The sequence below is a fragment of the Halyomorpha halys genome, unplaced genomic scaffold (assembly GCF_000696795.3).
Source record: "Halyomorpha halys isolate HHAL.00 unplaced genomic scaffold, Hhal_1.1 Scaffold58.1, whole genome shotgun sequence".
In the NCBI taxonomy this organism is placed as follows: Eukaryota; Metazoa; Arthropoda; class Insecta; order Hemiptera; family Pentatomidae; genus Halyomorpha; species Halyomorpha halys.
Window position 1 is genome coordinate 2,717,574 of NW_027110919.1, and position 52,916 is coordinate 2,770,489.

Consider the following 52,916-nt stretch of genomic DNA (forward strand, 5'->3'; position numbering starts at 1 on the left):
AGAGAGAGAGAGAGAGAGAGAGAGAAACGCTTTATTCATTCATGTTGCCTAAATACATCGGGTTGCTACTATACTAATCAATCCATGATCGGACATATATAAATTACATATTTTAACATGATATATTAAAGTCGAAAGAAAAAAATTTTTCCTCATAGTTTTCCTTTACAATCAATTCTACACACTAAATACAAATATTTCAGTTTATTCCTTTTTTTCTTTCTCTGTCTTGTCCCTTCTATTTCACAATTTTTGTTTCATTTTATCAACAAATTCACTCTCCTAAATTCTCTCTCTCAGATCCTCCCCAGTGAGCCGCTAAACAAATTCACCACTAGACAGTGATGTGAAAACAAACCAGAGAAATACTAGTCATAGCAGTAGATCAGTTTACAGTAAAACAAACAAATAAATACATTTTACCAAAACAAAACTAATACATAGATTTAAAGGAAAATATAATAAAAAAATTGGTTAAAAGAAATACTACATTGGATACATAAGTCAAACAAAAACGATAAATAAATTAATAATAATAAAATAATGTAATGAATAAATAAGTTAAAACACACAAATCAACAGGTCCACCTACTAAAATAAATAAATAGAAAAAATAATGAATAATCTAGAGCTAATTTCCATGCAGGTGATGATGTATGATCCCCCAGGGAGTCCAAAATAATATTTTCCGCCAAGATCGCAATATCCCCGATGCTAACACCTAGGCCTTCTAAGAAGCTCCTTGTTCTATCTGGTATTGTTCTGCGAGATCCAAACCAAAGGCCTCTCACGGTAAACTCTCTCTCTCTCCCAAGGTCTCGCAGAATTTTTCCATAAGGAAAGGGATTTTTCATATACTTCCTTTATTTCCCTTTCCACTCCACCTTCCTGTTCGAGGTCATTACTTTCAAATCTTACCGTCAGATCCAAGACTAGAGCCGTGCCTCCGACTTTTGTAAATGCGACAATATCGGTGTATCTTACGGATCCGTCGGTGTCAACGCAATAAACCTCCTTGAAGCAGGTGAAGTCTTTTTTTTCAAGGAACTTCATCAATTTTTCTTTGATCATGTGGTGTCGGCGTGTTATAAGGAGGGAGTTGTTGGAACATTTTCTCAGTACATGGGCTGGTGTTTCAGACTCTACCGCATTTGCGACAGAGGGACCCAACTTCATCTTGCTGTCTACTGGCTCCTGGGACTCCACGCAGGGGTGCGTAGTTGATATTTAGTTTCAGGGCATTCACTCATTCTGACCCCGAGAGTATCTGCTTCTCACATACATATCTATTCGCTTTTGGGGTCTCTTTAAAATGGCGAACACCAATACCCTGCCACCTGCAATTGGCCCATTCTTCAAAAGCATTCTCACGCAACGACTGCTGTAGAGCTCTCACACTTTGGTGGTCCTTATCCACCCCCAGTCTATCGGCACATGCCGCGATTTCGGCTTCGTAATTGAATGTAGACTGGAATAGGACATCCGGAACATTTGACAGTCACTGGGCAATGGACTATTCCTGCAATGGAGTTTCCCATTGACAGCGGATCTGACCCAGTCCTCGATACCTCCTGGATGCGTACAGCATTGCCGACAAGGAGTTAGTGGGGAGCCCAATAATGACTCTGATGCTCCTGCGGATATTGGCATCAATGCTTCATTCATGAATAAAAACAAAATATTGTTAAAATTGTATACTAACAAAAGAAACACAATAGACAAAAGGATTTTACAAAACTTTTTAATTTGCTACAAGAAATTTCATTATTCTTTCAAATAAAGTTAACTCTAGCAAACAGTCCACTAAAATTACTTTAAGACAGATAAATAATATCATCAGTTTTCTTATGATAAGTTAATTTAAAAAAAAAAAATCAATAAAACATACCAAATGATGATGCCATTTGGTTCATTGTTGGTTGTGCAGGACGAGTTTTGTTTTTTCCACCTAAATTCAGTCCATCGAGATCAATATCTATATTTAATTCACTCCATGTACTACCGACCTATGGAAAAATAAAAATGTAATAATTTAGTACAAAAGATCATAATAAGACATTAAAAAATAAAATAAAAAGAAAACCTGTTTTGTGCTGTTTGTGGAAGATGGAGAAGGCTGTAGCTGTAGCAGTACATTTTTGTCCTGAGTAGGCTGTAACAATCCTCCTCCAATTCCTGCAAAAAGAAAGAATTGATTGATAAAAATAAAATAATACTCTTAATTTTTGTCAAAATAATTTACTTGCTAACAAATTATGTTTTCGACAGTTAAGAGAGAGTAATATAAATTTGGCAAGAAGAGAACGAATCATTCATTGTGATATATATATATATATATATATATATACATACTTGTATAAATACTAGGTAAACAAAGGAAGTAACTAATGTCGACGACATGCATATGCTTGTGTTTTCTTATGACTTTTGTTGGCTATTATATTTGATTTAACTATTTTAATAATAAAAAGGAACAAAATAATGATAGTAAAAATAAAAGGTAGTAGATGATAAGATTCATAAAAATAGTACTCCATAACCTGTAAATTCACTATTTTTCTAGAATTTTTATCAGATATTTGTTAATTTAACTATTCAAACATACAATATCTTTATAAACTTATGTTTTTACTGTGTTAAATAAAAAATAAACCTAAAGTTGACAGAAATGATTTACACTGAATCAATAGAATTTTAAAAGATACAATCTTAAACTTCAGTTAATTATTGAATCCAAAGGTTGGAGAAAATTTTTAATTAATTAAAATACAAAGAGAACAAATATCAATCTGTTAGTAGTTCTCAAACAATGCTAAGTGACTAGAAACTGTGAATGTAGCACAAGCACTCTTTGATTTGTATCCAAACAACACTCAATGGTTCAGTAAAAATTCCAAGCCAACTGGTATCAGCCAGTCCAAACAACTCATCCACAAGCTTGGGCAAGCATGAATTTGTCAGTTTTCCAAATGTGTTCAGGCTTATTTATATAACTACAAACAGACTGGTTTGATTCATTATCAACAATCAGGTTCACAATACTCTTCAGCCTGTCAATAAGGTGCAGCTTCAGCACTCCCTGAAACTGATCCAGTCCTTTCTCAGTAATGTCTCTAGAGTTTCATTAATTATTTTTAGGATAATGGGATTTAGAACCTTGCAGTATGATCAGCATAAGAAGTAGTCCAATCCCACAATGCCAGTAGTGGACTCAGAGATGTCCTCTTTCTTCCCAATTCAGACTCAATTTTTACTCAGCAAGTACTTTTTTTTCTCCACCTGCGATATCTTCCTGAAGAGGGATTCAATCATTCAAGCAAATGACATTATTAAGGCATATATGTCATAGTTGCCAGGAATATACCCAATCTTCGTTTTACTGAGGGTTGCAGTAATCTCACAGAAAAGAGGCGGGGGTTCACAATTCCTGTAGAGCACTTTCCCAATGCTTCAGTCAGCTGGTCAGCTTGAACTGTAAGGAGTGCAGTTCTTGCTCTAAATAGGTCAAGTCTTTTTGAAACCATTCTTTGACATTTTTATAGCCATTTGGGGTCTCTGGTCTTTGTGCACATTTATTGATCACTCTGAGCTTTTCTTTTTACCACCCAGTTCCATAGAAGTGTGCAAAATTTAAAAAATCAAGAAAAAGATTTTGACTGGTTGAAATTCATCCCAACTTGTAAAGTATTGTTCTGCTAAGAGTTTTAATATATTATTCTTGGCTTATTTCAAAATTATTGGGCTATTTTGAGCATTGATTTAAAAACAAAACAAAAATAAATAAATAAAATTTAAATCCTATTTTTATTGGAAGAAGATAGTAAACCATTTCTGCAATTGTTGTTTTAATTTGAAAGCCCTGCAAAGTGGGGCAAAACGTTGGTTAACAACAAATAATTTTCTTTTACCATTTTGATAACCTTTATTGACTGGCATTTGGACTGTCAATTCTAAATCCTATTTTATATTACTATTTTTTGCATTCTTGACATATTAAAAGTTATATAAGTACTTCCTTTTTCGATAACCATGACCGGACATTCTGCTTCATGAGTACATGCATAAAGTGACTGGTATGAAGAGTAGGGAGAGACACTAATGGAGTGAGATTTTTGATATTAGGTCTTTGGTCTAAGTATATGATAATATTTTAGAAAATAGATAGTGTAATGGTATTACATCATCTATCCATGGGGAAAACAATTATGAGTAATTAATTAAGTACTTTCTATGGTTTATAAGTGTGGGGAAGAAGAGAAAAGAAAAATATTGCTATTAACACATATACACCCTATATAACTAATAGAGAACCTTGTAGGAAAATAAACAGTAATAATTAAGTGAATTAACAGAAAATATTCTAGTAGCTATGTTCTTCCCAGGTATTTTGAAAGATAAAACTTTCCATTTTTCTGTTAGTGGAGGAAGGTTTAAAAGTTATATGGGGAGAGAGAAAAATCATTGCAAATATACCATTTAATTGACTAATTTACAATTAAATGTCCTTAACGTTAAATGTGGAAAAGAAGAGAAGATTCTCTTGTACCAAAATACAATTTGATAACTTTGAAAAAGTGAAATTACACATAAAATTAACTGAAATGAGTAACTTATAGCTTGTGACACTCTTAGAGAGAGAAAAATAGGGTAATTAATTATAATTTGTATGCTAATAATTACTGAATACTCTAATTAATATAGATATTAACTGTATCAGGCTTGAGAAAACAGGACATTAGCAAAACTAAGAATTTCCTCTCCAAACCTCTCTTACACAAACCTAACATACACAAGTTATGTTTCTGTGACTCATATACAAAAAATTCAATTAATTTACAATATCATATCATAATGTATGTATTCAGTTTAAACAATGCTTTTACGAAGAAGAAATTTGTAAAACATGTAGTCTTTAAAAAAGTATTTGAATATCCCCCAAATACTAATCTAGTTGGTACTGGTAATTCATTGTACTGGTACTGAAAACAGGAGTATATATAAAATGTATATATATCCTGGTGTTATTTTTACTTCATCAGGGTCTCTAGCAAAATAACCTGAAGAAATTCCCTGACCTGACTTTTCTTTCTTTTCTTTTTTTTTCCTCCCTAAATTTTCCCTGATCAGGTAGTTTTTCGAGCAAAATTTGCTTGAACCAATAATATTTTTATTTTATCAAACATACAACAAATTCTAGTGATTATATATTATTCACTATCATTATTTAACACAGTACCAAATTTTGAAACAGGTAAACTTAGAATTGAGAGTTGGGGGTTTACAAAGTTATTAATTGGACACTGATATCTAAAAAAACAACGCTTTATTTACATATTTTACAAATATTCACGATGAGTGGTTATAACTGATAAATCATGATCGGTTGTCAGTATTGGTAAGGCTCTCAAAATTACAAGTCCACGAACCCTGAGATCGTTATTAATATATACTAAGGGTGACTGTAAGTCTGTTACCAATACAGTTGTTTCCTACATTTGATAAAAAGATAGCTCCACCAGAACAATTTTTTTAATTTTCAGTAGTAAAATATAATATAGTTGATTTGGCCATCTGGTAACAACATGAAGTATTAGTAATACCGTATCAGCATCACATTTTTTTGTTTGAAAATGTCAAGTTTTGAGCCGAATAAAAGTCATTTGTGTAAACAAGTAACAGTAGGCTGCTTTAAGCAAGATAAGTCGTCTTGAGTGGTTTCAATAATTTAAAAACGTAAGTTTGATGTGGAAGACCAACCACTTCGCTGAGGGCCCTCACCTCCAGATATTATAGTAAGAGTTCAAACAGAACGAGCATCTCAATGCTATAAGCTAAGAAACATCAATACCAAAGGTAGTAAAAGATAAGACACAACACGAATTACTTTTCTTTTTCACAGTAATGCACTTATTAATTCACTTTTTATTTCTGTTTTAGAGGGATCGAGAAAAAACAAAACAAAAAAAAAAGCATCTCAATACATAGATAAGTATTTCATTCAGACCTTCAAGTACCCACGGTAGAAAAAGATAGTACTCAAATTGAATTATGTTTCTCCTTCACATAATGCATTTACTAATTCATGTTAATTTTCTGTTTTTAGAGGGATCAGAAAAAAAGAGGACAAAGAACGCAATGAAAAATCGAAAGTGTAGGAATACATAAAATTAGAAGTATTATTGGAGAAATTTTCGTCGAAACAACAAAATAACTCGCATTTAAGAAGTAACTCAACAAGAATTTCACATCGTAAAAATGATTCATATACAAGGAAATTGGATCCCACATAAGCTGAACCCAAAAGACGTTGAATGATGCTTAGCATCCATAACAAAGTTTTTTTTGCATTGTATTATAATTAGTGATGAACAATAGATCTACAGCAGCAATCCAAATAAAAAATCATGGGGACCCCACGTGATCGTGCTTCAACATTTACAGTCAATAATTCATAGAAAATACTCATGCTGTGTATTTAGTACGGTCATAGTTTAGCATGAGCTATGAGTTGCTCAAACCGAACGAAACCATTACTGGAGATCTCTACCCAACACAATCATATAATGCTCGTCGACAAGTTGGTAAGCACTACTCCATCTGCCGTATTACCCAGACACTGCTTTAGCAGCGTTTTACATTCTATGGATAAAAAAAAATTGGGTAAGATGAGTTTTTAAAACTTTTTTGTGACGATGTATCCGAAGTCTGCCCGAAAGATGGTGGCGAGTGATGAATTTTTGTCATACCCTGACACTAGCCCAATTTATAAATATGTATGTATGTTGTTTATAAGTAATAATAGAATGTGTTATCATCAATAATTCATAAAATAATATTATAGACAAAACTAAGACAAATGAATAATTGAATGGGAGGGGCCCGCCGCACCAATTTGAAAAAAATAATGTTTGCCCTCAAAACCTAAGATTTTCACGAAACAGGATAAAAACAATCCGTGACGTACTTATGTGGTCTTGTAAAATATTTTTCATTTCGAAGAAAATTTCAAGAGTACTAATCTGCGGATCTGACTTCATTTTTTCATAATATATATTTAATACTTTACTTGAAGCGGAGGGGGAAATAAACTTAATTTTCCTTTTTTCGTGCCTCAAAAAACCCTGAATAAAAATTTTACTCATAACTTTTTTTGAAGATTACACAAAATTTGCAATAACTTCTACTCCACTCCACCAATCTTCAAGAAATGCAAGTGGTTTCGGTCTCTATAATTAAACTACAAGGAATGGTAATAACGGGAACTATGATAAGAAATTAGAACTGGAGATATAACGTTTGAGGAGTTTTACTTTATTTAAAACTGCTTTTTCTCCCTTACATAGATATGAAATAGAAAAGGTATTGATATGGTTTAGACAGGTAGAAATTCAGCTTAGCTTACCAATATAGCAGTAAGTTGTATTTGGATAAAATCCTGCATATTATGAATGTTTACGTGAACACAAGACAAAAAATAGGGGGAAAAAAAAACTTCCATAAAATCAGCCCAAAGATTTTTTAATTAGATTTCAATGATAATTCCTATTCAGGGCTTTTTTTATAGCTATAGGGGTTGAAAGAGAAAATTACTCCCTTTTTCCTAGGAAAAAAATTGTTTAGCCTACTTTATTCAAAGGGTCATTTGATTTTTAATAAAGTTAAACTCTAGATTTCATACTGAACTAAAATTTTTGAACTTTTTTATTTACAACTCTAAATTCGGTGATTCCTAGAGAAATCTTTCATATTCTGGAATTAAAGAACATTAAATTTTACTTCTAATTTATATACCTATTTTTTTTTATTTATATAATTGCGGTCGAAATAATGGTCATAACACAACAACATTCTACAAGCTTAGAAAAAATTTGACCTCTGAAAGCATCTGCCTGGGAAACCATTATTCTATATTAAAATTATTAGAATGAAGGTTTTGAAAGTTTTCATCATCAAATTTTTTCTTCATTAAGAACCTTCTGTTTTGGTTAAATACACATATAAAAATTCAAAATGTCCTGCCTCTAGTGATATGTTTAACAATAGGTGAAAAAGCTTGTCTTTCAGTAGCGATTGTACATCTCAAGTAATTAACTTTGAAGCTAATATACTGTATTAAAAATTCATAAATTAATTTAAAGTTAACTAGTTTAAGAGTTCATTTCATCTCGAAAGAATCTTTGAAATCAGAAAAAAATATACAGGTATTCCTTAAAACGATGGTTGAAACAAGGTGTCTCTAAAATGAGGCATTGATGTTTTTAAAATATAAAAATCATATTGTTGACTTATAGACTTAGGAGGTATCACAGTTTAAACTAATATATATATTCATACAGACATAATCCTGTAAGTATTTACCAATAACTAAGCAGGTTAAAGAAAACATCAAAAAGACAAAATTAAGACAATGGCCCATTTTCTACAGAAAAAGAGAAAATTGATATTTTGTGTTTTTAAAAGGGTCACATTTTTGTTGATTAGGAAGAAATAATTAAAAAACTATTTAAGTTAGATACTTTTAGGTTACAGCATAGTAAACCAATCGTCTTCAAAAAATAATAAATTGGTACTTTTTAAACCATTTGAAGTGGAGTTTTCAAGGGACTAATAGGAAGAGATATTTTCAAGAATGATTTATCCAGAAAAACTAATTATAAAAAGATTTTATATAAGTATTTCTTTAGATCCGATACACATATTGACCATATGTAAAAGACAAAATCGTTAAGAGTTCTGTAAAAATTAGTTTTCATAATTGAGAATCAGTACTCATAAGAGTTCATCATCATTATCAGAATATTTAAAGTATGATAACATATGTACTTGGCAGATTTTTCTTAGGGTTATAATAATGATTCTGAAATATTTTGTTATTTATTAATGTAAAAAATAAATAATTTATATAGTAAACTTTTACATAATAAATTCACAACATTTTTTTAGTTTTATTTGCATATTTTTCCAGATTTTACTCAGATTTCCTGACTTTTTCCAGAAAAAAAATATTCCTTGACTTTTTCAGGTTTATATTCTTCACTGTACACAAATTTTATAATCAATAGGTATTTCTTTTTCTTTAAACATTAATGTAACAACCGACAAATTCTTTTTTTCATTATATAGAAAAATAACAACAAAAATTACTTAATTATGTTAATCTAGCAATTTCAACATCAATGAAATAAAAAAATCATATTTTAGGGACTCTTTCCTATTTAAAAATTACTTAGAAAAAATTCAAAATATATAGAGAACAATTGGTTTTGCAAGGAACAAAAATGTCTTATATAAATAAATGAATTTAGATAAGCAAAATTTAAGGACCAATGAAATGTCTTTCATGCACTATGCAAGTACCACAAAGATACATATTTCAGAATTCCAAAGCAATTCCCCGTCTACTGGGCTGACTTCATTCTTCATTTAACTCACTTCAAACTCAAAATTAATCACTTGCAAAATAACTCTAATTCAGATTGAAATAATTTTAAATATGGCTTTCACAAATTAATAGTGGGCACTTTGCCACCATACATAACAAGTCAATACTGTCCATTAACTGGGGAGAGACCTGTTTCGCCAACTTAAGCAGTCAGTATCAATCCTATTTTCATATATACACAAAATATCATTAAAATATGTATATATAAACTTCAATATCAGTAATATATTTTGGTTTCATATTTTGTGAAGGATTGGTCAAATTAAAACTAAATACAGTTTCTTACACACATAAAAAAAAAAAATTAATAAAATGTAAAATATCTTAAGGACTTTTGTTTGAATTAATTATGTGTCACATTTTTGTAAATGTATTTTTTACGACATTCAAAAATTTATATTAAGTTCAATACCTTTTTTTATGTTCAGGATTTATTTGAATAATGGGTGTGTCAATAAATATTTTATTCAATCAATAGTTTAACTCAAAAAATTCGGTCACAGTAACGCTTTCTCTAATTTTTTAAACATTTTCAGAGTGTTTCTAATAAATTTTATAAGCAATCCATTTACTGATATATTCCTTACCTGTTTTCTTTTTATGTTTAGCATTCACATTTACACCATATTATACATGTATATTTACATATGTGTATATACAGTTCCTGCATATGGTTTGGATTCCAGTGATTTATAAAAACCATTATCTATAAATATCTTATACACAAATATCATCTAATAATTCCCGTTCTCACTAAACATCAATTAATTGATACGTAAAAATATTTAGGAAATTTTCAACTATTATAAACACTAAATCAAATGAGACGATATTTTGAGCTGTAGTAATATAACTTACAAATCTCAAGATATAAATGCTGTTTTATTAGAAATAAAATTAATTTATAATATAAAAATTAAAATCATAAAAAGTATAGAAGTTGTATAATACTAACTATGTATATGTATATTTCAAATTCACGTATGCATTTCCTTTAATTAAGTCATATATGGGTTCCTAATTACCTTATTGATATTATTTTTATTTTATATTCTATTTTCTACATATTTACTCTAAACTTTTTTTTTTTTAATTTTATGTTTTGGTACTACATGTATTGTTATAGCCATGATGAAGGCCAACAAAATAACTTCATTTCAAATAACAAATAAATTTTTTTTTTTAAAATATACCTCAAATCATCATCTCTGAAAATAAACTTGAACAAACCTGTGAAGTAAAATTAAAAAAAAATCAACAATACAAAAAAATTCAATTTAATTAAACATTACAAAAAAATGACAATTATTTATAAATAGCGAATGAAAATGGTGGATTCTTAACCAGATATGTTTACAATTGATACGCACAAGCTTAAAAAGACAAAAAAAAAAGCTTTAAACAAAAATTAGAAAAAAATTAATAAGAATAAAGAACATGCTTCTTTCTTCTAATAAAAATTCTTAATAAACGAGATTATTTTAAGACTAATAGACCACATTTGACTTATTTATAGGGAAGAATATTAAAACAAAAATTTGCAACTCAATTTAAAGCACTTAGTAATACAAGTTAAAAATAAAAAAAGAAATGGAATTACAGTATTTAATGATTACACAATTACTATAGGGAAGAACTAGAAATAAAAAATTACTTGATTACAGTAATTTTTTATTTCTAGTTTCGCAAATATTAAAGTTAATCAATACTAGAAATAAAAAATTACTAGAATACATTTTTGGTACAATTACAGCATTTTTAAAACAAAATCCTACTTCGAATAATTTGACTCTGTTGAATAAGAAGGATAATATTAGTTGCAAAAACTTTGAGAGCAGGGTCCTGCTCCGATTTCACTGAATCTATCAACCATCCTTCAGCTTCCACAAGTTCCTCCGACAGTTGCTCCAAGCAATCAGATGCGGCTAATAAAACACTTGCAACACAGTCCATGGCTCCACCCCTCACAGATAGTTCACTATGATATCTCATGAACCAAGAAAGTTCCAGAACTTCCTTACAGATTTTAACAGTTAGCTGTCCGAGATTTTGAGAGGATAGAGTTATAACAGCAATGGTGCGTAATGCAGCAGCAAGCAGTACTGGAGATTCATCATTTTCTTTGAAGAATTTGCCTCTGATTAATGGAAAAATGAATGAGCCGACACACAGAAATTTATTAATGCCTCCAACTTTCAACTGAGGTTTAGTACTAACCCTTTTAACCTGCCCTAAAATTTTATTAAGTATAACTGCACTTTTTTTTTGTTCTTCTGAAGGCTTTGATAATTGCTGAGATGCTACAGCTAAAATGTCCAACATCAAATGCCTAGTAGATAATGAGTACTTTCCAATAGTATTGAATTCGAGGCCCAAATATTCAGATGTTTCAACAGGTTTTATTCTAACTATAGCGACACAAGTATTGAACCTGTAAGTTTCAAAGTCTTCTAAGTTAAATCTTCTATTTAACGTCAAAAAAACATTAAGTAAAGCAATGGCTAGTGAAACATCATCAGATGGCAATTGTTTTAAAACCAACTCTTCTGATGCTTTGATACTTTCTTCCCAAAGTTCAAAATCATTTTCACTATTCAAGTTTTCTAAGAGATCTCTTAAGTATTTAGGACGTTTTAACACACTATTTTTTACATCGTTAGAAAGATCATAGGGTTCAAATTCATCATCACTGTCTAAATCTAATGCTTCAATATCTTCATTAATTTTTGGTATAATGGAAATGGGTTGATTTTTTAAAGATTTGGGAGTTTCTTCTTTCTTTAATTCAGGAAGTGAGCATAACATTTTATCTAGTAAATCATCACCTGATTCACTGCACAAATAGCTGTCATTTTTAAAATCATAATCTGCAATTCTTTTTAGTTTATCTGCCAGTTCAATACTACCTGACTTCAACTCACTATAATCAAAATTTAATTTGTTATTAGTATCTTTTTCAATTAAAGACATGAAAAATTCTCCAGTTACCATTCCCATGACACGTATATTCTCAACCGTTGACTCCAAATGTACAGGAACTCCATGCAAAATGTGTATTTTAAGTTCAGATTTCAGTTTAGTATGGTTTTTAATATGGTCATTTAAATGTCGGAGGGACAACAATATTATCTTAGTTATGTACAAGTGCTGATCATGAGAAGTATGTTTTAAAGCGCTTCTATCAGACCATATTCTTAACAAATCTGTTAATGTATTACTTAAAAAAGATTTGTCGTCTAAACTACCTAAATATTTCACGAGGTTAATAATAATATTGTCACAAGAATGGAAAATGAGGAACGGAATCTTCCGGCATAAAACATATTTCCATGATGGTTGTAAGATACAATTTCCTAGTAAATCAGAAACCATTAAATCATTAGTTTGAAGAATCAAAGTAGCTGTTCTTTCAACACATTTTTGATCTAATTTTGCCAAAACATCTGATATAAAAAATTTAAACAAGGGTCTTTCATTACACCAAGAAGACATTATTTTGAAAAAAAGTTTGGCTGAATCTTCAAAATAAAAATTACTAACAATTTTGCTAAATAACAAGGCGACAGGGGTATTATCAACAATAATATTTAAATTTCTTTTTAAGTTATAAATAATACCTATAACCTTAGCTAAGTTCACAAAAATATATTTTGAAAAATTTTTTGACTGAAATACATCAGTCCCATGGCCTTCGAGTCTATTTGCAACTTTTACGGGAAGAGAAACGACCAACTGTACCATTTCTTCCCATCTGGATATCGCTATAGCACGCTGAGCACAAGAGTTGTTTGTAATGAATAAGCATATATCAATAGCTGCCGAGACCAGAGCCTCACTTGTGATCAACTTTTGGAGGAGATGTAATGTTCTATCAAGTCTTGAACTTGGTGCAGGTTCTTCTTTCAGGCTGTTAGACAATATTGTCAAAGATTCTATGAACATACCATAACTTCCACCTTCAACAACAAACAGTTGATCTAATAATCTTAATTCACCAGGCAAACTTATAACCGCTTCCAATACTCTGGCATAGTATACATAGTTTAAGCCATTTTCTTGATTGTAGAAAATTATCCGCTGCTCAACAAGAGGTCCAGGAAGAAGAGCAATGAACTTGAGTAGCCAATCCTTTGCATCCTCTAGCTTCTTCCAACTGCTGACAGCTGAAAGGGAGACATAACCCCCCTCAGCAGATAAGTAATATAATAATAGATACAATAGTCAACAAATTATTTATGATTTTAACTTTCATTATTCAAAAGTAATATCATAAAAAATCATTAATAAGAAATAAATGCAATATTACATAAATTTTTATTTAAAAAAACAACAAAACAATTAAACCAATAATGAATTAAGAAATAAGTGCAAAATAAAATTTTAAAAAAGTCATTGAGAGTAACATATAGGAAGAGCATCCATTTCTGCTTCCACTAGAGAGCAAAACAAGCTAAGTTATCAATATAAGGAATATAGAAGTATGAGAACTAATTCAGAAAATACGATACGAAGAGAAGACTTTAGAGGTTTAAATAAAAATTTCTATTTTAACAGTTTCGAAGAACTTTATAAACTTCTAGGTTTGTTATAGTTAAACTTTAATGTATTAAAAAAAATAAAACATTAAATATTCAGTAAAAAAAAAAAAAAATTGCATATATATTGCATTTAGTTAAAAATAACTCATATCTATTTATAGTAATTTGCCATTTAATAATGGTAAACTCTAATATTATAGATTTCAGAAAAATATGTAATGTTTTGATAAAATATTTTACTACTATTTAAAACACTGTCTTTGCTATTGCAGATATTTTGTTCTTTCAGTTGTTATTAAATTATAATAATAAAGGTATAGCATCGTTTAGATATTCTTTTTAAAAGTAGATAACAAACGTGAGTTTTGATAATTGGTCTTTTATCAAGTGGAAATCAGAGCAGCATAGAGGCAACCCACACATGGCACACACCTTGAAGATGGTGTGAGGGCTTTCTTGTACTGAGATGTGCCTTTAGAGGTTATAATTATGCAATGATGACTCATGCTTCACGCTTGTCGGGGTTGACATATTTTCAAATTATTAACTCACTACCTCAAGAATACAATACCTTAAAGTATCATTCAAAAATATTTTACTCAGATTTGAATTTAATTAAACATTTTAGAGTCCAAATAATCCTAGAAACTGATTCTACATTATTCTGCACCCTACAAAGTTGGAGGGTTTAGTTTTCTTTCTGTGGGACCACCATAAAATGAAAGTCAACACACCGAGGCCGAAATCGAACTGGCACTGCTGAAGTTTCATGGTTGCTAAGGTGATTCCCTCAGCTACAACACCCATATTTAGTAAATTACTCAACTGCTTACTAATAACATATTAATACCAATTCTAACTTCTGGACTGGTAAGTTCTGAGCTCTGAAAAAATAGTTTGTTCCCACCTGAACCACATTCTCTTAGGAGATAGTATTCTTTTTAAAAAATTAAATAACATACATAGACACATGTAGCCAATAATAAACTGAATAAAAAACTTAATACAATATAGTTACATACCTGACATAGGCGAATCCAGTGGATTAATAGATGGAGACTGTGGAGTTTGGGTCAAATCCAAAGACTGTGCTTGAGAATGAACAGGGCTGTTAAATCCACTCAATCCCATCAAAAGTTCTGTATTAGACTGAGACTTGGTAACTGAACATATAAAAAACCTTTTGTGATTTACACAGTAAACAATTATTACATTAGTAATTAACATTATTAGAAAATAGTTTATTGTATCTTCACTAATACTGTTCTGATTAAGAACTGTTTTCATTATGTTGAGAATGCAATTACCAAATATGTGTATAAAAACACATTTTATGGTTTTTGAGCAAAAGATACCTGATTTGGTATTCAGGTATCTAAAGCCGAAAACATACAGAACAAAAAATAAATAAAATAGAAAATAATCAGTTCACCCCTTCAAGAGATAATTCTGGTATAAATGTATAGATCAATGGTCAAAAAAGTGTTATTTAGGTTCAAGTGGCTCTGAGGAATAAAGAATAGTTGTTGATAACTGTACATAAAAATTTTTACCGGATTACCAGCCAATAAAGAAGCACTAATGATGATGAAAAAAGAATAATGCCATTTTACTACAGTAAAAATTAATTTAAAGGCAATAAAAATTGTATAATAAAATACAAAAGCCTACTTCTCTTATTAATAGATCAATCTACAATATCTCTATAAACTTTTTTTTAAATTCTTAATGATGTAATTCATAATGAGATGTAATTCAACCAAGATTTTATTAAAATAATAAATATAAAACCTAATTTCTTCTATTACTTTTCATTATTTTGAATATTAATAAAATAAACCAAAAAAATTATTGAACTGTATATTTAAAAAAATTAAATAATAATGGAATAAGGAAATAGTTCAGTTACTTACCTGTTGAATTTCCATTAAGAAGCGGTGGTTGCAGAGGAGGAAGTGAATGTGCCTGCAGAGGTGGAAGTGAATGTGTCTGAAGAGGTAAGCTTGAAGGAGAAGGAGAAGTAAAGGCAGAAGAAAAATCAGCAAAATCATCTTTTACATCAGCTCCACTAGTGTTTGAATTAGCAGGAGGGAAGGCATTTGTGAAGTCTCCGAATTCTGTAACATTCGAGGTGGGTGGATCCACGCTCTTTCTAGGGTCGAAAAGATCATCTGCTACATCACCAATGAGTGACGGAAGAACATTAGTAGGTTCTGCATTTTCTGTATTTCCACCATTAGTAGAAGCAGTCTAGAACAAAGAAATTTGAAGAACTAAATAAAAATATCAACTAAAAGTACATAAAAGCTAACAATCTATTATCACAAATTTAACTTCTTTAATACACAATTACTTAAAATTCAGAAAGGATAAGCAAATACCTGCCAATAAATGCCTTATATTAACCGGAAATCATGAAAAAAAAAAGCGAGTTTTTTTTCAAATAACAAAAAGTTTCGTGATTCAGAAAACAAAATTTTTGCAAAGGGCCCAAGAGGGTTTTATATTAGTCCTAAGCTCAACTATACACCACTTACAACTAAGTTTTAGTTCACCCAAAGGTGTGCAACTTGATTTCAGTGAGCAAATGGCTACTTTAGATTTTTTTTAATTTTTAATTTCTTTTGTACAAGGCTTTTCTTCTAGCAGTACATTCCGCAACAATGGAATCACTTCAATACAAAAACCCATTGTTTTATGTGACACTAAGGAAGGGGTACATTCAAGATTTGTGATGTATAGGTGGGTGTCCATGGATCTTAAGGTGTAAGGATGTAATTCAGCAATAAAAAATTCGGGAGATATAGTAGCAAATTTGCTCACCACTCCTAACTAAACAGAGGCCATAATTTATTTGCAGAAAACTGATACTACTCTCCTGACCTATTTTTGTAGCTTAATGAAAAATGTACAAATGCAGTAATCGATTTCAATCAATTGATGGGCACAATAGTCAAAGTGGATATGCTACTTAGTTCTGTGGAATGCTTGAGATAAACCAATAAATAGTACAAACAACTTTATTTCCATTTTGTCGATCTTGCTTTCCGAAACGGAAATATTTTGTATGAAGTTACATATAAGAAAACACTATCCTTACGTAAATTTTATTTAAATGCCGGGAAGGAGCTGATCATAAACTTTCATAAGATTCAATTCGTTAGAAAGAACCGATCTGGTAGGCAATCAGTGGATGAGGAGTTGCGATTGTCTGCATATTCGGAAATATATTTAACAGTTAAATTAAAAGATGCAAAAGGAAACAGCAGGTGGCTCACATGTGTAGTTTGTAGTAAACATAAGAAAAGGAGAGAGGAGTGTTTACAAACAAAATTTGTTAATTTTGCTTGTGTGGGACATCCTACTTTGATATAGATCACAAAAAAATGAACTATTAAAATATTTACAAAGGTACATCACAATAATAATTAATAAAAAAATAGCTTCTGGGGCACAGCTAGATTTAATTAATGTGGCACCCTGGTGCTTCAATAGTTTGATGTTCCATTGAAATGGAATTAAATATTTATCACATTGATAGCACATAAAACTGCTAGTCAAGAATCATATAAATAGTACACCAAATAACTTTCATAAATTGTCAGATTCAAATATTTTTTTCTATTTAACAACTATTTTAAAGGAACAAAGGGTTCCATTGCTAATAAAATTCAAAGAACTGAGATGCATCAAATGTGTCATTCCTGCCTTCTTAGTCATTTGAAGAGAAAATAATTTGTACTCCTAATATTAAAAGGATGTAAAAATAATTCTTACTCCTAATGATCTTGATGTTTGTAAGCCATTAAGACAATATTATTTTTGATATATGATTTTTTATAATGCGTACATTGTTAATAAATAATTTATTTTTCTCTAAGATCTTTGGATTTTAATATATATAATATTTAAACAGAAATTACCATTTTTGGCCACCCATATATGCACTATAAATTATTAATTAAAACTATGGAATTGATTTTAGTAACGTTCTAATAAGTAAAGTACAATAGCTTCTAAGAAGTTTTTAATACAAAAATGACAAATGTAATGTATGTAAATTTAACAATTTTATAGTTATTTAATAAGGCTGTTTGTCAAAGCATTTTTCATGATAATAGACTATAGAGACGAAATATTTCAGGTGTAAGAAAAAAAATGAATAAGTGAATCTTACTAAGTTTTATTTACTATTTTATTTGCAAAGTGTAAAAAAAAAATTACTTTTCCATAAGTGGCAGCAGCCCCTAGGTCTATCCTCCGTCCAGGACTCAATTGCTTCTTAATTGGGGAGTCTTTCTGAATAGAGTTTTCAGTATCCCTGTACACTCGAGCAGGGCTCCTTGGGGCTGGTGTCTCTCCCTCAGAGTTATCACCTTCATCACCACTGCAAAAATATATTCCAATCATATTTTCTTTCACAAACAATTTTTTTTTCTTTTTTTCGGCCAGACTCCCATTGGAGTCCTATAATGCCTAACCATGGTTGGAGGTCAAAATTATTCATTTTGTAGGACCGCCACTCAATGAAAAAAGTCCAAAAGACATCAAATTAGTAAGACTTTGTCTAAACCACTGAGCTATGGGCGACCGTACACTAACAAATCTTATTTCTTTATCTAATTCTCAATCTACAAATAGAATATGAAATTATGCTGATATATTATCTATATATATTATTCACACTGATATACAAAAACTTAAGTAATATATAAAGTTGAAAATAAAAAATTGTAGTTATCGAGTTGATTTTACTTAAACTATGAAAAAATTCTAATTACTTGTGAGATACATTTATTAAGTTTCTCAAAGGTGAGCTACAATCGTTCAGAATCTATTTTATAATAGTCTGTATTAAGTATGGGTTTGGACCACTGTAGCAGCTGCAATTTACTGTTAACTTTTAATGCTTATGTTTTTTTTGAGACTGCTCACGATATCAACTGTGAATAAACTCCTTTTGTACTTAACCTACACTAGTTTAAATACATTATTAAACAGAATGTAAGGCTCATACTTAACGGTTTTCAGTTTTATTGTAAGAGCATAAATGTAAACAGTATAGGAGTTGCTATCTTATTTAATTAATCCAATCTCATTTAGCCTAATATTACAAAATTCAACAAGGTTAAGGAATAACCTAAAAAAAAAAATCATGTATTCCAAGATAAAATACCTAGGATCATAATCATCTCTCCTTCCAGCAGAATCACTCCAATCATATTCTTCTTTGCCCCATTTGCCAGTGGTACCTTCCCACCGCTCTCCTACATTGACAAAGAAAAGATAGTAGATATTACATTATATATTAATTTTTTTTTCGAATTAATTATTAATAAAGGTGAAAAAATATCACAAAAAATGTTTGACTTTAAGACAGGCAAGCGCGCACACGCACAGTATTGACATTTCAAAATATTGTAATAAACATGACATATTATAATCATGGATTAAGTAAAAATAAACACTTACCAATCCCTCGAAGCCCCATAGCATCACTTGAAAGCCCAACATATTTATCTTTGTTTTTTTTGGCCTTTTTCCTTTCTTCTCTGAGTTTGTCATCATCTTGTATGAAATCTATCAATTCTTTCACTTTATGTCTATGAGAAAAAAAAAATCAAGTAAATGCTAGTCATTTTTTCTTCTTGTAAGAATATTGTCTAAGGATAAGATTTTTCTCTTGTAATCTTTTTTTTACTTCTTTATGATTTAAATAAAAATTGTTTTTTAACTACCTTTTTAAAATACACTTGATTTAACCCTTCGAATAGCAGGTGCAAAATCTAGCACAAACTGCCTGGTGTGGTTCAAAAAACCTAACAAGCCATGTTTTTGAAAAATAAACCATTACAATGGTTTACTATATATCCTCATAAAAACAGTGTAAATGGTCACCCAAAGATAAATATCTTCTAGTCTGGTGATGAGATATTATGTTTTAACAATTTTAAATAAAAGAAAAAAAGTTATTGTTCATTACACTCAGTAATTAGAAAGGTGATTAAATATGATACTTGAAAGAATATAAAAATATTAAATTAACTCCTTGTGCTCATTAGCTTATCAAATATAGAATTGATGTAATCATTAGAACTTTATAAAATTGTGGAAGTGAGAAAAAAATATAATTACCTTATATTTATTCCCTGATCCTTGCCCATTTCATCTACATAAACATAATTTTCTAAGCCTCGTAAGTCATATATATGTTCCCGAGATGATGTCACCACTCTTTCAGATCCATTCCGAACAAGATAATTCAAAAGGAGAAGACTCTGAAATTAGTAAATACTCTATTTTAGTTAATCACATTTTAATAAGTAGACAAAATATAATAAAAAGGTTTGCATTAATTCACCAGAAAAATCAAGATTATCAATGATTATTACTATACTACCATATTACAAGTGATTACTTGTAATATGGTCTACAATTAGCTAACGTTTTAAACTGAAAGGTTTGACTAAAATATAGCGGAATAAGAATCAATATGGTGATCAGTAAATAGTAATGAATGAAGTTACACAATTATCCAATATTCTGTTAAAACAGGTATTATTTTTGTCACTCAAAATCTTTAATTTCTGTTGACTATTACAAATTAATCAGCGACATGTTTTTAATTCCACACTTAATAAGTTTTTCACATAATAAAAAGTAATTGTTATCAGACCGCCAATATATTTCAGATTAGTAATCCTAAAATATCAAAAAAGTTTTAATCTTCTTCCTCTTAAAAGTGTAGTGGGTTATGAATATTAATACAGCATGACAAGACAGTTGATTTTATGAGCTGAACAAGCTATTTATTTGTGTCGCCCAGCCTAAAGGTATCTATTGAATAAAAAGACAATGATAACATGTTTTTAGCTATTGTTAGAAATAATCAAGTATTTTTTTTTTTTTTTTTCAAAAAGTACCTAGAGTTTTTACCTAAATTATTATTACACAGTTGTAGGAATTCCATCCAAGTCAATAAAAATGTTTTTAAAAGTATATTCGAAAATGATCCAATTTTTTCTTGTGTTGATAATTTTAAATAGTTTTAGTAAAAACCAGATTATAAGCAGGTGCTACAAGAAAAAAATATTTTCTCCAAGTTGAAGTATTATACACTAATAGCTACATTTTTTTATTATTAATGTGATACTTTTTGTTGTTTTAATGGCAGTGATTCAGCTAATCAGTCATTGAATCATATAGTACAAAGAAAAAAGAAAACTTGGTAAGCCATTTCTGAATAAATCATACTTAGTAAGTCTATTCCTTGATGCTTTAGAAGTTTAAAAACAATTTTTAAGCATTTGAATTTTATAATTTTACACAGGTGGCAGCAATTTTTTTTTTTAAGTTTGCAGAGATGTGCAATTTTCTAAATTATTAACATCTGATTAGCCTTGTTCTTTCAAATCAACTGTATTGTGCTGAGTACATTCTGGCCAACAATTTGGAAACCAGGCAGAGAACGTTAGAAATTATTTTTTATTTGTGTCTAAGTCAAGAATTATTAATGATTTAGTAAAACCATTATCTTTAACTCAATTTGAACAAGATTTCTCTGCAGAAGAGCTAATTGGTTCGACAAACATGTGAATAGGGACCTATTATAGTAATAAGGAAGGAAATAAGGTGGCAAAGGAAGACCAATTTTTAATTTGACAAATTAAATTTCTAACTAATTTATATCATATTATTTAAATCCAGAAAGGCGATAATACCTTGTAAGTTCTCCTCCAATTTTTTTTATTGTCTTGTAGCATCCTTTTCCATAACATTGTCATAACCTCAGGAAAATGCTCAAAAGTAAAAGTAGCTTGAGCAACTTCTTGCATGAGAGGACCTACAGTAGAATGAGGAAGTTAAAAACATTTATAATATACAAATAATAATTGAACCTTACATATTATTGAGGAAACTTAATAATGACACGCAATTAAGTGTTATATTTTTTCCTTACAATGTAACCCTAAATGATGAATAAAAATAAATGAACATTTTTCATACTGAGGATTCTTAATGTATACATTTAATTATAAAAAAAATTGAAAGCATAAGAAACGTTAGTAAAATGAATGTTACAGATTTTTTTTATGCAAGGAGTAGATTTTATTATTATTAGAATATATATTAAGATTTATAATCAGTTAGATTAATTTTTTTTTTTTGTTTGATGTTTCTGATTTTCTTTTAAAACTTATAAATATGAATATAAACATTAATTGTTCCTTCTTATTAATTATTTTTAGTTCATTTGTGTTTGATTCTTTTTCATTTTATTTTAGGCCTAGTCACCTTATGATACAATGAAAAATATGGAATAGATTACATTCATTTTGGCAGTTTTTTCACCTCAACAATTTTAAAAAAATAATATAACTTCCTCAAAAGAAAATCCAGAATATTATTATTTAACTATAATAGAATAATTAGAAGGGAATCCTTCTCGGCCAATCTACCTGTCCTATACCACCTTTGTACAACCACATTTAAAAAGTGGTTAAATTTGAAAATGGCGTGCAAAGTACTCCCTACACCTTAGAGTAGTCTTCCTTATCTTACTTTTAAAACAGACTCTTGGAGCGAGTATATTGATCAATGCACAATCTCACAAGAATGGGTCAAAACACAAAAAATAATATTGATTGCAAAGTAAGAGAATGAAGATTACGGAGAAGTTTTTAAAAATTGAAAAGAAGAAACAAAAAATTCAAGAATGTTCCAGCAAAATTTTACAAAAAATTTATTAATAAATCCAATTTCATTTAAGAACACTACTTTTAAGATAAAAAATAGATAACAAAATAATATTAAATCTAACATAGCTGATATGATGTACTGAAATTTAATAAATAATATAAATCTGATAAAAAAAATTGTAGATGCTTTTACAGCACTGTATATAAATTCATTTATATTAATAAAAATTTTACCAAAATCATCACTAGGTGTAATTTAAAATTACGTAAATAAGAACACTAGATAAAACAAAATAATAAATTGAGAATGATAACAGAGAACAAAAGAGTATATTTCAACAATAAAAAAATCTAATTAAAAGGTCCCGTTGCAGAACTAACTACTTTTTTATTCATCACACAACCTCTTCAGCTTATCTGCAACATGCAATACAAAAAAAAAACAGCCATTATCAATGAAATTGGTGGCTAAATAAATTGTTTTTTCTCCCAACCTTTTTCCAAATATCATACTATTTATGTATATTATAAATACATGTAGACTTTAATTTTTTATGAGTTATTATAATTAAAACATTATACAAATAATGTTATATCAAAATGTATAAAGAACATGATATGTACATTTTGTCAAGAAGAAATTACTTGGTCATACAATCATTTCTATAGTCATATAGTAAAAAATGATTTGTAAAAGAATTATATTTTACTTTATCTTATTTAATAAATTCTTTACTAGCAAATATAGGGAATTATAACAACAGGGCCTGAAATTTTTTTATAATAGAAATTTTAATTGTAACAAACTTAAATTATTAAAAAAATAAGCAAATCAACTTAAATAGAAGTAACTACTTATCATTGAGGTCAACTTTAAGTTACAGATAACAACCTCATTGAATAACTAAGATAAGCTAAAAATAACATAATCACCATATTACATGCCAAAAAATAAATATGTATCTGTTATCATCTTGTGAGAAGGTTGTTTAAAATTGTTTCGTGTATCATAAAGTAACATATTTGCATGAATGTCTTATACATTAAATCAATTTAAAAATCAATATAAATTTTCATGCATGTACACATATACATGAAAAATTTATGTTAATACTATGAATTAATGAGATAATAATTCCATTCAAGAGGCAATCAAATAAAATTTTTATCACATTTAAAACCTATATATATATATATAACAAAGTTAAATATAAGAGACTATTACAACTAGTTTTGAACATAAAAAATAAAATGGAATGATGTTATCAATGTAAAATTCAATGTTAGGAGATAAGAGACATTAACTGCTACCAAATCTTATCACAAACATATTACTTATACAAATTTTGTTTAAAAAAATACAATATACCACATTTCCTACATGGTACAATACTTTGTCCAACAGAATTTAAACTGCAGTGGTCTGGAATTTAGGAGGGTTTTTTAACCTTACAAAGTTAATGCCTCCTAAGGCATTAAGTCATAATCCTTTAATTTATGCAGAAAAAGACTAATAATGCCGATTATAGTAATCCAGAACAATAAATTTAATTTGGGTAACAGGTAACAAGTCACTCTAACATATACTCGTTTACATTTCATTTTTTGTTGTAGATTACAATTTACATTATTACTATTACAGCCTAAACTGGATCATAACTGTCAATTTCCACTCACTTTAAATAAACATCAAGCTAACTACAGAGGTGATCAATCCCTCAACAGATCTTTATCAATTTAGGTAAGGGCCTAAATTCTGATGAATATAAGTCACTTAATAGTATTAGGTTATAACAGATTACAGGGGTTAAATGTTCTCTCAATATGTATGAGTGACACTATTGAACAAGTACCCTAACATCAAATTTTCTTCATATTGTGTGTCATACAATGGTTCCAATAACACTTTAAGACAATTTTAATGGTATATAGAGAGAAATAAAAATAGGTAAAATGGTTCTTTAGTAGCACATCTCATCACCCAGAGATTTCCTCAATGCCTATAGAGGAGGGCACGCCCCCCCTTCTTCCTATGAGAACTCATCATGAGAAGGAATAATGTTAAATCTCAGATTACAACAGTTAGACAAAGTTAACAACCAATATTTAAAAAAAAGTTTAATATATCTAATTAAGCTTAAAATAAAGCAAACCTGTAGGACCCCAGGCATCATCATTAGTTGCTTCCCGCACTTTTGCCTCAACTTCTGTGTAGTTCATAACAACATTGGTGCTGAAACAACAATGTTTGAAATATAATACTGAATATTAATATAAAATGAGACCAATAAGTCAAATCAGATATCAAGGAAGTTAGAGATGAATATAGTAAATGACTATTATCTGTTGCAATAATCATCATAAACCTATTCAATTTCAAAAAAACAGGTAGGATTCAAGATATTATGAGATATTAAACATAGATATTCTGGACGAAAATTATTCCTAATAAATTATAACATATGTCAAACACAAATAAACAAGTGGCCATGAAGGCTTCTCTAGCCGAGGGGAAGGCTACTTTAAACCTTAGGACTTACACTTTGTCAGCAAGCTCTCGCATTCTCCACATTTTGGTGATTTCGTTTTTGTCACGATCCTTTCATTAATATTCGCGATATAATCTTAGATATAGGGTTTTAGAGGAATGAAATGGTTTATCACAGACTTATTACTCTAGACAGCTGACACGAAACCATCATGAGACTGACATCTTGAGTGACGTAATCAACTCAGATTCGCCACTGAACTTTTATAACCTCCACACTTTAAAAAGGTTTAAAAAAGCCTTTAAAGAAGAAAATTGTCTTCAGTGTAAAAAAATTTTTATTTTTATTGAATTATTAGACTTTTCGAGATTTTATTGAGTGCAACGAAATTTTCCATTCAGAGCAAATGCCCTCAAAACATTTTCTATCTAATAATTAATGAATATTTAGTAAAAATTAAATAAGGAATACCAATATTAATATATAACTCATTGAAAAAATCTATAGTTAGTAATCTATAAATGTTCTTTTATTATCTGTCAATGATAGAGCCTTCTGTATAGCATTGTGAAACGCCCATTGATTAGAAGGGAAGAACTAGTAAACAGAAGTACAGCTGATATCTCCAATTTGAAAGGAGTCTTTTTAGAATTTGTTCCCTTAAATAAAAAAAGACAAAATGAAAAGAGTGATTGTGTTTAGAAATGGGTCTGAAGTCGATGGTAAAGTAAGTATCTTTGATAAATCAATTATTTGGCTAATTAATTAATGATTAATCCCTATCCATTAATTTGAATACTTCAAATTATTATTTAGGTTTTACTCATTACCCATTCCTTGGAGGAATTACTCAATGCTGCTGGAAATAAATTTAATATATCAGCTAAACGAATTTTTACCGCCAAAGGTGGAGAAATTGATGACATTAAATTAATAAGGTATTTAGATTATATATAATACTTATTAAAAAAATTAATGTAGAAAGCTGTAAACTAAACATTTCAATCATTAATTAATTCAACTTTAAAACACGGAGCAAAGATGTATGAACTGATGGCTATTTCTTATCACCCTGGAAGTTTGAAAAGAAGTCTTACAATAATACAGAATTATTAATACTGCTTTGTTTAATAGTCTGATAAATTTTATTTCGATGATTTATGATTTTTTAAATTATGTAATTACTGCTATAATATTACCACCTCATTTTTTTTATTTTATTAATTTAATCTCTGTCATTAGTTCACAAATATTTTAATAAAATCATTGATATTAAAAAAAAAATAATATGTGTTCATACAACTCTTTGCTTTTGATAGATTGAACATTGATTAAATTGAGTTGCTTTACTGTGAATATTTTTAACTGATAGTTCTCAGTTTAATTTCCTTATTCATTTGAGTGTATGAGACACTTGTGGATATAGAACATTAAAGAAGAGAAGATTTAAAAATTTAGAAAGTAATTAATTGAGCTATAATTTTATTGTTTCAATATTAACTCTTGAACTTCAATTTTATAATTTACTTTAGGGATGATGATATCCTATATATTTCTGCTGGTGAAGGGTTTATACCTCTTGGACCAGCAGCTGGAGAAGCTACTGCTATCGCTCAGCCAGAGTCGATCAAAGGAAAAATTAAGAATTCGCATTGGGTTACACTTAATGTCGGTGGTAAATACTTTACTACTTCTAGAAGCACTCTCGTGACAAAAGAGCCTAATAGTATGTTGGCAAGGTGAGTATTATATTAGCTGCTTCTAGATTTGTTTAATTCTTCTACAAACATGTTGTAATATATATATGTTTATATTTATTTTATGGTACTAACCATAAAGTATTAAAATTACACTGTACACTATTTTTAATTGTAAAGTTGAAGTTTTCCTTAGGAGTATTAAGTTGTATTGAAGTGTTCCTATCGAATATTTGGTTGTTGCAAAGATTTGTTGCCATTAAAATGTATAACATTTTAAGAAATATATTTGTATTATAAGGAAAGTCTTTATATTATCATCTTTTAGTGATATTTAAAATCAAATAAATTAATATAGTTTATAATGATATTTCTAGAGTTGAATATGGGTAGAAGCAACAATATTTACACACCCTCACAATTTTGGAGTTATCTATCCTAGATAACCTCTTTTTATGACCTTATAATCTTTGTATATTTTTACTTCATTTTCTCAATATTATCTTTGATTCCCTTGCATTCTTATTTTTAATTTCACTCATTTATTTGTCTTTTATTGTTGTCTGATTGTATCATATTACAAAATTTCTTATTATACATTTTAGAATCTCATATTATTTTTTTCTACACATTTACAATTTTCATATTGTAATATTGCAATGCGCAATATTGATTCACTCTATGACTAGTTTTCTCATAGCTTGCCGTGTAAACAGTTTATAATTAACACCTATAATATTTTTATCTTTTAACAGCTGTGCTCAAAACTAAGCTAAAAGCATCTTTCTTGATACAATAGATGTACTGTATTTGTCCATAGTAAATGCATCCTTGATTTATCCCTTGTCAAATTGAAATTAACTACTCTTGTAGTTTTTTTGGTAAGTGCTAGTATATTTGGATTGGTTGTGTTAAAAATAAGTGACCGATGTTTGTTATTTTATTTGTAGACGTTCGAGACTTGAGGCGAGTGAAAAGTATTTAGATCCGGTTTTATGATATTATCTGGAAACTTCTTTTGTAGTTAAGAGATGGTGTATTCCAACCCCCTTAAGAAAAATATGTTACAATTCTTCCTCCTAAACCTCCTATAAATCTTCTTAACTCTTTCCAATTAAGATTTTGATCTTTTTATTATTTTTATTGTTATAATTATAGCTTGGAAACTTGTTAAAAATACAAATGATGGTTGTGGCTTATGCATTACTTTTGTTTCTATTACGTTTCTTTTTTTTTGTTCCTAATACTTTTTATGATAATCACAATATCTTTAAATAAATTTTATTCTAAAACTGTCCATCTGTGAAAAGTTAATTAGAATTCACCTGAAAATAGTTGATAACTAGTTAAAAAAAATTGTCAAGGTGGTTCCACACAGTAATTATAGCATGGGTTGGTGGGAGGTATTTGATACTAAGCACCAATATACTTTTAAAAAGTTTTTAGATAGTTTTCAGTTTAATAGAAAACATCTTCGAAGAATTTTTGGAAATTCATTACTTTGGAAATGTATTACTTTGTTTGTCATTCATTTTTTTTCTTTAGTAAAATCTTTAATCAATCATGTTTAAATTAGTTTAAAAATCTTAGTCTGCTTGTTTTCGATTCATCTAAAGCGACTAACAAATATACAATATATTTCTTAATAGTATTACCAACTACCAATGAATCATTTTTTGATCCTCCTTCATCATTCCATGAATTTGTTCCTCCTACAATATGTTGCATGGAACTTAGTCTCTATGATGTTAATGAATAAGCAAAAAATCATTTCAAAGAGTAAAAATCTGTTTCTTAGAATGTAACTCAAAATGGTTTTTGAACAGAATGTTTGCCGAAGGGGACAATGGCTATCTAATGACTCCCAGTAATGTTGACAGTCAAGGAGCATACTTGATAGACAGAAGCCCGACATATTTTGAACCAATATTAAACTATCTCAGGAATGGACAGCTTATATTCGATTCAAATGTTAATCTTGAAGGTATTTACTGTCTTAAAAACATTTCTTATGATACTTATAATGAAACATTTATCTTAATAACATAATTGTGGTTTAATCTTATTTATAGTTGGGTACGCAAATGAGATATTATTATTTTCATATGTAAAATTTATTCTTGGCTTATTCCAAAACTTCTAGATTTATTTAAAAAAAACTTTTAAAGTTTTTTGGTCATGTTTAAGTTGAGTAGGCAGTTTCTGCATGAATAATTTTTACTTGTTTTGAATAATTGTAAACATTATTCCAAAACTGTTGTATGGCTCAATATTTATTGATTCTGTTACATTTAACACCTGAAGGTTACAGAAAAATAAAAGATTTCCCTGTTCCTTCACCAACGGTCGATAAACGGTGCCTGTTCACCATAGTCAGGCAAGTTTGAGATGAGACTTATCATGTTGTCTCTATTGTTCCTTTCCACCAGATTTAAAAGCCCATACTATAAATAAAATGAATTTTTAAAATTAGCTCATTGCCACCATTAATTGGTTTAGATTCACTTCTATATCAATCATCAATCTCAGTTTCTTAGTTGTACAGTTTGTGAGGGTAATATTTCAACCTAGTACTGTTGCTTCCATTATTATTTTATATTGAACTATTCATTCCTTAGCAATTAGTGCATATAAATGTTATGTACATTAGTGTTCTAGTGTTAAATATATTTTGATTGAATGGGAAGGTTATATTTGTTTTGGGTTTGTAGTATATTAGAGTTTTCCTGAGGTAAAGGATATTTGGAGTCCTAAAACAATTGTTTTTCAATTATAAGCAAAATTCTTCCTCTTTATTTTAGGATACATTTTGTAGGAAAATATGAATTGTTTGTTTTAGATTATAGGATACAAATTAATAACTTGCTATATTTCCTGTAATCTCAAATGAGAGGGTTATTGTTTTTTAAAATTTTTCTCCTTTCATAATTAGTCCTAAAATTTTTATTTATTTTTTTAAACTGCACTTCTTGTAATATTTTAATTTACAATTAAATTTTTTTTACTCATATGAATACTTTATTTTAGGCATTTTGGAAGAAGCTCGATTTTTTGGAGTAGAAAGTGTTATTCCTCAACTAGAAAACCTTATAGCTGGGTCTCAACAAACAAGGGATAATTTACCCCTTTCCAGAAGGGATGTTATTAATGCACTGATAATGACGCCCTTTACTTCAGAACTTAGATTTCAAGGAGTCAATTTGGCTGGATCAGATTTATCGAGGCTTGACCTTAGATACATTAATTTCAAGGTAAATTTTGTATATAAGAATATTTTTCCTGATTTTGTTATTTTTCCTTTATTGATATTTAATTAAATATACATTATTTTATATCTAGTACGCTTGTCTTCACGGATGCCGTATGAATGGAGCTAATTTAAGCTGGTGTTGTTTAGAAAGAGCTGATTTATCTCATGCAGTTCTAGAAGGAGCACAACTTCTTGGTGTTAAAATGCTATGTGCCAATTTAGAAAGTGCAAACTTGCGGGCCTGTAATTTTGAAGATCCTGCAGGAACAAGGGCTAATATGGAAGGTAGGTGTAGTTATATAATTTATCACTCATTTACAACACACTCCATTTTAATGGAATAACTTGAATTTTGAAATAATTTTTTAGCTGAAGTACTTAAAAAAGTTTTTTAAATGAAGTATAACTGGTTTATTTATCATACTTATACGTTTTAAGTCAGAAATTTAATTTTATAGACATTTTCTACTATGCATTAATTCTCAAACTTTAAGAAGGTTGTGCATCCTGCTGTCACTTTACTTTGGTCCATTTAATTTGTCTTGTTCGGTAGATTTTTGTGATAGTAGTTTCTGGTTTGGCTGTTTATCTAGAGCCTTAACCACATGTTTAGAACAGTTGAGATTCTTAATTTTTATAAACCCTATTAATATTTATTTAAATGATTGTTAGCAACATTAGTAGAGTATGCATGTATTGCCAATACAGGATTTGTTCTCTACTTTGTATCAACTTAAACTCAAGTCCTTATCTCCGAAGAGACATTCTTGTGCTTCTGTTCCTCCTCTGTCTTGTATCATCTCAGTGCATTTATTTTTCATGCGAGAATGGGTCCACTGTATCTTTCGATACATACAAAGATACAGTTTTTTGTTATATTTCTTTTCAGTTCCTAGTTGAGAAACTTGCTCTTTGTGATGTGTAGAATCCGATTTCTCTCTGCCTGTTTCATCCTCAAAATCTGAAAGCCAGGGTACTGTTTAAGTTGGAGTATCTCCTAGAGTTTTTTTTTTTTAATTATTATTTTAAGGCATCAATCACTTTCGAGTGGGTCATCATTGTCTTAATTTCTGAAATTTTTATTAGACATTATTTCCTTAATATCTGAAGTTCCTTGAATTTAAATGTATAACTATTGAAAAATGGGAACTTGTGGTAAAATTTTATGGTAACATTTTGAGTGATTCAGAAATTAAAAAGTCTGTTTGTTATCCTGCAAAATTGAATGGAGGTCTACTGGTAATTCATACAAAGATTTGTGGGAATCATATGCTTGCCATTCAGTTAAGATGTTCTTTACGGCAAGTCGCATATCGCAAGTATGGCATACATACATGTGGAGAATCGCTGGTCATAAAACAACCAAACGGGGTCAAGCGTGTATGACCTGTTCGTAGGCGTGTTAAAATCATATCCTTGTACATTTCTAGTTGATGATATCCAAGGGGAAATGTCACTACTTATTTTTGATCTCTCTCAGGCCTTTATCTCATAGTAATTAGATTATTTGAAAATGTCTATAGCCCATATTCCTGACGCATAAACTTCTCATAAGCGAGGCCGAACACAAAGCAGCAAAGGGCAGCCTCTGTCGATTAATATAACTTGATAAATATTAGTTTATGACAATATTTATCAATCTTTCTCACATAAAGGAAGAGTTTTGAGTTCAAATTTTCATAAATATACAAGTGTTTCGATTGAACTAGAAAAATCCTCCTAAACATTTTAGTTGAAATTTAAGGACTTTCCAAAGAATAAATATTTTATTAATAAAGAATATAAATAAATAAGGGAGAAGCTACAACATTGTCACGCCACTATCTTGTATTTCTCTGTTTAGGTAGTAGGTTTGGAAAAAAATAAGAAATAGTTTTAATAAAATGTTCAATAAACATTAATGTATTTTAAAAAATAATAAAAATTGAACAAAGTAAAAAAAAAAAATGCCAAAAAAAGCAAAACTGAAAAATTACAGCTTTGACTAGGAAAAAACGAAAAAAGGATAGAACCATGACTTGACTACATTGCTCTGGGCACTGTAATTTTCATCTTAATTTTTATCTGTTCTAATATTGAGAACAATCATTTTGAAATATACACAAGTATTCTCAATTATGATAGAAGAACTGTTTTTTATAATTTTTGCATAGGAAAAGTCTACAAAATTCTGAAGTTGGGAAGATTGTGAGGACAAGACAGAGCCATGAAATATTAGTAAATTTAATTAATTTTCTGTATAAAAAAAAATTTCACTTTTAGATAAAGTGTCATACAGCAATTCAAGAATTTTCTGAGCTTTCAAATCATAAATGAGGTGCTGCAAATAGTCTGAACATCACTTCTATCCATCCTTATGAATGACCCATACAGTCATACCCCGCTCAATATGAGTCACACTTTCCTCAGCAATTTACAAAAATGAAAAGTGTGCTTGGTGGGGTCTCCTAATTTTTCCCTCTCAATCTCTCCAAAATTACATAACTTTTTTTAAAATTTTTATTGCTTTTCAGGATATCTCATTTAAAAATATGTTACAAACATATCTAATTTATAAACGAAGATTTGGACAAGTAAATATTCATAATTCCTTATCTCGAAAATGGCATTTTATTTTGAAGCAAGAAAGAATTGTTCAAGCTGAAGAGAAAGAAAAGTAAATCCTACTGTTTAAAATTTATAACTTTTTGGAAAGGGAAAAGGTACAAAAATATTTTTCTACGAAATACCGGAATATGACTGGGCCCAATGAAATGATATGTACAAATAATGAAATGATATGTTAAAAAAAAAATATATGTACTGCTACATATTAATGAGAACTGTCATTCAAAGAACTACTAATTAGTTATGCAACCATTATATGTAATTCAATTATATTTATTTGACATTTAAAAAAATAAAAGCCAACTTTCGTTTTTCATTTAATTTAAATTTTAGTCCTGTGAAGAAGATTTGGTCGGTGTGTGGGGCTGAAGAAATTATTTCAGATAACTGAAACTTAAAAAGGTTTAAGTATTTAGGTTCTACGTTTGCTAGATAAAACAAAATGGATGTGGAAATAAGAGCAAAATTAAAGGTGTGAAATATTTTTAAGGCACTATTCAAGCTAAGCAGTGATATTTTATTGTTATTATTTATTTTAAATATGTGAAAAAAATTTTGTGTTATAACTAATGTGCATTAGAAGGGGGCATGCAAAGTAGGGACATTGTATTTTTTTATTATAATGTTTTTTTTCCATTGTCGCGACAGACGTGGAGGTCTGAGGCCTCGTTTGATATACTTAAGAAATACATCCCACGTTTCCTGACGTGGTTTTCATAGGGTGGGTCTTTATTATAATGTTTACAATTTATAATTATTTATTGGATGTTGGATTGGGTCTTAAAACCGCTCATTATCATTCGCACTTCCATTCTTGTTTTATTCAATTAGTCTTACGGAAACTTTTATTATAGCCAATATTTATGCACCTATGTTATACTATCATTTGAGGTACTATTCCCAGGCTGTCAATCTAAAAAATAAAATAAAATCTATTTCTGCAAACTTATCACTTGATTAAAATTTTCAAAACAATTATGTGCCCTGTATAGTATTTATGATTAAGAATAAAATTACCTGATGTACATTTATAATTTTAAATCGTATGTTTATTTTAGGAGTGAATTTAAAAGGTGCTAATTTAGAAGGAAGTAACATGGCTGGAGTGAATCTTAGAGTCGCCACTCTGAAGAATGCAAATCTCAAAAATTGTGATCTTCGAGCAGCTGTTCTGGCTGGTGCAGACTTACAGGTATTTAGACATTGAAAACTATCTACTTTTTAAAATGGTTATTTTCGTATTACTAATGTGTGTAGATAATTTGAAACTACAAAATTTTCCCAGAGGTTGTTTTTATGTTGGAGATGTGTGGAAGGAAAATGAATGATTAGTATTCTAATCATTTTATTTGTAGTGGTTCTGTGCTACGGAAGTTCAATACTAATGAAATGCATAAGACTTACAGATTTCCTGTGAGTATAAAATAAAAAATAATGCCAAAGGCGTAAAGGGTGGTCCTCTTTAAGCAAACAGGAAAAGAGAGTCATCTGATAGTTATATTTAACAGTTAGTATGATGAAGCACCAGTCTTGGTCTACTTGAGTACTGGAATGTTGAAATATTATTACAGGAAGGCAGTATCTTGTCATTTTCTTGGTTATTAAGTTATATTGAGGCATAGAGCTATTTCAATGGTAAGCAGAGAAACTTTTTAAAAATGAACAAAACACTATTATTTTGGCATCCAACATATACTTTTTATATTATTATTTATGAAGACCACAGGGGAAAACGAGGTTTCTTGATTGTTTTCAAATATGATTCATGGCAGTTTCTGATAAATGTTAGGATAGTGGACATGTTAGTAAAATCAAAACAAGAGAAAAATAATCTTAAACTGCTCAAAATCGATTTTGATAAACTTTAAGAAAGGGGAAAGTGAGATAACATGACTTACAAATTGTTATGAGTATTAATTTCTATTTTATTTCACAATTGGTATTTAGTATCCCAATTGTAGACCTGCAAAATACTTTGTACCTTGTTTTTCTCCTTCTTATTTTATGTTGTTGTTTTTTTAATTGGAGACTACTGGATTTTAATTACTGAGATTATTAAATCACAATTAACTTGATATTGTTAACTCTCTGTTAGGCATGATGTATTCTATAGGTCAAATATTCAACATGCAATAAATTCCATCATGGCAAAGAAACAACTACTGGAATGCTCAAGTTTAATCCTTTTAGTGCTAACTGAGATTATAGTACATATGCGAAGAATACCATATGAATTTATTTGGTAATCAATTGAAAAAAAAAAATCATAGGTAATAATTAAGTATATAACCTCCCTCAGAAAGGTTTCTGTATCAAAAAATCTGTGTGCCTTGCATCTGCAGCTTTTCTCCAAGTCTATATGGCCAATAATTTTAGATTTGTTAAAAATTTGTCATGTAATGGTACTCATGGCCATTAATTAAACCACAATGGTACTCAAAACATTACTATTTGTCAATTTTTAAATTTTTTTTCTATGCTTGGTGTAATGATTTATTGTTTTGTCTTTTTAATGATTTAATAAGTAATTAATTGAAATAATAAAGCATTGTGTAATTATTTGCACCATTTTTCAGTTTTGAGATGAAATTAGATAATTTAGAGATAGAATTCCGTTGCAATATGAATAGTAAGACTCCTAGGCTATGCACTGAGATATTGTTGGCACTTTTCACATATACTATTGACAATGACATATTGCCATTTATTTCTAATAGGGTTAGTTAAATAAGAAAATAGAAAGTAATTAGTATTATACTTAGTAGTTAAAAATTATATATTAGCCATTCCATTTGGAAATAAACAGGGAAAGAAACAATTTATCCTAGTCGGGCTTCTGACAATAAGTGTTTCAATTGGAAAAATAAGTTTTATAGTTCTTTTAAATGAATGAAATGATTTAATTCCAATTATTACAGAAAAAAATTAATGTGCAATGAATTGAGTAAACTTTAGATCAAAAACAATTTATTTTTGATTCACAAGCCCTCAGTATTACCAGAGAGCATACTGAAAATAAAACTGATACCGCATGATTGGTGAAAACAAAAAGTTAGTAGCTAGCGGGAGAACCAAGAAGCCTTATTCATCTCATAGATTACAGAAAGTCCTCTGTACCTAGGTCGCGTTCCATTCATTGGAAAGTCACTCGAGTCCTTGACAAAAACATATGTACAAACATTAAGGCCTATTTTGTAACCTCGAGTTTATTTATAAAGTCTTTTATGTAATTTGCACTCATTTTAATTGCATTAATATCAGTCTAATTCATTTTTTTGCAAATGACAGAACTTTGAGTTTGCATTGATGTTGAATGGTTCCTGGTATAAATTAGTCAATGAAGTATTCGAATGACTTAAAATGGGGATTATATGTATATGAGGTGTTGAGATCCAGAGTAAGCAAAACTACATTTTTATGAAAATTGAGTTTCAAGTGTCAAAGCATCTTATGTCATGCCATCTCTTGGCTATTTAAAGAATTTTATCAATTTCAAAACCATTCAAGAAATATAGTCAATTGAACAGATAGTCCAATATGCCTATGATCTCGAGTTGGCAGTGCAAGAGTGAATCAAGTGGTTTGGTCAACCTATCATTGCTAACTGAAATGTCAGGATTTACTTTCAAAACTAGTCTATGCATTTTGATCCACTCTGGTCCTCAACACATGATATGTGCCCTACAAAGGGTTAAGGCTTCTTATTTATTGATGCATTACTTTACTTAGACTGTGGATTGTGCTGTAGAAGTTTTAATATTTCTACTTTGTTTGGTATAGGTTCTATTTTCTGAAATTAATGATTCTTCTGTTCTCTAAAATTCTAAATATTCAGTGCTGATCCATCTATATTATATTTTGAACTTTTTATTTCAGAATTGTGATCTGTCCGGAAGTGATTTACAAGAAGCTAATCTTCGTGGCGCCAATTTGAAAGATGCTGCATTTGAATTGATGCTTACTCCTCTTCACATGTCCCAGACCATTCGTTAAAGGTTATTAATTAATAAAAAAAATTAAATGTGATTTCGAAGAAATTAATAATTTTTTAAATTAGATAAAAATATGTTATTTTTTGTATATTAATTGATTTGTATAGTAACTACATTATTAGGATCTCGGATATCGTTTTTTTTTTTTTTTTTTTTTTTTTTTGCTTTTGTTTTTTCTACGTATTTGTATAGAGCACAATAAGTGTTAATAACATAATTAAATTATGTTAATGCTACCTTAATTTATACAAACCAACTTTACATAGTCATGATCAGAATATTAGAAATACTTATCTATAGATATACTAATTTATTTATAAAAATAAATTATTAAAATATGGTTCAGGATAATAATCTAGATAGTATAGTACAGTTCTACCATAATTTAAGAGATTAACTAATAATCTGAACGCTTCACTGCCCAATATAAGAATTCAATTTTAATATTTTAGTTCATAATGAAGAGTGTTAGGTGTAAACTCTTTACACTTAACTGTGAGGCCAAATAATAAAAATAATTGTATTTTTTATTGTAATTTTTGAGCATTTGTAATGAATGTTGGTATATATAAATATTTTTGTTATAATATGTGAATACGTTGCTTCTTAAAAATGTAATTAGTATGTTATCATAATTTTAATTTAATACAGTTTAAAAATTTATTGTGGGAGCTAAGCCAATTGAAATGGAAGTGTAGTGGCTGTCCACTATCGATATCAATTACCAATTAGTTACATTCTATTTTTAAATTACATCATTTTATTGTTATTTTAGGAAATTCAAAATTTAAATTTTATTATGATCATTAATATTGCTTAACTTTTAAACGATGAAGAAATCGCTATAATATATATCTAATTATATAAAAAATTAAAAAAATCATCTCCTAAGAAATGGCCAGCTTAACTTTTCTGCCTTGTTGATATATATTATTAATTACTTTGTTACTATATAACCTTGGAAAGGCAATTGATCTTATATTTACATTTATTTTTGATCCATAATGTTATCATTTTTAATCATTAATAACTGACTAATTTACAAGTTCTTATAGGCCTTAATTTATAGTTACACTTCTAAACCATTTGTAAAATAATTTATGAGATTAATATTTGAAATCTATAGAACCCTTCTGATTAAAGAAGATGGGAAATTATAGTATATACAAAATGTGGATAATAGATTTTATAAATTTTTTTGATATTTATTTTTAACTTATATATATTAAATAACTACTTAAAAATTAGTTGTACCAACATACTAACTAATGAAATTCAATGTTTTTCTTTTTTTAATGTGGTCAGAGATCAGTAATAATAGTTAATTTTCATTTATATATGAGATAAAAATTTTGTTTATTTTAACTTCTTGATTTGTTATTGTTTAAATTAAACTATTTAAAACTTAAAAAAAGAAAAAAAATAATTTAAAAATATTTTTGAACTGTAAATATTTTTTTAATTTCTTATTTATTAAATATTGTTTTAAATTTTTAAGATTTAAAACCCATGTGTGAGGAAAACCCAGATCCAGATATATGGGAAAAAGACAATTTTTTTTTATACCAGCCCATAAGTTTTTTTAGTATTAAATTCAATTTTTTTAAAAATTTAATAATTAAAATTTGAAATATAACTTGTTGGAGTCGACATTGTTTTTTCAAGTTTTGGAATCATTTTTACTTTATTAAATTTCAGGTTTGAATTGGGATATAAGATACTATTCGTAGACAGCCTTACGGTGCTATTTGATGTAATTAGACTGGCCTTTTCTAGAGATTTTTATAATACTATTTATTACATATTATAGGGTTACTTTAATGATAAAAGCTAGAAGTAATGAATACAAATTAATAATAATAAATTATATGTATTTTTTCAGCTAAGGATTTTTATTTGTGTTGTGACATAAGTAGTAATATTTTGTTATCTTTGAATTTTTAGTGTTCAAAGAAAAATTGTTTATAATAATTTGAATCAATGAAGGACACTAAATACTAAAATACTAATAACATTTATTAAATCCTCATAAATGTATATCAGGATAAACAAAAATTAATGTTTATATAACATTAAAACTATAATTTAAATTGTGAATGAAATAAAAAAAAGAAGCAAACAAAATATTACTTTTAATTAGAATGTACCTACGGAAAAAAAATTACTTGGAAAAGTCTACACTTTTTGTACAACTTTGAATTATTATTTCGTATGTACATAAATCATTATTTATTAAATTGTGTTATTCTTTTTTAGTGATATTACATTCTATTTTAATTAAATTAATTTTTTTTAAAAATATTTGTTAACTCTTAGAAGTTGAATTATATGAACAGTAATTATTTATAAAATAATATAAAAAAGAAAGGGCTCTCCTCTCTTAACAATCTCTGAAGTTACTGTGTGTAATTGATTTAGTGCCAATTTATATTAGTAACAATATATAATTTTTTTTTTCCGTTCCATTAAACTATTATTACAATACTAGTTTACCCCTCTGAGAACTGTCACATTAGATATGTTTCCTTCTTGTCTTTAATTCAATCGAAATGTAAGTGATAACATGCTCATTGGCAAAACAATATAATATTATCAGGAAAGTCTATTCAACACACAATTGATAAAACTGCATATTTTATAAAGACTAGTAACAGTTAACGTAATAAGTAATTATTTTATTCCTCTAAAAAATATCACATCAGTTTTACACTAGATCAAGCCATCTGTAAAGGCATGGGAAAGAATGTAACAAGGTGTGACAAGTATCCTGTTGCAACCATGGTGTGGAAGCTAACCTTAAAATAAGTCTTGACCTGTGCCTAATTTGTATACTATCTCAAAAATGGTTCATTTTTGGGCTTTTTAAAACACATACATTCCATAGGAACTTACTTGAGTATTGTTGTCTGTGTCAAAATCTCTAAAACCCAAATCGTACTGTCTTTATTTGCCTACTTTTTGTGTCAGTTTTTAAACCTCTCACTTTTTTAATATCTTTTAATAAAGTTCTAGTAAAAATTTAAGAATCAAAAATGAGATTTGTCACTTCTCCATGAAATTCCCTTTCTTTTGATACCTCATTCGTCAAACTCCATCGCTCATGAGAGCTGGGAAAGGTTCCATTAAATATACATATGTATGATAATACAAAATATTTCTATTTTAATCTTATTTATATGTATATATTTTTTCTGAATATCCCTATTTTATGTAATTTTTCTTTTATATCGATTGATAAAAAAAAATTTCCTCTCGTATGCTATATTTGCTCATTGCATAACCCTTTCTCTCCAAGTGGGATAATATCTCCTAGTGGACCCTAAGAATTCTTGGTAGAGTAACGTAACTATGTTAAATGGAATTGCTTTCTCGTATCACTGGGACACCTTGCCCCTACCACAGAGGCACATTGGGACCTTGCCTCCTTCCGCTTGGACAAAACATATTTTCCAAACCAATAAAAAAAAAAAAAGGAATAACTTGTACTTTCCATCCTTAAGGCATCATTAAGAGATTACAAAGCTAATTTTTTTGTTTTCTTGATTTTTTTTCATAATTGGTAGTGAAAGGGTTAAGCAGATTGCAAATTCTAATATGACCGAAATACGTACCCTTATTATTAATAATTTTTAATATTAATATAAATATAATTTCAATCACACTTGTTTAGAAAATAAAAATTTATTATCCTATTAATTAATTTTATCAGAATAAATTTTGAAATTTAATTTATACCAAAAATTAACTTTTATTTCAATCGTGAATATAGTTATTTGTGTTGTGCTTCTTGCTTTGTACCGATTGTTTATGTATTCTTTAGGTTCCCTATTATGTAATTACTTGATACTTAGGCATTAATTATCCTTTGTTTTTTGTATTTTTCTTTAACTATATTTTAGTTGTTTCTTTTTAGTTTTATTTTCATAAGAACACCATTTTATAAATCAGTGACAATGTATATTTATATTTTAAGTATATAATTTAGACTGTGATTTTATCTTCTGTCGATATATAGGATTGATATATTGTGATCTATGCACGACTAAAAAAAAAAAATCTAGAACATTAGATTAAGATGATTATTTTTAGCATTTGTAAATAATAAGAACTAAATATTTTTCATCCATTTATAAAATTTATTTTGTATTAAATCTAATGCAATTCCATTTGCATTTTATTGTTTATTCTTGGCTCTGTGATTTTTTTCATTCTTTTATTGATTAGATAAATCTTGTCTAATATATTCCATCCATTCTATTTTGTTATATATGAATATATAATTTATTATAATAAATAATTTTCTATCGGAAATATTAGGATTTTGTCATGTTATAATTTCATCACTGCCAGCCTATCAATTATATCTGGAATATTAGATTACCATGTACCTATCTAGAGGTTGTAACTTTATATTTATTAAAATTAAAATTTTATAATCATCTATTTGAATAATATTAAAAGCAAGACAAATTGTATTTTCAAAAAGAATTTAAAAATATCTGTAGATTAATCGTTCCTATTTGCTTCTGACAAATATTTCTACCTCTTACCTATATATATATATATTTAAAATTGTAAGCAAATTATTTATTCTTTTCCTATTCAGAAAGAAGTGCAATATATATTATATAAATATCTAAATATTGATTGTAAAATATATTTTCATTGATCCAAATATAATTAATTTTATCTCCTCATTTCTTTGATTTATTAGTTCCTTAGCCATATTATTCAAAACAGGACTAGTGAAAATTATGGTTCACAGTTTGTTGAAAGTTAAGGGTATGTTTCTTGAAGATAATGTATAAATACTAACTATACTAAATAAACATATATTTAATTATTTTCAAAATATTTAATAATAATAAAACATATAACATATATTTAATTATTTTCTTACTGAAGTTTCGCTCTTCATCAAAGCAACTAGCTGATGAATGGTTTTAGGTCTTATGAGAAGATTCTGGATAGAGGATGTAAGCTATTTCCATCCTTCAGGTTTCTTCTTATGTTCTTTCTGGTTACTTTTTGTCTTCGTACAGATTTTATTGTTTTTATGGTGATAACGGTTTTATATTTGTAATATTTTGTTTACTTTTTAACATTTCTTTTTTCTTTTTACATTTCTCTCTTTTGTTTTATAAAAAAGTATATTTTTTTATCTTATGGTATTATCCTTGTAAATGCCATCATTGTCCTAATGATCATATTTTAATTTTTAAATAGTTAAAATTCATTGCTATATGATTTCAGGAATATTTAGAATATAGAGAAAAACATATTTTATTAGACAAGAATTTTTATTTCTTATGTAATGAAAATAACTTAAAACTTAAATAACAAAACATAAATCTAATTAAAAATAAAAATTACAAAATATTTAGTTTACAGAAAAGTCAATAAATACTTATTTAATATCCATTTGAAATCCTTACCTGTTGTGATGGCTTCTTTCTTGATTCTTATTAATGAATTTTGACTAAGTTTTTAAAAATTAATTTAGTTTAAAAACTATTATTTTTAAAAACCACGGTCACTATTTATGATTTCTTTCATTTCTAAATAGTTTGAATTTTATGTTTCTATCTCCACTAGTTTTTGTTTGAGTCACAAAAATTTTTGGCAAAACCAAAGTTTTTATATCCTCTTCAGACTCTCAGAAAAAATTACTTGCCTTACAGAAAGAAATTGTACTATTGTTATACTATAACCAAAATGTATACAACTTTTATGATTATATACAATAATAATATTTTCTTTAAGTTTTTGGCATTTTGATACATACATTGATTTTTTTTTCTCAAATCAGTATACTTTTTTTGGATATAATCTAAAATTTTATACAATTTGGTTTGCAAATCACCTGAGTACAATGTTTTTCGGTGTGCAAGTTTCTATGAGAGTCTGGAGAATAACCTTATCTGTAATGTGTAACGTATCTTATCGTATAATTTTGTCTGTCTGAAACATTAAACATACCAAATTTATTTCTCAATGATTTGATATATTTAGACTCTGGTTTCTTAACTAGGCATAAAAATTTAAACAGACTGTTGTTATGGAAAGAAAAGATCAAAACTGAAAATAGATATTATTACACACAATTTTATTCGGCGGCATTACTAACTAAACAAAATAGTACTTTGCTAACATTAGTGCTTTGTCTATGTGCTGATAAAGACTGTCACAATGAGCCAAATAGTACAAAATAAAGTACTGCGAAAATAATTCATGGATAAGGAAAATATTCTCTTTTTGGCAATGTTTGTAATATTTATATGGTTTTCATCTTGATATTTTCAATGTTGTTGTTTGTTCTCTGATCTCTGAACAAAAAAAAAAAAAAAGGATGAAATATATCATAAATATTTAAATATATGTTGAGAATTCTCTATCACCAATCTTATTTAATCTAGCACTAGTATATGTTGTTAGAAATGTGAGGGGGGGGGGGGGGGGGAGGGTGAAGTGTGAGGACCATACCAAAAAGGGTTTAGCTTCAGGTGGTAAAATACCCATGCAGTAGTATTCTGATGATTTGGTAATACTGGGTAAGGACGAGGAAATTATAAAACTAAATACTACTAAGGAACTAGTTCTAGAAATAAGTATGGATAAGACAAAAATATAGTTAGTAGTAGAAACAGGTGAAATTTTGGTGATATAAATATAGGAGAAAATACATTTGCACAGGTATAGGGGTTAAGATTTTGGTTCTATAGTAACTAGAAAAAAATGAAATTGATGAAGAAATAGACAAGAATTGCTTGTTACTTTTCAATTTTGACATTGCCTTAAAGTTTTTGAAAATTAAGTATTAGGACCGAAAAAGGATGAGTTAACCCGAGAAGGCTATACAGTGTTGAACTGAGGTAACCACCCGGTAAATATAATTAATGTTATAGAATTGTGGCAAATAAAATGGATATGTAGGGATTAATATTGATTAATTAATTAATTAATTAAATTAAATATTAATATATGGATATGTAGGGCTTAATATTGAACAGATCCCTAAAATGTTAATAAACACTGAACCAACAGGTAAATCTCCAGGTAAAATGAAATGTGGTGGGTAGACCATTCTATAAGGGATCTATAAGACTAGTAAGTTTTGAAATATAAAAAACCGCTGAAACCTTAGCAAATAATAAAGGATGCCCCCTGTTTCTGCTTCTCTCCATGGATACTAATAAACTATACATGTGTAATTTTTTTTTTTATTATAGAAAATAATACATACCTGCAAGACTTGATTTCATATGTGATGCTGATTTCTTATTTTCAAGTATAGTCCAATCAAAATTGTAATCATGATCAGTTACAATTTTCCTAAAAAGTCCCCTAAACATTTGTCGTAAATGAATATAATTAGGAGTTTCTTCAAATTTTAGGCCTCTGCAGTAATTTAGATACATTCCAAATTCAATTGGAAATCCCTGAAATAAAAAAATAAATATATGTATATTGGTTTTAATTATTTAAGTAGTTTGAAAAACTCTTGAAATTTTGAAACTGTTTAAAGTAATGATAGTGATATATTTTTCATAAATTACCATAACCTAGTAAAATTAGATGGAATATGATGCAATTGATAATAAAATGTAAATTAAATATTAATTTTTTTTAAATATATTTAATATTTAAAAAAGGATTCCTTATGAATTTTACTTTGCAAAGAGTGTCCACAGGAACCGACATTTTCTTCTCACAAATCTTCTCATATTTTTGTTTCTTGTTTGCAGCCTGAAATAGAAAGATAAAAAAATTCAGATTTGTTAAAAGTATTTCTAATTAGACTTTCAACGGGAAATAGCACTACTATGTGACAAAAACCTTATTGTACTGATGTTTTTTTTACAAATGTAATATAAGGTAGATTGAGCGATAATCTCTTTATAAACATTTGCTGTTGGTAAATTTTGTATTAACTAAATAAGTTATAAGTAGAGCTATGATCTTGCAGTTATTATAATATTTTATGAAATAATCATCTCATATTTCAATCGTTATGGGACTCTTTCCCATATTCAGGATATTTTACTCATACATTTCAATTGAAATTCATCCTATGTGTTTGTATAGTACTCTTTATTTATCTCTTTTACTTACATTATCATTTCACTTTTTATTTACTATGATTATGAAGTATTTGATTAAAGCAATCTCCTTTCAACCTAGTCACTCCAGTTCTAGACTTATTTATTATATACAACTATAAAATGCCTTTGGAGACCCTGATGTTGTCATGACAATGAAGCTGAGTCATTTAAGATATACATGGCATATTGCCAGATTGGCAAATGGAGAAATACCGAAAATACTGCTAACACAGCCAATTTATGGAACCAGGAGGAGAGGGATACCACAACTGTGGTGGTCAAATAGGGTGACGAGAGACCATGGAATCAAGAACTGGAATGGGGCAGCACAAGACTATGATGATTCGATGAAGTGTTAGTGGAGGCCAAGACCTGTAACCTTCTTGCAGATCCGTTGAAAAAAAAGAAATATATATATAATTTGCAACCAAATAACAGAATTAAAACTGTGATAAAAACAGCTGAGTAATTGAAGACACTCCAATGACTGCCTTTTAATATAGTTCAATGTTAAGATTATTTTATTAAATAGAATGAAAAGAGGAAGATCTTTGCTTTGCTTATAACTGTAATGAATATATTGTCTTCCTAATGCTGATATAATAATACTCAGAGAAATAAATTATTTAATTTCTTTGTAGGATGCTTAACAATTTTAATAAGTATTGAGCTGAAAAAAATTTATAAAAGACTAAAATATTTAAATTACAATGTCATTGGTAAATTATTATTATAACTGGAAGTATTATTCCATCATAACATTAAACAGTTTATTATCTATAAATACCAAATAAAGATAATACAGCATAAAGCTTTTTAGTACCTTAAGTCCTTGCCATGGCAAATAGCCCTTGTTGAAGTACATCAGGACATAACCCAAGGCCTCCAAGTCATCTCGGCGGCTGAAAAATTGGTTACATATAAAGGTACGTTAATTACAGGTAACTATTAAACATCATATCACCATATAATCTTTTATTTCCTTAGAATTCAAGATCTCCTTATAGTACACCAATAATGGAGAATATTCTTAGTCTCTCCACTAAGAATTGGTGGATCCAGAAAACTTGAAAACTAGTCTTTGGCACTACATAATTGTGATCCAATTACTCCCCCGGGAGTGTAAAACTTGAATTCATTTACAAGATAAGTGATTTTTTGATTTTGTAAGAATTTTCACAAATAAAAAACCGTTTTGTTTTATGTCGAGTTAATAACACTATAATAAATGTTTACTTAGTTTTATCAAGTTTTTTATCATTACTAACCCACTTCCTGCTTTATTGTCATTTTCAATAATGGACCGCTATTGCCAGCAAAGAAAAAAAAATTAATTCCTATTCAAAATTTGAACTTTTCAGGTGAATGAAAGTTTTATTAAACTTTGTATTTTTCATAAACATTTAATAGCTCAAAATGTACTCTGATTTGAGACATACTAATACTGATTGAGGGATTGTAAAAGATAAAAAGTAGGCTTTGCTCAGCTCCTATGAACTTCTAGACAACAAAGTCAAAGAAAATGAGCCTGAATACTTTGGACACATGCCAAAACATTCTAATTTGGAATGGAAATCATGAAAACAATTAATTTGAGCACACTTTTGTAGGATATGGGCGTTTCGCCGCGCTCCTGATGGCCGTTTTGAGAACCATTGCATTGTAACTTTTCCATGTCAATTGCATGTTGGCATCGTTCATGTCAATGCATGTTGACGTCGTTCATGTCAATTGCACGTTGACATCATTCATATCAATTGCAATGATCTACTGAGTGTTGAGTAATAACAATAATGTAAAATTTAACTTACATATGTATTTTTTAATTACCTATTATTACAATTGTTAGGAATTAGGTCTAAATTCACATAAATATATAAATATACAATATAAATAAGTTTGTTTTAAATAAAGGAACGTTGGTAATTTAATTAAAGTGTATTTGTATGTAATGTGTATTTAAAATGTAATTGTTTTTAGCCAGCATGAAAATTTCCATTGGTAAGAAGTACATAGAATTAATTTGAAAAATAATATAACTTTATTGGTATTTCTCATAAATACCACAGGGAGCGCAGCAAACAGCCCATTTTCTTTTTTTTTTATAACTAAATTCGTAAATCAACTGAGGTATTATAAAGACACAGGATTCAATCCACACAAACCTTTGCTCAACACCTAAATGGGCATTTATGGATGCATAACGCGCAGTTCCTGTTAGATTTTTATCATCTCTGTATTGCATATGCATTAAAGTCCTTGGGTCCTTGTAACGCTTTGCCAAACCAAAGTCAATGATGTAAAGCTTGTTACAATTCCTCCCGATACCCATGAGGAAATTATCAGGTTTGATATCTCGATGTACAAATAGCTTAGAGTGTACAAATGCAATCCGAGAAATCATCTGGTCGGCCAGCATCAGTACTGTTCTCATTGAGAATTCATGACCGCAATAAGTAAATAGGTCTTCCAATGATGGACCAAGGAGGTCCATGATAAGAATGTTGTAATTTCTCTCTGTTCCATACCACCTAAAAACATTTTTAGTTTAGCACATTATTAGTTTCCAGTTTGTTTGTTATGTAAAATTAGGTATTCTTTAGCACAGAAGTCCTTTTTATCATATACCATAGGTCATATACCTTGGAACGTTTACGAACAGTGGATACAGAATGACACATAATTTGATAAAACTGGTCTACCACATTTTAAAACTCTACATAACATGTAGTTCTGATACATGGTGCATCTTGACGATTTTATTTAGTAAGAAAATTATGTCATACTATTGATAATATTTTGAAAAGGGTGATTTTCAAAATAATTATAAATTTATCGAATTTCGATTCTTATCATAAAATCGTGTATCATTCCAGCGATTGTATCAAAACGTTGCAAGAAATGTTTATAATTCTAGCACATTTATTCAGATAAGTTTTGCCTTAAATTAATTTCGATAACTCAAACTAACTGTGGTTAATGTAGGAGAACTAACCTATTTGCTTTCAAAACTGCTTTAATTTTGTTTAAGTTCTGGGATAAAAATACAGAATTATAATGTATTCAAGATTTAGTGAAAAATACAAGTTAGGCTTTGAAATGTAAAAGAGAATAAATCCATTTTTTAAATGTCATCAGTAGTCATTACCATAAATCCCACACTACTTAGCATCCTCATTAAGGCGGTAAACATTGCCATAAGAAACATATTAAATCAAATCTAATACCATATTCAAAGTTATGGTTGTAATTGAAAGGAGACAAATCCATTTTTTGTCTTTTATTTTTTAATGAGGTGTTAATAGATCACTGTAGATAGATACATGGAGAAAATGATCGAGATGCGGCCAGCAAAGATACACAAAACTTATTTATGTGTGTCGACATTTTGACCTGAATTTCGCTCCTTCATCAGGACTGAAAAAATTAAAGGAAATAACCTTAATTTAGAGAAACATACAAATAAAATAACAATAAACAAACTTGAACATATACATAACAATAAACTGAGTAGATAGTTTTTTATACTAAGTGGTACGGTAGAGTCTTCATTAAAACGGATGCTCCTCAAAGGTACCTAAAAATCAGCTGCCCTATAGCTTACTTGAGAATAATTGCCCAATTCCGGTAAATATGCAATTACTCAAATTGTCGGTCATCACAAATATACTTTGGATCCACAGGAGCTTTGTCTCGCTTGTGATGGAACGGCACTGGAGGATTGTTTCCATTTTTTGACTAATTGCCCCGCGTTTCATGAAAACCGAATCCAATACATGCCGAAACTAAACAATATCAACCAAAATCATTTGTATGAATTTCTGTCTGTACCCTCAGGATTGGATCTAAAACTTCTTTTTACATATGTTACACAAAATCTTTTGCTTAGAGCTGGATATCTATCGTCCCAATAGGATGTATAGATTTTTTTTTTTAAAATATGAAGTGACGTTTTTGTTTTATTGTATAATACGAATGTATCAACTACGAATGTAGATAGCTCAGCTTGGGTGTATTGTTTGTTATAAGTTTATATATACGATCTTTTACTCACCATTTTTGTAAAATTTCTATAATTGATTATTTATTTTACAGGCAAACTGTACGGGGGTTGCCACACAAACAAATAAATAAATTATCATTATTATAGTAGTTTATACCAATAGATAAATTAAGTAGGATAGTGGTTGATACTAATAATTTATTTGTATAAACTACTATCTACTTAATTTATTGTTATGTATATTTCCAAGTTTGTTTATTATTATTTTATTTTTATGTTTCTTTGAATTAAGGTGGTTATTTCGTTGTTTTTTTTATCAGCCTTGGTGAAGTCGTGAAATTCAGGTCAAAAGGTCGGCACAAATAAATAAGTTTTGCTTATTTGTGTATCTTTGCTGACCGCACCCCGACCATCTTTTACTCATAATTTATTTTTTAAATGTTTTATTAACAAGTTGGCTTGTATTTGGCATACATACTGATAGATATATAAAGTCATTAGGAGGTATAAAATTTCACAAATATATGTTTTTAGTAAACATTATTGGTATAATTATTCTAACATTATTGGTAAATAGATCTAATACCTGACGACCGGGATTCCATTCCCGCTGCTCAGGATTTTATATATTCTGCTCTCAAACAACAGCTGGGGATGGTTCACATTCACATGTTCCAATTTCACAGCTACTTCCTCCGTGATGATATAAAACGGTCATACGTAAACATTCTGTTTTAATTTATTATATATAACTATAGATACTTTTAAAATACGTGGAAAATGAATAAGAGATTAGCATAAATGAATGTCCTACTAATATTTTTTTTAAAAAAGTATATCAAAAAGGTGTCCTAAGATGCCTACGTCACAAAGATAGCATTTTCCTCTCGTTATTTTTGGAAATCAGAAGTGATTTAATTGTTTCACCAATATTTGTTTAAAAGCTACACAAATAATAAATAAAAAATAAGGTGAGGAGCCTAAAACAGTTGAGACCTTCAAAAAACGTGCTGGTGTCAGTGTTTGAAAGAGTGGATTGGTCAGAGATTTGAGGGAGTTAAAGAACTTGACATGCCTCCGACCAATGAACTCTGGTACTGTGGGAAAATCGAGGAGCTGATGTAGTTCCGGGGACTTCTTCTTCCACGATGTAGTGCGGACCATCCTCCGCAGCATGCTGTCCTGGAATCTCTGAAGGTGGCACTGCATACCGTCGGAGGGATATGTGAAGAGTAGCGCACCGTAAGACCGTCTTCTTACAGTTCTGGTAGAGGTGAGTGGAGAATTTAAGATGGCGGTCCAACTTCACACCCAGGTAAACTATGGAGTTTGAAGGGGAGATGATAGTGTCGTCCAGCTTGAGTGACTTCGGGAGAGTCGATCGCTAGCGTTGTTGATGAGCGAACACGACGCAATCTGTCTTAGCTGGGTTCACAGTAATGTTTAGACTGCCCAGCCATTGAACAATTTCCTTGCAGACTGCTCCGGCTCGCTCTAGTGCATGTTTGGGGTTCATAATACTGCTGTAAATGGCGATGTCGTCGGCATAGGCGGCGACTATAGCCTGTCTGTAATTTTCACCAACCACATCCGCGATATAGATTGAGAACAGCACTGGCGATAGAACAGAGGGCAGTTCTATCGCACTCCGCATGTCAGTGGGATCTCATCTCGAACCCTCACAGAGATGGTCCTGTTTTCGAGGTACGATGCTATGACACCGTAAAGTTGTTCCAGACATTCGAGGTCTATGAGCTTACGACATAAAATGCCGTGAGACACAGAATCGAATGCCTTTGTACAATCTACGAAGATCATGGCCGTAGCATGGTCCCGATTGAAGCTGGAGTTCACTTCATTCTGGAGCTTCATCAGATGGTGTTCTGTACTCATGTAACCATCTGATGAAGCTCCTATTGTTGCTATCTAGAAAACAACCATATATACCGAATTTAAGCTTCATAGAAACAATGCGAATTATCAATGATGAAAGGACTCAGTCTGACATTCTAAAAATAGATAACTTGGAGCAAGAACTATAGTAGGGGTATTCATGATTTTGTGATAAATGTAAAATGTTTTATCATGTTCAATGCTGTAAGTATAGGATTGTGAGCAGCCTTGTTTAAAGTCATATTAAATGTTAAATGCATAGGAGCTCCTAGCGGATTTTCTAAGCATCTTGTTTTATAACCTTTCCTTCCTAAACTTCACGTTATTGTTTACTTCTAAGTTTTGATTAAAGTAATTTATTACAACATGCCTAAAGAGGAAGTTGTGTGAAAATATGGCCCCTGAGTGTCTTGTTGATTTTCTAAATTGGGAGGAAGAGAATCAAAATGAGCTAATTGACAACTATTATTAAATTACAATTATTGTCATACATTGCTTTATTAGTTATAAAATCAATCAAAACACGAGCAAGTAATATGTATACTACATTTCTTGTTACTACAACAAACAAAATGATCACGAGCTCAACTAGTCTGTTGTGTGACATCATTCTTTATTTAACTGACCTAGTAACAGACTCTCAACTATGTTATATGTTATATCGTTTTAACATGGTAAAAGAAGGAAATATTTCTCCATTTAACAGACCTAGTAACAGACTCTCAACCATGTTATATGTTATATCGTTTTAACATGGTAAAAGAAGGAAATATTTCTCCATTTAACATGTTAAACTAAAGATCATGAATACCCCTAGTATCTGCTGAACATAAATATGGATTATAACAGAAGAGGGCTTCGACTGTACACAAGTGTACAATATCCTTTGGAAGTATACGAGATTTTAGCTGATTCCATTCTTAATGTATATATATGCCTGTTTGACTCAGTATAAAAACAAAATGAATATTTTAGGGGTTAGAACATGTTTACGAAATTATAAAATCTACAAGATCCTTGCTAGGGAACTTATGAGAAGTAATTGACCTGATTGAAAGAAATACTTTTTTTCCTATCTAGAAAACTTGGTTCAAGCTCATAAAAAAACTTGCTAAATTTTAGGCCCACCAAACTATGTGCAAGTATTAGATTCCCAAAGAATTATCAACGTTAAAAATAGAGATCCTAAGGGAAAGCTATCAGTAAAAAAAACAAAGGCGTAGTATGCTCTTCTCTCCCTCAAAGAAAAGTGAAGCTAAAAAGGGATTCAACCTCATTACCCAGGTTTAAGTCGAGATAAATTGGAATTTCTCTCATTTATTTAATTACCTGAAAACTAATTCATTTAATCGCAAATATGAACTGAGCATAAAACTTAGTAAATGCTATTTTCAGTAATTTGGTTCATCAACGATGAAAATTCGTATGAACTCCAATAAATGTAACTAAGACAGAAGGCAGCACGTGATTGACTCCTCCACATTGCCCATTAAGCCCCGCTTGGCTTCACTTTATCCTCTCCATCATACTCCTTCCTCCAAACTCCAAAACATCAAAAATCAACTTCCAGACAACATAATGCATCGAGATGAAGGGAGATTCAGTGTAGTATTATTGTTATCTTTGTTGTGAAGAATGGCCAGTGAAGAAATTGATTAGCTGAAGTTTGATCGAAAGTCAACAGGTGTTTTAGTTTCCAGTTGTAACCTACTACCCTCCTATGTAACTTCTTACCCTATGAAGTCTAACTCAGAGCACGTTCTATGCATGAACGGAAATACTTGTTTCAATGTAATCTCAACATCGTTCATGAAGTCATAATGTAATGTTTTAAGTAACAAAAAAAATGAACTTAAAAACAAAATTATGATAAAAATAAATAATTTGAAAAATAAGAAAACTATAATTAGAGAGGATAATTGTATGTAATACAATTAGAAATAATTAATGTTTTCTTAATCCTCTCATTCACAACCCCTACAGAAAATATGTTTTTGCAAAATTACAAATTAAAAAAAAATTTCAATAATCTATAATGATTATTATTCGTATTGCCAATTTCTATAAATCGGTAATAACTTTGTACGGTTTACGGGTCATAGAAAGTTTTTGTGTAGATATGGTTCAAGTTAGGCACGTTTTAAAATGGTTAGCTTTCTATTATTATGTTATATTACAACCCTTCTCAGAGAGTTGTAATATAT

At 29.2% G+C, this 52,916-nt stretch overlaps 3 protein-coding genes across 10 annotated transcripts in view; 1 reads left to right on the plus strand and 2 right to left on the minus strand.

Annotated features, from left to right (window-relative positions):
• Positions 1-11,155: 11,155 nt before the first annotated feature.
• On the minus strand, positions 11,156-25,400 carry lqfR (clathrin interactor lqfR). The gene is made up of 10 exons (XM_014438425.3): positions 25,220-25,400; positions 24,833-24,912; positions 21,702-21,823; positions 20,116-20,258; positions 19,453-19,583; positions 19,157-19,247; positions 18,205-18,367; positions 15,894-16,230; positions 15,003-15,143; positions 11,156-13,605 (listed from the first exon to the last, which is right to left on the minus strand). The coding sequence occupies exons 1-10, from the start codon at positions 25,249-25,251 to the stop codon at positions 11,201-11,203; spliced, it is 3,645 nt and encodes a 1,214-aa protein (XP_014293911.1). The 5' UTR covers positions 25,252-25,400; the 3' UTR covers positions 11,156-11,200.
• A 79-nt stretch (positions 25,401-25,479) lies between these two features.
• Positions 25,480-36,748, plus strand: LOC106692468 (BTB/POZ domain-containing protein KCTD9). Of its 2 annotated transcripts, none has more exons than XR_010843864.1 (8): positions 25,480-25,895; positions 25,985-26,106; positions 26,701-26,907; positions 28,692-28,849; positions 29,893-30,116; positions 30,205-30,400; positions 32,629-32,771; positions 33,781-33,887. XR_010843864.1 is itself a non-coding variant. In XM_014438426.3 (8 exons), the coding sequence occupies exons 1-8, from the start codon at positions 25,848-25,850 to the stop codon at positions 36,713-36,715; spliced, it is 1,206 nt and encodes a 401-aa protein (XP_014293912.1). In that variant the 5' UTR covers positions 25,480-25,847; the 3' UTR covers positions 36,716-36,748. The 2 variants fall into 2 exon arrangements, 1 of the variants encoding a protein (XP_014293912.1); XM_014438426.3 differs by lacking the exon at positions 32,629-32,771 and adding an exon at positions 36,599-36,748 and having other exon boundaries at positions 33,781-33,914.
• Positions 36,749-42,786: 6,038 nt separating this feature from the next.
• The window catches only part of LOC106692470 (casein kinase I), a 12,672-nt gene continuing 2,542 nt past the window's right edge, over positions 42,787-52,916 (minus strand). For 5 of the 7 annotated variants that reach the window (XM_067049037.1, XM_014438427.2, XM_024360316.1 and 2 more), the window contains 6 exons: positions 49,406-49,512; positions 46,982-47,347; positions 45,640-45,718; positions 44,386-44,460; positions 43,958-44,153; positions 42,787-43,040 (listed from right to left, as the gene is read on the minus strand). In XM_067049037.1, coding sequence (XP_066905138.1) covers positions 43,000-43,040; positions 43,958-44,153; positions 44,386-44,460; positions 45,640-45,718; positions 46,982-47,347; positions 49,406-49,512 — 864 coding nt within the window. In that variant the 3' untranslated portion in view covers positions 42,787-42,999. The remainder of the gene's footprint in view (positions 43,041-43,957; positions 44,154-44,385; positions 44,461-45,639; positions 45,719-46,981; positions 47,348-49,405; positions 49,513-52,916) is intronic. The other 2 variants (XM_067049040.1, XM_014438428.2) reach the window with 2 other exon arrangements.

Excerpts from the sequence above, each read along its gene's own strand:
- LOC106692468 (XM_014438426.3), top strand. The coding sequence starts at position 25,848 with ATGAAAAGAGTGATTGTGTTTAGAAATGGGTCTGAAGTCGATGGTAAA. Across the intron at positions 26,107-26,700 it reads GATGACATTAAATTAATAAG|GGATGATGATATCCTATATA; the intron begins GTATTTAGATTA and ends AATTTACTTTAG. Across the intron at positions 26,908-28,691 it reads CCTAATAGTATGTTGGCAAG|AATGTTTGCCGAAGGGGACA; the intron begins GTGAGTATTATA and ends GTTTTTGAACAG.
- lqfR (XM_014438425.3), bottom strand. The coding sequence starts at position 25,251 with ATGTGGAGAATGCGAGAGCTTGCTGACAAAGT. Across the intron at positions 21,824-24,832 it reads TGATGCCTGGGGTCCTACAG|GTCCTCTCATGCAAGAAGTT; the intron begins GTTTGCTTTATT and ends ATTCTACTGTAG. Across the intron at positions 18,368-19,156 it reads AGAGATGATTATGATCCTAG|TGGTGATGAAGGTGATAACT; the intron begins GTATTTTATCTT and ends ATATTTTTGCAG.